At 42.5% G+C, this 72,089-nt stretch overlaps 2 protein-coding genes across 2 annotated transcripts; both read left to right on the forward strand.

The window, feature by feature from the left end:
* The first annotated feature begins 14,402 nt into the window (after positions 1–14,402).
* On the forward strand, positions 14,403–27,979 carry arl8b (ADP ribosylation factor like GTPase 8B). Its single transcript, NM_001203253.1, is given in 7 exon segments — positions 14,403–14,637; positions 21,206–21,286; positions 21,627–21,700; positions 22,995–23,088; positions 24,108–24,175; positions 24,481–24,551; positions 24,633–27,979. Coding segments are annotated over 7 exon segments (561 nt in total). The 5' UTR covers positions 14,403–14,514; the 3' UTR covers positions 24,683–27,979.
* A 6,672-nt stretch (positions 27,980–34,651) lies between these two features.
* Positions 34,652–48,891, forward strand: edem1 (ER degradation enhancing alpha-mannosidase like protein 1). Its single transcript, NM_204066.2, is given in 12 exon segments — positions 34,652–35,120; positions 39,904–39,976; positions 42,702–42,805; positions 42,961–43,132; positions 43,257–43,440; positions 44,812–44,986; positions 46,421–46,541; positions 46,708–46,878; positions 46,996–47,069; positions 47,165–47,261; positions 47,505–47,699; positions 47,792–48,891. Coding segments are annotated over 12 exon segments (1,860 nt in total). The 5' UTR covers positions 34,652–34,716; the 3' UTR covers positions 47,882–48,891.
* The last annotated feature ends 23,198 nt before the right edge of the window (positions 48,892–72,089 follow it).

Here is a 72,089-nt window from a genome sequence, read left to right on the forward strand (position 1 = left end):
AGTTCTTCTCATCTCATCAGTAATTGGAATTCAGTGCTTTTATATATCTATAAGCTTGTTATGGGTTCAGAGGGAGTTAAGTGGTATAATAAGAGGACAAGGTAAATGGTGGCATCAGCATGTGTGTGCATTGTAGGTTATTGCATGGAAAAGAACAGGTGTGGGGTGAATGGGTGCATTGCATGTTCATGGGAAGTCATCTGCAGTGGGTAGGGGTGGTTCTGATCAACCCTATAAGAGTTCATTGCTATTATCATTGAGGCAGGGAAATTCAATCATTTTAGAGGAATATTTGTGTTTGTAAAAAAAACATGTTTATTTCTTGCCTGCGTCACTACTACATTTCTGTCAAACCTGCCCATCCTGTGTAACCCTGTATAAAGGGAAAATATGCCGTACTGTGGGTAGTGCTCATTTCCTTGTATAATCTGCAAGAGACGCCTTTTTTCAGTCCGGGTATTAGCATGGCAACTCCCACTGCCTTAGGAGATTACAATTCTTCTGCTGAGGTAAAGATGGAAAAAAAAACAATAAATAGGCCCCACAAAAAAGCACCTCCAGTGGACATCATTTTAAATAAAGGTATGGATGCTCCCCTGGTCTGAACTGGCAATTCATATAGTCTGGCAAATGCCAAAGGGGTTTCTGCAAACTGACAGAAAATCACTTCTTATGGGGTCTGTAGGGGCTGTTTGGACCTTCGATGTACTTTAAAAGCCAGGTCCATGTTTGTATCTTAGGCCAAACAGGAAGCTTATTTGGGGTTTCCAATAGCAGCAACACGTTTCTGGGCCATGGCGGCACACTAGTTTCAGGGGAACAGGCCATCCCTGAGTCTTTTTTTTGCCCTATGCCTTATAAGCACCTTTGCAAACAGTGTGGATCCGGACTCATGACCTCGAGCAGTGATCCCCAACCAGTGGCTCAGGAGCAACATGTTGCTCACCAACTCCTCAGATGTTGCTCCCAGTGGCCTCAAAGCAGCTACTTATTTTTTCATTTCTGGCTTGGAGGTATATGAACAAGCAACAAATATTTCAGTGAAATAAAACAACATTGGATAGGTGCATCCCAGTGCCTCATGGTACCCACTCTCCTAACTTGTTTCGCACCATTGGGTGCTTCATCCTCTGATTCCTCTGTTCATATGCTGATTTGGGACCTATCAGTGGGATATAATTTATAGATTCTCTTTTTTAATCTAATCCACTATTATTAAGCTGGCTTGGAGGTATACTGCCAAGCAGAGCATCCTGTAAGCTTCCACAAAGAAGCTACCAAACATACCTTTTACTTAGTACCCCCAGGTACTCACTGTTACAAAAGGTTGGGGAGCCCTGACCTAGAGGCACACCTCTGTGCAAGAAAGGAGGTATCATTCCTTTTTGGCCGCTAACTTGACCCTACATCTGCTCATTTTATGCATAACTGATCAGTTTAATGCTCACTTGCCATGGCATTTCCCAGCCCTGGTAGAATACTGCGTCCTTTTATTCCGAGTACATAAGGCACCAAGGCAGAATGCTGTGTACCAACAGGTTGAGGACACCTTGTATAGTATTCTGGGTATGTGATATAGTGGCCCGGCACATATTCTAAAGAGTTACCATGCAATGAATGCTGCCTACGTGACTGGTAAACTAATCTGGCTACCTTAGGTGCCCCTGTATCTCCATTTAACCCTTTGGGCTCCTCACAGCCCCCTGACAGGAAGGCTTTCGGCCCTCTCACACAGTGTATATGTGAGTTAATGGGCAGCAGGCAGGTGTTGGCAGAAAGTGACAGGAAAGTGAGAGTTCTGGTAACAAGCTGTTCTACTTTCCCCCTGGCCCTTCCCCATCATTCATGAAACGTGAGCGTGTGCAGCTCTCCCAGGCTCCTTCCAACCCTTTATGGGCACAGACTTGCTGTAGCTGGGACACAGCCTTGGCCAAACTCCCGTCATCAGGGTGAGAGGGTTCCTGTGACCTCGCCCATGAATTCCCCCCCCACCCCACCTCCTCCTCCTCCTCCAGTTCTGACTGAGAGACATCCTGCTTGGGAATGCAGCAGCGTGTGTGGGTTTGTCTGCGCTATGAATCAGCACAGGAGAGGCCTCACTGTGGGAATCCACACTCACCAAACCTCACAACCCACCCAGAATCTCACACACCAAACCCAGAGCGAGTTGAATGAATGAATCTCTACATACAGAGTGACATTTGGAATTCATACGCAATAGGGCTTATTTACTGTTACATAGTTACATAGTTACATAGGGTTGAAAAAAGACCATTGTCCATCAAGTTCAACCCATCCGAGTAAACCCAGCACACAACCTATACTAACCAATCTATACACTCACATACATAAACTATATATATACAACCAGTAATACTAACTGTAGATATTAGTATCACAATAGCCTTGGATATTCTGCTTGTTCAAAAACTCATCCAGGCCCCTCTTAAAGGCATTAACAGAATCTGCCATTACCACATCACTAGGAAGGGCATTCCACAGCCTCACTGCCCTCACCGTGAAAAACCACCTACGCTGCTTCAAATGGAAGCTCTGTTCCTCTAATCTATAGGGGTGACCTCTGGTGCGCTGATTGTTTTTATGGGAAAAAAGAACATCCCCCAACTGCCTATAATCCCCTCTAATGTACTTGTACAGAGTAATCATGTCCCCTCGCAAGCGCCTCTTTTCCAGAGAAAACAACCCCAACCTCGACAGTCTAACCTCATAGCTTAAATCTTCCATCCCCTTTACCAGTTTAGTTGCACGTCTCTGCACTCTCTCCAGCTCATTAATATCCTTCTTAAGGACTGGAGCCCAAAACTGCACTGCATACTCAAGGTGAGGCCTTACCAGGGACCTATAAAGCGGCAAAAATATGTTCTCATCCCTTGAGTCAATGCCTTTTTTTATACAAGACAGCACTTTATTTGCTGTAGTAGCCACAGAATGACACTGCCTGGAATTAGACAACTTGTGATCTACAAAAACCCCTAGATCCTTCTCCATTAAGGATGCCCCCAACACACTACCATTCAGTAGATAGTTTGCGTTTATATTATTCCTACCAAAGTGCATAACTTTGCACTTGTCAACATTGAACCTCATTTTCCAGTTTGCTGCCCAGTTTTCCAATTTTGTCAAATCGCTCTGCAAAGCGGCAGCATCCTGCATGGAACTTATAGTTTTGCACAATTTAGTGTCATCAGCAAAAATAGAAACAGTACTCTCTATGCCCACCTCCAGGTCATTAATAAACAAGTTAAAAAGCAAAGGACCAAGGACTGACCCCTGCGGTACTCCACTAACCACACTGGCCCAATTAGAAAATGTTCCATTTACCACCACTCTTTGTACTCTATCCTTCAGTCAGTTTTCTATCCAATTACAAATATTATGTTCTAGGCCAATATTCCTCAATTTGATCATTAACCTTCTGTGAGGTACTGTATCAAACGCTTTAGCAAAATCTAAGTAGATGACATCAACTGCCATTCCAGCATCAAGGTTCCTGCTCACCTCCTCATAAAAGGCAACTAAATTAGTCTGGCAAGATCTGTTACGCATAAAACCATGCTGGCACAAACTAATAGTATTGTGAACTGCAATGTATTCAACTATCCTATCCCTTATTACCCCTTCCAGAAGCTTTCCTACTACTGATGTCAGACTAACAGGCCTATAGTTTTCAGGCTGAGAACGAGATCCCTTTTTAAATAACGGCACCACATTAGCAATCCGCCAGTCTCTCGGCACCATGCCAAACCTCAACGAATCCTGAAAAATTATGTGAAGAGGCTTGGCAATCACAGCGCTCAGCTCATTTAATACCCTGGGATGAATCCCATCCGGTCCTGGACCTTTGTTTACCTTTACATGTTCAAGTCTCTTTTGAATTTCCTCCTGAGTGACCCATGCGCCAGTAGCTAAATTACTAGCACTGGGTATATTAAAAGGGAAGCCTTCATTATCTGGCTCCTCAGATGTATAGACAGATGAAAAATAAGAGTTCAAAATTTCAGCTTTTTCCCCGTTCTCATCAACCAACGTACCCCCCCGTGATAATAAAGTTCCCACCCCTTCTTGCTTCATTTTTTTACTATTCACATAATTAAAAAATAATTTTGGATTCTTTTTACTCCTAGCTGCAATATCCCTTTCCATCTCTATTTTAGCTTGCCTGATAGCTTTTTTGCATGCTTTATTTGCTTCCTTGTACCTGATGAAAGTTTCCGCTGTCCCAGCTAACTTGAATGCTTTAAAAGCACGTTTTTTATTACCAACCTCGACCTTAACTCTTTTATTCAGCCATAAGGGTTTTGCTTTGCGATGCCTCTCCTTGCTTACAAGGGGAATATACTGTTGTGTATACCTGCAAAGCAATGTTTTAAAGATGTTCCATTTTCCTTCTGTGTCTAACCCCATGAAAAGCCTTTCCCAGTTGACACATTGCAGAGATGCCCTTAAACTGGCAAAGTCTGCACGTCTAAAATTGAGCGTTTTAGTTACTCCCTTATAGAGCTGTCTCTGTAGCATTATCTCAAAGGAGACCATGTTGTGATCACTGTTCCCCAAATGCTCACCCACACAAATGTTAGAGATAAGTTCATTATTATTAGATATTACCAGGTCCAAAATAGACTCATTCCGAGTAGGTTCTTGAACCACCTGAAATAAAAAGTTGTCATTTAGCATATTTACAAACCTACTAGCTTTTTCTGACTTAGACTGTGTGCAGCTGCAGTCGCGCAGTTTGCCAATTGGCACCATTCATTAAAAGTACTTGCGTCCAAAGCTGCTCCTTGCACGTGTGCATTTTGGGGGGGAGGCATGAATGCGCCAAGCCAGTGTGGTCAGATGAATTGCCTGCAGTGCACAGGGAAACCCTAGCTACTGTTACTGCAGCAACCTGTGTCAGTGACATAAGGGCACATGTACGTCCACAAGTGCAGTGGGCAAAGTGGATTTTTGCCATGTGTTATTCTCACAATGCTGTGTTTCTTTACATTATTATCATTGTAGTCACAAGGCCTACTGCAAGTCCAATTCGCCAAATTACCAAAACTGCATGCAAATTTCATTGAAAATCATATGTATGTATGTATAACTTTATTTATAAAGCGCCACAAGGGTACGCAGCGCTGTACAATCTTACAATATACACAATTACACACAGGGAGGACAAGTGATATAATAAATATATATAAATGCACAGGGAATAAGTGCCATGTGGTATGAGACACAGTAGGAAGGAGGTCCCTGCCCCGTAGAGCTTACAATCTGAGTGGTTGGGTAACATACAGGCACAAACTGGAAGGTAAGAGTGCATCAGGTATGGGCATTTGCCCTTAAGCACAGGACTGGGCAAAATAATGTTTTAGTGCTCCAGAAAGTAACAGCTGAGCTTTATCTGCAGTGGAAGTCTGTCTTGTGTGCCTGTGTGAGTGATGTCTGTGCCCAATGAGTGCTACTAAACTGCGCCTATTGATACTGAATGGAAAGGGAACCCTGGAGCTGCCACCAACTCCTGATCAGATGGTAGCTCGTTCCTCCGTGTCTATAGGTAAAGCAGTGCTTGATTTGGAACGTAGGGCAAGAAGAGCTAAGCGGCATTGAGCACAAATATACAGAACTGCAAGGAGAGCATTTTGACGCAAGGCCCTTATATCATACCTACCAACATTGTAAAAATGGAAAGAGGGTCAAAAAGAAATGCACGGCATAGCACGTCTGAATTGTTTTGACCATGCCCATTTTTGCGACCACACCCCCTAAATACCACTCCCATTTTACTAAATTTGGCAGGTTATTTAAAGTTTGAACACATTTCTAGGGGTTTTGGGGTCGTTTTTTTGTGTTTTTTACAGTTTTGCTAAAAAGGTTAAACTGCCCTTTAAGCTGCAAGTCTTAGTTCCCCCAAGAGGCCAGTTTAGCTTATAAGTTACAATTGTATCTCAGTGCAGGTGTAGCTTGTTGAGGTCCTGGTCTCTCTGCCAAAGGCTACTTATTTAATTAAGCTTAAGAAGCTTTGTATCTGTCTTAGTGTTCAGTGTAAGAGATCAAAGGAAAATGAGGGACTTTTCAGTAAGAATCCAGGACTGTGGGCTGAGCTGTTAAAAGAGGGACTGTCCCGTGAAAATTGGGACAGTTGGGTGGTATGTTATATGAAAGTGGTTACACACAACTGTGAGGAAAGTCAGGGACCACAACCAGGGGCGGGCCAAGCCGACCGGGCGCCCTAGGCAACTCGGTCAGCCAGCGACGCGGGGTTTGCGATGCGATAGATCATTGCCCCCACCGCATGACAAGCGGCGGGGCAATGACTAAGAGAGCAGACTAGGGGTAGGCAGGAGGGGTTCCTGCCTGGCGCCCCCCAATGGTTGCGCCCTAGGCAGCTGCCTCTTCTGCCTACCCCTAGTTCCAGCCCTGACCACAACTGCAATAGTGGACATACATGACGTCACACGGGGAGATTTGTTGCCCCTGAGTGTCAGTGTGAATGCTCTTTGTGAACTGTGAATGCCCCAATGTGAATTGCCCCTTGTGGTGAATCACCGGCAGTATAACAATGCATAGGCACTACACAAACAATTTATCACACAGATAGCAGAGCGTGGCGCATTTGTTGCCCTTACTGTGTGTTTATCTTATGCACCGGGGTGAACCCTGGCAGTATCACTGATTGGGGTTATCTGTTCCTGAGGGTGCGGCTTGTACTGTCTGATACTCGCTCTGTGTATGGCGGGGGCACTCGGTCGCTAGGCCTGGCTGCAAAAACAAATACACCCAGGCACGTTTTATAGGTCCACAGCTGCATACTTACTATGTGTTAGGTGCTTATAGGCTGAACTGTGTGACCAGAGATATGAGCTAATATACATTTACTACATTACAAACGATACTACATATAAGGCTCATTGGCAAGCTGCAGTGCAAAACTGTATGGAAAACTGCATTCATCCAAATTCTATTCACAAAGGTGCTTGGGTCCATACTGTGCATAGTACAGGGGTCATGGAGGCAAGGGAGCCCTGGGAATGACAGCTGCTATTCAAAGTGAAATTGGGCTAAATGGCACAGGTTGCAAAGCAGATAACGGATAAGCTCTGTAGAACGCCATTGTATTATACATTACTTATCTGTTATCTGCTCTGTAAGCTGTGCCTTTTCTCATTTTTACCAGTGTAGATATCTGCATTGGTATAATGTGTGTAAAATGGGAGCCTGCAATTTTAGCAAAGTTGTACAATTTTAGTAGCGTGCTCAAGAGCAGTGTGAGGCTGTGTTATATGCAGCACCTCCTCCTCCGGCTGATGGGAATTCTACACACAACACTTTTTGGTTTTGCCTTGAACACGGTATATCCTGTCCCCCTTCTCTTCAATTCTCATAATATTTTACTATTTTGAGTCAACAGACGATAAGCCTATGTATGGGGCATAGACGATGCCCTCCGTTAAATATCAGATTGGGTTCTCTGTGTAATATTGATTAGCTTAGCAGAAAATCTGTTTCCCAGGGACAGCTTGGAATGGGTCTACGGAGGTTCCCTTGTGACTAGATCCTTGGCCTCGGGGCCAAAAGATTACATCAGCCACGTTTTGCTATGCTTTTGGGTGGCCCGATTGGTCAAAGATCTGCTTATTTGCTGTGTATAATGGGGAAAATCTGTTTGGCTGCCACTGGACAATTCTATCACCATTTCTTAGTGCTTATAAGATAAGGAAGTTCAACTCCTGACCCTCCAGCTCTTGTGATTTGTCTCTGACCAGAGTTTCAAGATATCTGTGCTGCAATGCCTTCCCTGTAACACTGATTATACATGATAACCTTGCTTATAAATGCCTCTCCTCCTTTCACACTGCACTTGGGTGCGTGACTGATCCATGTGGAACACTTGGGCAGCTCCGTATATGTATGTTGTTGGTGACAAGATTCCTTCATGGTCAGATTTAAGTGACGTGGGCAGATCTTGCCCAAGTCTGGCCCAGTGCCGGTGCCTCCTGGCACTCAGGGACACTGTCTGCGGGCTGTTTGTCCTGGGAAGGGGGGAGCAGGAATGTGTAGAAGTGACTCACACTCTGTGGGTGGATAACAAGATACAGTGATATGCGTCAGGGACCAGAAAGTGGTCTGAGCTGGAGAGAGAGAATGCTGCCAACTGCTCCCTCTGCTGCTTAAACAAGCACGGCCTGGGCACGTGTGAGCCATGTGACCCATTCATTTGGCTGCTCAACCTAAAAAATAATAAGAAGGAGGGTGCCAAGTCAGCAGGGAGGACACGGTTACAGGTTTACACAATGGGATTCTAATGAAAAGATTGCTACTAATGTTCTCAGGAGATACAACCTGCCTGGCTGTTACATAATGCAATAAAGCCTCAAAGCAAATAAGGCAATCTCTACAGAAAATCCTGCATGCATCCTGCTGGGGGCCAACACAGTGCTAAACGAGGAAGCTGGCTGCACAGAAAAAAGGATTTGTTAGGAAGAAAAATCTCTTTTTTAAAGGAGCACCACATGCACATTTAAGCATGAATCACCAGTTACAATGATTGTAAGCTCTCTGGGGCAGGGGCCTTCCTCTTGTCTCTCTTAGCATGTTCCACTTGATCTCTGTTACTATTAAATAGTATTATTTATTTATGGCAATTATTGTCCCCCTGTTTTTACTGTTACTGTATGGTGCACAGTGCTGAGTACAGAGTAGAGCTATATAAAGATATACTTATATAAAATATATATATATAGGCTAATACATTCAGTCCCAGATTTCTTTTTCAGGCACCCATATTCGCTTCTTTTCTCTGCCCCCCTCCAAATCACTCGCATGCGTATCCTTGTAGCTTTCATTTGGAGCACTGGGGACTGCGCATCCCACCAACTCAGTAGCTTATCTGCCCATGTATGGAGCCCCCCAACAGGCCCCCCGACCAATATCTGGCAAGAAATTGGCCAGACGTCGATCGAACTGGCTTGATTTTTGTCAGATCAGGGACCACATCAGATTATTGATGTGGTCCTTGCTCCAACATTTGCTATCAAAGTTCAAGCACTGGTGACAGGTAGACCTTAGGCTCCTATTAAAGGCTTGGTCAGGACTTGGGGCGATCCAGTGCAGAAGTAGTCATTTTGGCCCAATTACATGGGATCACCCCATGTTTTACATGTGGCAGAATAGACGAATGGCCAGATATTGGACAGGTTACAAAGCGTTCCTATGTTTGGAGGCCATCAGGATTTGATGAGCATGGAAACAACTAAAAAATCAATTTGTTTCCAAATATTCAGTCCTCAAGTTATTCTAATTGCTAGTCATATTCCCATTCCTAACAACAAACCATTTTTTATATCAATTTTTACATTGCTAATATAATGAAACTACAGACAGAGGAGAAAATTTCAGAAGAGAAGGAAGAAGGAAGGAATGGTCATCTGACATTTCTCTAATTTTTGCTAAGCAGATACATGTAAAATGCATTTTGGCCCTGGAGGGGGACTGTTCACGCTGTGCTCCCTCATAAGATTTCTTTGCAGGGGGGCCCGGCATGACCAAGTTATGCCACTGGTTGTCAGGGTTGGACTGGGCCGGTGGGACACCAGGAAAAAACCCAGTGGGCCATGGCCCTCATGGGTCCTGATCCGCATCTGCTCTGCTGTTGCCATTGCTTCTCTGCAGCCCTCCCTCCCCCAAAAGCACAGAACAAGGTATGTGCTGGGGGGAAAAAGGCTGGCGTTGGGTAAGTGAGGGGGCAGGTGGGGGCCCCTGGTGGGGTGTGAGGACCCCTGGGGTAGCACACCCCAGTCTCACCCTGGGAGTTTACATTTAGTATGATGTATATAAAAATAAATAATAAGTAACAAAAACAATAAAATTGTAAGCTCACAGATCACTAGTTTTTTAGGTGCCGGTGAACCAATTTGAAAGCTAGAAAGGAAGGCAAATAATTCAAAACCTATAAAAAAAATAAAGAAGACCAACTGCAAAGTTGATAGGAATAGGATATTCTATAACATATTAAAACTTTACTTGAACCACCCCTTTAAACAATAGCTAACTACCTGGACCTTGCACAGCACTAATATTAAGCATTAATGACACAATTTTGCCCTCCTGTACCCGCTGTCCTTCACACTTTTTACAGGAGCTGAATTTCTACTAAACTAAATGTGTTACGACAAAAAAAGTGTGTGCAGCTTGTAGCGAACCTATAAAAATATCTTTGGAGGGTTGCACTTGGCCCAAGGGCCGACAAATTGACAGTCATGATATTGGTAATCAACAACTGCCACCTACTGGTCAAGCCGATTAGAGAAATAGAAAGACTTACCTACAGTATTTACTTCTTTGTCACTGTGGAGCAGGACCATCTGCAAAACAAATAGATACAGTGATGGGAAGGTACATACACTGTTAGGGTGAAGACACACAGTGCTACTTAGTAGCAGCAACTTGTCACAACTACTAAACGCCAAAAAATCCCCTGCCATAGACAATACTGAGAATTGCTTCTGCAAAAACACACACACACACAATTATCAGTAAATGATCAGCATGGTCTATTTCTGTAGCCACAACAAGTAGCTGCTACTAGTAGCTCTGTGTGTCTTCACCCTTAGGGCAGTGGCCCCTGCGATAAATCTTTGTTACTGTGGGCGACTAATGCCCTTAACATGCCATCCCACTCGCAAGAATGTGGGATGGCATACGTGTTGCTTCAATTTCCGAAAGTCACCTGAAGTTGCCTCTCAAGGAGACTTCGGGAAACTGAAGCAACGCGTGGGGCAACTAATCTCCCCGTGTGCCACTGCCTTTAGGGTGAAGACACACGGAGCTACTAGTAGCAGCTACTTGTCACAGCTTTAAGAATAGACAATGCTGATCATTTACTGATAATTGTCTCTATGTGTGTTTTAGCAGAGGCGATTCTCAGTATTGTCTATGGCAGGGTATTTTCTGGCATTTAGGAACCATGAAAAGTAGCTGCTACTAAGTAGCGAACAGGGAGATTTGTAGCGAACAGGGAGATTTGTCGCGGGCAACTAATCTCCCTGTGTGCCAGAGCCCTTAAAGTTGTGCATTTATCACAAAAGAAAAGAATTAATTGGCACTGATATTACAGTCAGTCCTAATCAGAAAAAGCACTGATTTTTACTGTATGTTTGCAATTCAGCTCTAGGGTATAACACCATATCCTGCCCTGGCAAACTCATAGCTAGGGCTGGAACTAGGGTAGGCACACCAGCCGATGCAACTGCCTAGGGTGCAATTATGTTTGGAAAAGGGAGGGAGCAATTCCAGTAAATATGGAGACTGGTTACGTAATGGAGCTTTCTAATTGGCAAGCACATTCTATGTATTTATACAGAGACATCACTTCTGCTGTGTCTGGATGAATTCTAGGATTTGGAACCTTGAATGCTCAGTGTTTGGCAATAAAGCAAAAAGATACTGTTTGTTTGCTAGAATTATCCTTAACATTTCTGTTGAGCTTAAAGGAACAGTCATACCAAAAAATTAAAGTGTTTTAAAGTAATTAAAATATAATTTACTGCTGTCTGCACTGGTAAAAGTTGTGTGTTTGCTTCAGAAATACAACTATAGTTTATATCAGTGTTCCCCAACCAGTGGCTTGTGAGCAACATGCTGCTCCCCAACCCCTTGGATGTTTCTCCCAGTGGCCTCAAAGTAGGTGCTTGTTTTTGAATTTCTGGTTAGGAGGCAAGTTTTGGTTGCATAAAAACCAAGTATAATGCCAAACAGAGCCTTCTGTAGGCTGCCAGTCCACATAGGAGCTATTAAGTAGCCAATTATAGCTCTTATTGCTACTCCCCAAAACTTTTTCCATTTAAATGTGGCTCACGGGTATAAAAGGTTGGGGATCCCTGATTTATATAAATGAGCTGCTATGTAGCCATGGGGGCAGCCATTCAAGCTGCAAACAAAGAAGAAAAAAGCTTTACATGTAAAGGTGGCCATACACGGGCCGATTGTAGCTGCCGATATCAGTCCCTTGGACCGATTCGCCAACTTATCGACCCATGTAGGGGCAGGAACGAGGGGCCTGCCCGACCGATATCTGGCCTGAAATTGGCCAGCTATCGATCGGGCAGGTTAAAAGATTTAGTCGAATCGGGGACCGCATCGCCTCGTTGATTCGGTCCCCGAACCGACTGTGCCCATTGCTCCCGTTATAATTCGATACAAACGATCGAATTAGCCTACATTTTCCTGATAAACCCACCCCCACCCGTAGGATCTGTAGAATAAAATGTTGTTTTATAGAGCTTATCTGATATCTGCTGGTAACCTGTGCCATTTAGCCCTATTTTAGTTTGGATGGCTGCCCCCATGGCTATGCAGGAGCTTTGTTTATATAAACTATAGTAGAGCTCCTGTAGCAAAAACTGTTATTTTTTTTGGAGCACCCCTAGTTCGAGCCCTGACTTTCACTTTGATTTTTGCACTTCCTTGATGTCACTGCAATTCAGACATGGCCCCTTGCTACTCACTACAGTGAGACTATAACTGCCAAGGCATAGGAATGGGCATGAGGTCCTCTTTTCTGGTGCTTATATTAGATTTTGGAATGATGCAAAGCTTTCTTTGGTAAAATTTTCCACAAAATAGCACCCGCCTGTATTCTATAATTGCACATTCCAAAAGAACAAAAAAAAAATATAGTAAAAATATAAGTAAAGTTTAATTTGCTCAACTAGCATGATGAAATAGGATTTGGAATTATTTCTTAGGATGACAGGTGCCTTTTAATAACAATTTATAAGAAATGTTTGTTAAAAAGGTTATAACCTGATTAATCAAGCTAAGGCTAGTAAAATAACCCACATAATGGGATTGTTGATTTGTATTTTTTATCTATTTTAAGCTATATTGCATAGCTCCCAACTGTCCCAATTTTCCCGGGACAGTCCCTCTTGACAGCTCAGCCCGCAGTCCCGGATTCTTGCTGAAAAGTCCCTCATTTCTCTTTGATCTCCTGCACTGAAGCTAAAAAAGATACAAATTTAATCAAACATAACTTTTGGCAGAGAGCCCAGAAATCTTAATGAGCGTCACCTGCACATTTAGGCTGATGCCATGGCGGCGTATTCTTGGCAAGCTGATAAATGCTTGCCGAGAATACGCCCCACTACTGTAGATTTACCCTACCGTGTGCTTGCACCCCAATGAATGAAATACGCTCGGGTGCAGGCACATGTCGCAAATATCCACCAAAAACCATGAGACTTAATATCTTCGGTGTATATTGGCTACATGTGCCCGCACCCGAGTCTATTCCATTCATTGGGGTGCAAGCACACGGTAGGGTAAATCTACAGCAGCGGGGCGTATTCTCGGCAAGTGTTTATCGGCTTGCCAAAAATATGCCGGTGTGGCATCAGCCTTAATTAAATAAGTTGGCTTTTGGCGGAGAGCCCAGAAAGTTAACAAGCCCCCCCTGCACTGAGATACAATTGTAACTAATAAGGCTGATGCCACACGGGTGTATTCTCGGCAAGCCAAAAAACGCTTGCCGAGAATACGACCCATTACTGTAGATTTACCCTACCTTGTGCCTGCACCCGAATGAATGGAATACACTCGGGCACAGGCAAATGTAGCCGATATCTGCCCAAAAACGTGAGACTTCATATCTTGGGTGTATAGGCTATATGTGCGCACCCGAGTGTATTCCATTCATTTGGGTTCAGAGACTCACAGTTTAAGGGGCAATTTCACCTTTTTCAGCAAAACTGTAATAACACATAAAACCCCAAAAACCCCCAAAATGTGTTCAAACTTTAAATAACCTGAATGCGGCATTGAATTTTGTCACTCTTACCATTTTCATAATGTTGGGAGGTACAATATGCACAAATTCTGTATGTTTCTACATGTACAGTGTGCTGCTCTCCTGTGGCACAAGCTCTGCGCCTTGGGTATCCGGACATTGCTTTCCCTCAGCTCCTACATGTTCCCGGCACTGTGCCAATCTTTACTTATATTTACAGGGGAATGGCACCCAATATGGGCACGTCCAACCTCCAGGATTTCCTAAATTATCATCAGTAATAACTTCGCCAGGTTTTTTTTATTAGAGAAAAGTCAAAACCAAAGACAGTCCCTGTCAAGCTGACAAAGCAAAGGGGTGACGTGGACACAGAAAGTGTAAACATTACTGATAGAAACTACAGTTTTCTTGTCTTTTCCAGGTGGCCGCTTAACTTTACAGCATGGAGTACTCCCCTGCATCACTGCACAAATCATCCCTTCCACCACTAAGTACGTGCATGGCAATACCATTCTCACAGACATAGGAGGGGAGTCCACTTATATGCCCTGTGCTGCTCCTTCCGCTTCCAGTTTCTGGAATCAGCGCCCTACACTTCCGGTGTATCCCGATACCGCTTCCCCCAGCTGGTACCATTGCACCGGTCAATTCCTGTCACTCTCCAAGTGCTGGACCTTTCCTTTCTCTGGTTCCCCGGTTGCTGCTAGCCTCCCTAGCCCGACATGCTGTCCCTTCTGTCCCGGCTGTTGGACTGGTTCCGCTCGCTGTTTTGGAAAGAAGAGATGGAGCTCACGCTGGTCGGGCTCCAGCACTCGGGAAAAACCACATTCGTCAATGTTATAGCGGTGAGAAGAGCGGAGCAGCCCTAAGGGGGAACCTAGAGGCTGTTATACTAAAACACTATAGCCTGGCAGGGGATGCTGGGAGTTGTAGTCCAGCAAAAACTTTGCTTGAGTTTTACAACTAGAATTAGTTATAGGGGCTTAGCTAGAATTAGTCCAGAGTATTCTTATGAGTATTACAGTGTTTGGGGGGGTGGGACATTAGAAGTTGCCTGAAGGTAGATCCAGGGGGAAAGTCCAGGTTGCCAGTATTACATTGCAAGAAACTGGGTCTCTGCTGTGGCTATAATTTCTTATTGAGAGTGAAGGAAACAAGAGTGTGGCGTTAGTAATGTAATGTTTCCTTACATTAGCAGTAACTAAAGGCAAACTGAGGCATTGTTATTATCCACCCAGTGAGAGGTGCCAGTTGGGGCATGCCACTAGTTGATTTGGGCAGCCTGTAAAGGTCCCCATACACGGGCCGACTATAGCTGCTGATTCGGCAGCTAATCAGCCCGTGTATGGGCAGAACAGAACTGCCTGGCCGACCGATATCTGGCCTGAAATTGGCCAGATATCGATCGGCCAGGTTAGAAAATCCAGTCGGATCGGGGACCTCATCGGCTCGTTGATGCGGCCCCTGAACCGACTGCCCCATAACCACAAATGGGGCCAAACGATCGGATTATTTTTTTTTTTAACTTACTTGCTACCTGATATCGCCCACCCGTAGGTGGGGATATCGGGTGAAGATCCGCTCGCTTGGCGACATCGCCAAGCGAACGGATCTTATAGTGTATGGGCACCTTTACTCTCTGTAGCTATACGTCCCACCCTCGGCTAGGGCCCTCATTCACTCATCTGTGCTCATAGAGCAAAATATTGGTGTATCCGTCATTCAGCCATAGTTCCAAGAATATCTTAGCAAATATATAGTCACCCAATGTCCCACCAGAGCTGAACTTCAGACTTTCACGTGTATGTAGGAGAGGAAATGGCCCAATCCTCCCAACTCTCACTACTTGGCCTTACTGCTCCAAGCCAGTTCCACAGTTTGAGAAGCACTGATATCTGTTTGGGACTCCCAGGCAGGCAGGCAGGCCTAATAAGTATTATTTTGCTAATTATGTTACATTCCTTGGTAGAAGAAATGTTAAGCAAACAAACAAAAGCTACCAGTGTCTAAACAGAGGGCACAAATCATGGGCAAATTAATAATTAACCTTTTAACTAACCTTACATTTGCCAATTTTTTCTCCTGCTTTTCCAGTCAGCTGCTCCAGGGTTGGACTGGAGCATAGGGGTCCACTGAGGCTTTGATCTCCGGGCCCTCCTCCAAACATTTGCCCCCCTCCATGCCACATCCGTTTTTACCTTTTGGGGAGAAGACGAGGGAGGGGAGTAAACTGGGGTTGGGGCCCACTGGGTATTTTTCCGGTGTCCCACTGACCCTGAGCTGCTGTAACCACTGCCTAGTTGTGTATGGGGGAACCACCCGCATAGTCATTTAATTCCACTATATCTAATACTGAACTGATTTTCAAGTAGATCTGCTTTGTCGGAAAAAGGAGGTATGGCAGAAATGTAAAGTATTTCATAACCATGAATTCCAAAGGAGTTAGATGCAAACTCCGAGCAACGTGTTGTAAATGTTTTCTTCTACTTAATGCCAAGTGGCTGTTTTTGGGGAAGGGTCACATTCATAGCTTTCTGGCAGCAGCAATTGTTTTTCTAGCAGGGGCAGCTGTAGTTGTGTGACTGGTGGCAGAATAGCCACCTTGGCAATGTGGTCTTATTGTTGTGGTCAGTTGTATGATCTCTGATCGCCTATAGCCCCTAGAACAAAAGCAAAGAGGCACCCATAGACACCCTCTGCCTGCTATAAGCATGAATACACTGGCCTAAGCACATGCACCTTTTTGCCATTATTCTATAGGGCTTATGGGTTTTATGAATCTTGGTTTATTGCATTTGTGTTACTAAGTAAAGCTGGCCATACACAGTAAGATTTGCTTTTTTTGGCATGGACGCCTTTTCTTTCCCCTGATATGCCCACCTAAAGTGGGAGATATTAGAGTAATCCAATCAGTAAAACAATCAGATTACAACAATGGGAATAGGAGCAATCCGAGCAAGGACCGCATCAATGATCCAATGTGGTACCCACTTCCATGGGAAAATCAAACCTGCCTGTTTGACACCTGGCTAATTTTTGGGCAGATATCGGTCAGGTGATCTTCTCGGGAGTAAACAACTGCAAAAAATCCACTGCACTCACCCATTATCAATGTGTAAAAATAGGACGTTAGGACATTTCTGTGCATTCAGCTACTAATAAATGCCTTCCCCCCCCAGACCCAAAAGAGGGATTGTATGTCCGTACATTACAATTACATCCCTTCTGGCCAGTCCTACACTAACCTATATAAGTAATTTAAGATTAGTACTGAGCAAAGGGATCTCCTCGGGAGTCCCCACTCAGGGGCAGATAAGCTGCTGAATCGGTCTGAAGTACCTGAATCCGCATCTTAAATCTGCCTGTGTATGGCCACCTTAAGTGTTATCATCTTCATCCTCTTTATTCTTTATGCTCTAGGGACCATTTATGGTCTGAGTTGCCAGTTTATCGGCCTGAGTATGGGGCTGTTGGACTGAGTATGGGGCTGTTGGACTGAGTATGGGGCTGTTGGACTGAGTATGGGGCTGTTGGACTGAGTATGGGGCTGTGCGACTAAATATCTGTTCCAAAATCGTGTATATCCTCTGACTTTGAGGTGGTACAGGTATGGGATCCGTTATCCAGAAAGCACCAAATTATGGAAAGACGATCTCCCATAAACTCCATTTTAATCAAATAATCACATTTTTCCTTGTTCTCTGTAATAATAAAACAGTACAGTGGACTTAATCCCAACTAAGATATAATGAATACTTATTGTTGGCAAAATTATACTATTGGGCATATTTAATGTTTTATTGATTTTTATCAGACTTGAAGTATCCAAATTATAGAAAGACCCATTATCTGAAAAATCCCAGGTCCCAAGCATTCTGGATAACCGGTCCTATATCTGTATATGGCTTTGCTGCCATATAGATTCCCTTATATTGTGCATTTTCTGTTTTTTTCATTATTCCTTGGTATCATGTTATTGTGCTAAACGAAAGCAGGTTTTGGCAAGTGCTGTGCCACTTATTGCCCTCTCCATGGTAATTATATTGTGTGTGGGTGTTGGCAGGGCCACCTCAGTGCCCTTTTTCATTGTACAGTGATGTTCATTTGTTAATGCCAATAAAAACTGCACACTCACAGCCAAACCCAGGCACATGACTGCACGGGGTGCATAAGCGGCACATTGTGCCCTGGAAGTGCCCTGTGACAAATTTCCATAAGCAAAATTTACTCTTAAATATAATTACTTGTTTTAACATTTTCCCTTCACCGATATGGTATGTAGGAAAACTATTGCTCAAGATCACGTTGCTTATTTGTGAGAATATTTCTGTAACATTCACTTTGTTCTGTCTATGGATTACTTAAATGGGTGGTTAACTTTTAATATGTTATAGAATGTTCTCTTCCTAGAAACTTTGCATTTGGTTTTATATATATTTTTTTATTTTATAGTTTTTGAGTTATTTGCCTTCCTCTTCTGTATTTTTCCAGATTTTAAATGTGGGTTACTTTCCTGCAGCTAAAAAAAAACTATTGCTCTGGGAGCTTGAAATTGTATTGTTATTGTTACTTTCTATTCCTTATCTTTCTATTCAGAATCCCTCCTATTTATATTCCAGTCTCTGGTTGCTAAGGTAAACAGGCACCTGGCAACCAAATAGCAGCTGAAATGCCAAATTGGAGATCTACGGAACAAAAACTGCCCTAAAAATAAGTGACAGATTTGATTTCTTATTATTAAAGAGGAACTTCACTGAAACACGACTTGAGCTTTTTGAAAAGTAAACATAATCACAAGCAACTTTGCAATATACATCAGTTAAAAAATATGCAGCCTTTTCATGATGATTTTTAATGTAATAATATTGTTTGGAACAGTTACCTAAGCCTGATCCCCTGCTGATCTGACTGACTACTTTGAGACAAAATGTAACAATAGGTGACTGTCCTCCGCCCACGTCCCCCATATCCCCCAATTCCCTGCACACACAATGTCAATAAGGAAAGGAACATCACAGTGCAATGCATTGTGGGTAATGTAGTTCCTGCCAGCTGTGAAGAAGTTGTTACAATTTGTAACATCAGTGTTTTAGTCCCTCCTCCCCTGCCAGGATTTTAAATTATGCAGAAAGAGAAGAATTGTGTTCAAGCTGGATTTCAGCATATAAATTGTATTTATACTTTTTGAAGGAACAGATTACAGTGATAGGTATATTAGGGGTTTCTGTATTGTGTGGGGCTCTTAACACATTTTAGTTCGGAGGCCTGAATTACCCTTAAAGTCAGATTTATCGTAACCTTGTTTGGCCTAGGAGCAGTCAGAATTGAGGTACAATAGGAGACATCTATACTGGAGAATATCAGTGTGTTCTTGGGATACCCACCACATATGCTTTGCAGAATTGGTACAGGTGCCACAGGCAAGAGCTTGAGCATGACCACACTATGGTTGCAAGGGGGTATAGTATAGGAGTCAACAATGGATCAGGGAAAGACTTGAAGGAGGAGAATTTGGAATTGTAGATAGAGCAGGTAGGTTATGGAAGGGGGGGGGGGATGAAGGAGGAGCTTGTGAGACAGAAAAGGTGACCAGGTAATGTTTCTAGAGGGAAGGGATATATATCCACATGGTGGAGTAGAACAAGGAAGAGGCCAATATTCTGGTTAGAGAAAGAAAATAAAAATGAGGAGGCCAGCCGATTGCCGAGTCGTCAAGGCAGAAAGAAAGAGAAAGAAATTGAGCCTAAACTGAGAGAAAGGCAGCAGTGGGTGTGGCAGAGGGTGCTCTGTAAGTAACAGCCACAGGTACAGGGTACATTGTCATGCACCTCAAAGGAACGGAATGAGAAATAGGGATGTGTTAAAAATGGATCATGGATTAAAGGGAACTTCTTCAAAGCAGATATTCAGAAGGGCGGAAAAAAAGGGGTTGGATGGAACCTGCATGGGGTTGGATGGGGTGGAGGGCTGGGCTGTTGAAGGGAAGGATTTACCTCACCTTTAAGATAAGTGATGTAACTGTACTGTATTTAGGTAGCTAAGTAACTGCAGTCTTCATTTAAATTGGCAATTCTGTGTTCTCTATTGGAAAATCTGATCAGCTTCCTATTCAGCAGAACACAATGTTACGTGCACAAGGAACATTTGCTCAGAACATTCTGTCTTCTAAACGCCACGGAGAACAAACAGTTTAGGATCTGTTAGCTCTTACATAGGTTTTATTTTTTTTTTACTGTGACAGTGCTGTCTTGTCAAGGTGCTACCATGTAAATAAGCTAATCTTAACTCTGTGGGTGCAAGTTCTAACGTGCCGTATGAAGTTACCGTATTTGCTATGGGTATGTTCCTGTATTTGTTCATTTAGTGGTTACGTCGTTTTATTCTGAAAAAAAAACCCCAATGGAATAATATCATTCAGCAGTCTTTAGTGGTTATCATCAGATGTGTTCCCGGCCATGGTGTAAGCGCCAAAACCCGCTGGCATTTGTTTAGCACATAAAGTCGTGCAAGCCCAATCTTCATATTAATTTGTGTAACCTCTGATGGTGTCTTCAACTTTATTATACATATGTATGTTTGGGGGCCCAGTCACTGTACAGGTATGGGATCCATTATTCAGAAAGCTCCAAATTATGGGACTGTCATCTCCCATTGACTCCATTTTAATAAAATATTTCAACTTCTTAAGGATCATTTCCTTTTCCTCTGTAATAACAAATCAGTATTATGTAATCAATCCCAATTAAGTTTAATGTTTAAATTCTTTTTTAGCATCTTAACTTATGGAGATCTTAATTATAGAAACATTTCTTATATGGAAAACCCCAGGTCCTGAGCATTCTATTTAGCATTGGCTTTTTAGGTATTCTGTCTGTCTGGACCCCAGCGATCCAGTTACTCTGCCAAATGCGAAATGACCAGATCTGTGCATGAGAACATATGCCGTCAGGTTGGCCACAGCTGAGGTTAAGTCAAGCAAGAACAGCCAGAATCATGCCAGCCCATAACCCTTTAGCTTTTGTTGTTCTGCAGCTCGCACTATTACTTGATGCTTAAGGCGGCAGTTAATATCAAATGGATCAGGCCATATACTGATTTACATGGAAGGGGGTGCCTTCTTTTGGCAAAGGTAAGAGCACATGTAAGCCTCAGGTGACTTATAGGTTAGCAGTACTTACTGCGATGCACCATCATGTTCCATAGGCTCAGTGGGTCTAGCAACATGTGTGAATATGCAGAAATGCCAGCACACAGTCCTTTTATATTCAATTGCATCTTGGCTGCAGGGCATTGTCTGACCATAGATGGCTATATAATAAAGCTTATTAGTTTGCATACGTAACCCAGGAGCCATGAGAGGATAAGTCTGAATATATTGTGTGTCTCATGGTTTGTATCTCTCTTTCTCCCTAGTCAGGTCAGTTTAGCGAGGACATGATACCGACTGTTGGATTCAACATGCGCAAAGTGACAAAAGGCAACGTGACAATAAAGGTCAGCTTATTTCCTATTCTTGCTCCTTTATCTACACATTTATACAGACCTGATCTGTTTCCTACATAAAATACAGGCCTAATAGACATAAGCCACAAAATTTTAATTTGTTTTTCACATTTAGTAGCATGGCAGCAGAGATGGTGCTGGGTTCAATTCTGCCCAAGGCAGAATTGCATGGAGTTTGTATGTTCTCCCTGTGTTGTATGCCAACATATGTTTCTTACATTTCAGGAAAGCTGTTAGTACTTGTGCTTTACCAGCATCCACCTTTACTAATAACCTACTATTCATATTAATTAACATTGCCACTACCTGTGTTATATCTCCTTCTCTGCAGATCTGGGACATTGGAGGCCAGCCTCGATTCCGTAGCATGTGGGAGCGCTATTGCCGTGGTGTTAACGCAATAGTGTATGTTTTTACTGGGTTTTGGTTCTTTTTTAAATGCAGTTTTTATCTGTTTGATAAACTGCCAGGACGGCAGAGATAACCCATGAGTGAAGGTGCCATGGTTAGCCAGGAAAAGAAGATTACAGTGCGTATGAATTCAATCTCCCTTTTTGATGGTATATGGGATTTTGTAAGTTTAATTAGTAGCATTGGGTAATCACTGTGCATCTCACGGCAGTCAGTGGGAAGGGACCCGCCTAGGTTCTCATATATAAATCAGTGACAAGCAGTTTTTATAGAATGAGTGGGAAACGGATTGATTGTTAGTAACATGATTCACAGCTCACTCATACATTATAATGTAGATCTTTACGTAGAGTAACTGCAGGAATGTACACATATAATAGACGTCATACTGCTGCTTTATGTGTATGGGATTTCCAGCGTACAAAGGGTTCCTCCCTGAAAGAGAAAAAGAATTTATTTACTGCATGCCAACGGTTTTAGAGGTCATGAGGTTCAGTGTGTTTGGATGTTAGTACCAAGTTAAACTGAGCAGAATACATGTAATGCATGGATATTAAACCTGCATCCTACTAAATGTAGTAAACTACATTTCCCAGCATTCTTAGCAAGTATCTTTAAGTTAGAGAGTAGAAAGTGTTATTGTAGAAAGACAGGTTTCACTGTTGTAATATTAAAGGAAACATCAATCATCTAACCAACTTCTTTATCTGCTACTAATGTATTAAGTCACCCCACTGATAGCAATTTGATTTACTGGGAGAAGCCTAACATTTTGGCACCCTTTGAATCCACCTTTAGCCTGGGCCAAATATGGATCATCCAATCATCTGGCCCTTGGACCAAGTGGGCCTGCAGAGACCTTTTAGTAATGAACCACATCAACACAATGAGGGCTTTTAGCAGGACCCTACATGGGCCAATAAGTAGCATATAACATGCAGCTGGCTATGCAAAAGGAAAGACCAGCTGCAAAGAAACTTCAATGACTACGGTATATGACAAACTAAGGGGGCAGAAGTGTGAAATTAAATCTCACCACAGAAAAATTCACCCACTCTCTATTCCTGTGGGTTTTTTTTAATGAAGCGTATTTATCAGTGGGTGAAAGGTAGATTTCACCATTTGATAAGTACGCCTCTAAAGATCCCATAGAAATGAATATAGAGTGGGGGAAGCTCTAATCTCACATTCTGATAAGTAACTATTTTTGCAGGCCTTCTTTACCCTTTAACATTGTGAGTCTGGTTAATAAATGAAAGGCAGCTCACTGTCCTTTGCTCCTTCACAGATACATGGTGGACGCTGCAGACAGAGAAAAGATTGAAGCTTCCCGTAACGAGCTGCATAATCTTCTGGACAAACCTCAGTTACAGGGAATTCCGGTGTGTACTTTTAATATTTCTTCCCAAGATATAAACAACATTGCTAGTCCTGCACCAGAGTGCTCTTGCGCTGTTCCATCTTGTACAATGCAACCGGTAATACCACTGGGATAAGAACACCTAAATCTGGAAATACCTAGTAAAATGTCATAAAGGTATTGGATCAGTTATCTGTAATCCCATGATCCAAATGACAGAAAGGCCATCTTTCATAGACTCCATTTTAATCAAATAATTCAAATTTTTAAAAATGATTTCCTTTTTCTCTGTAATAATAAAACAGTACCTGTACTTTATCCCAACTAAGATAGAATTATCCTTATTGGAGCCAAAACATACCTATTGGGTTTATTTTAATGTTTAAAATATTTATTAGTTGACTTGAGTTATGGAGATCCATATTACAGAAAGATCCCCTATCCAGAAAGCCCCAGGTTTCAAGCATTATGGATAACAGACCCCCTACCTGTACATAAAACTACAAACAAGGTGCCGGGTTGCCAGGAGTCATAGTATATACCTGCTTATATATTGAAGTTTCTGGAGTTGCAGCCCTGGCCCAATGTCCTAGCTACAAAGGGGTAGGTTCTCTATATAGATACATGAATCATGGGCCAGAAAACCAGTCATTATTATTCAAAAATTTATAAAAGAGGCACAGTCCTAGCACACCCTTTCAAATTTGCCCAGAATGACTAAATTACATTCTATTCTGTACTTGTAATACACACGTTTCCTATAAAAATCTTATTAACTGCTTTAGGCAGGAGCAACAGAAGGCAGGTATCTTGCAACACACCAAGCTATGTCGTGGGGCTATAGTGAGCTCTTGCTGCAGGCATAAACTTGCCTCATCTATTTAACTGCTCGCCTGCTCAGGCTGTCATGAGAAACCAGTCAGAGTCCAGCAAAGGACTGTGCTAATGTGCCGCAATTTATGGTTCCACAGAGACAGAGCAACAGGAAATCAAGGCCTCTGACTTCTCTGAATTAATCATTTGTTTGTTTGTTTCTTTCAGGTTTTAGTGCTTGGTAACAAGCGTGATCTCCATACTGCACTGGATGAGAAGCAGCTCATTGAAAAAATGTACTTAAGTACCCATAGGGCTTTTGGAATGGGGTGGCTGGGGGGCAAGGGCTATATCCTTAGAATGCTTTCATATGCATTCAGATGTAATTTGCTCATACTATTTGGCTTTGAACTGGCTGTAAGCTGAAAACCAGGCAAGGGTTTCTGGTCTTATTCTTTTTCAAGTTCCGAGAATGTGTTTGCATTATCAAAAGTCTTAAAGGGGGTAAAAATGATGGGGTGAGTTTTATGGACTGTAAAATGCAGAGAGCAGCTTGCAGTGCTTAGGAGATCTAGAGATGATGTTTTTTTTCTCTGCGCAGGAACCTGTCTTTGATCCAGGACAGAGAGATCTGCTGCTATTCCATTTCCTGCAAAGAGAAGGATAACATAGGTATGAGCTGGCATGGAGTGTACAGCACTAGCAAACATATACATAGCCCTGTGGATGCTCACTCTTGCTTTCTCTCCCCAGATATAACGTTACAGTGGCTGATCCAGCATTCCAAGTCACGGCGCAGCTAAAGGGCTCTGTAGCATTAATCTGCTTCTCTGCACCCTGGGATCGTGCCCTTGCCTCACTGCTCTGCACACTTGGATGTGCCTTCCTGGTCCAGCTCTGCCTCCTGGGATGAGCGCTTCCAGTGACTGATTTTAACTCATGAATGTCCCTTTCCTGCTTGTGGAGGACTTCTCCCAGCCTGCTAGGTTACCCCCATCCATCAGCAGCTTGCTCTTTACCTTTCATTTAGTAATTGCTTCCAACGACAAGTCTCTTCTGTGCTGGTTCTTAGCCCTGCACCATCCACTTCTCTCTCTATGAGTCTCCTTTTGTTCATTAAGTAACTAATAGTAATTTTAAGTGGTATCCTTCCTTGGGCCAATCCTTTCCCAACCTTCTCTCCACCTTGGAATAATTATGCTGACACTTACTTACTGTTTCCTCTCTGTTCTTCATTCTGAAGTAAGTACTTTTTACCATGTTTGGGATTTAAATTTCCATCCTTTCTTGTCATCTTGGTTATACACCAACATCCCAGCTTTCCCTCTATTATGATATTCTTTCCTTCCCTCTCAATTTTAATGGATAATTCTGGAATTTTATACACGTTCCTGTGTTCATCCCTAATTGGGCATTTTTCTCCCTACTTCCCACACTGGCACACACCCTTTGCTCCACTCTAGGATATTCCATTCACTTTCTGCATGGAGATTATGCAGTGCTAGCGTCAATTTGGGTAATGGCCCTTGCTGAGAACAGTGGAAGGCCAGCCTCTTCCTGCACTTCAGAGGCCAATACTTCACTCATGCGTGTAGGAAGTAGCCCTCCTTGGTGTTAATGCAGAACAATATTCAATGTGCACATTTATTACTAAACTTTGGCAAAACAATAAAACTACACAGAAAGAACTTTGAGAAGAACAGAGAGGTAAACGTAAAGCAGCAGAAGAGCTGTAAGTAAATGTGCCCAGGGACATGAGACTGTTACTAACCCTCTGTGGGAGTAGCCAATGCTGCATTTACCAAATGGTATATGGGAGTTCTGCATGGGTTCATCCTTATGTGCAATGTAGGCAAATCAAAGCCTATGTCACTTTTTGAGCTCTTAGTCATTTGTTGGACATGTAAAAAGTATGACCAACAGTATATGGGTCAATTTCCCACCTCACTTGGACTTGCATTGCAGACATCTCTTATGGAGCAGTGCTAAGCAATGTCATGTGTGGTGTGCAGGGCAGTGTCTTCCATGCAGAGCAATGTATATCCCTCAGTATGCAGAGGTATTAGCGGTAGCAAGAAAGCATTCACACTGCAAAAATTCCCCCCTTTCTTCAGTCTGGTGCACAGCTACAAATGCATCACTTGCACTGGTGGAGCTCCGTCCCGCTCCGTCTTCCATTGCTGAGCCCACTGTGACCTGCACAGGTGCCCGGCCCCTTCATCCCAAAAGGTAGATATGTTTGTGACACTGTAGTTTCTGCTGCAATGAAAAGGTTGCTTTAACTCATGGTACACTGCTGCTATTTATAATTTGTTTGGTGTTTTTTTGCTTGTGCCTAAAATATGAGGAAATCAACATAAATAGATTGTTTGCTCACTCTGCTTGCTTGGAACCCATCAACTACAAAGTGTTGTTTTTTTTTTTTATTATTTGTTACAAAATACCTTAGTGTTTCTCACGTGGTGCCTTATGTTTCAGCATCACTTAGTAAAGGGGTGTGGAACCTGCAGCCCTCCAGTTGTTGGTGAAATATAGCCCCTGAAGGGTTACAAGTTATATATCCTCCTGACTCTAACTGCCATGGTGATTACTAATGCTTTTTTTTTGTGCATGAGGGATGTTCATCAAAGCTGTGGTGAAACCCAAGGCTTCTATCCGCTGTTGGGCTGAATTCATCTCCCAAAATCTGGCAGCCATATTGTTAAACCTAGGATTGCCTTGGAGGCTCCATACCTGCTACCGTGGATGTAACTGCATGCTTAATACTGACGGCCACTTGAAAAATGATGATTGTAAAATTGCAAAAGTGCTCAAAATAGTGTTCTCATCAATTTTACATGCACTTAATTTAAAGGTTTACTTTTCCTATAAATATATTAGAAAGAGGCTAATAGTAAAGGTATCCATATTTTCAGGTCTTGTCTGTAAAGCAGAAAAGTGTTGCAAAAGAAGTTATTATGGCTCATATAGGGGCAATAAGGCTTGACAGTATCTTTTGTCACGGCCATGCTTAGGTGCACACATCTATCTATCTATCCATCCATCCACCTATCTATCATCCATCTATCCACCTATATATCTATTATCTATCTATCTGTCATTAACCACATTGCAGTTTGTAAAATATGAGCATATTTAGTAACAGTACCAGCACCTAGCACTATCTATAGGTTCATGCAAAGAGTATTACATTCTGTTATGCAGCATTTATTTGTTGTGCTGCTGAATCAATTCTTCCTCCTATTCAGTTTATTTCAAATTTAATATTCAGTTTATTTCAAATTTAACTCAGACCTGGGTGAGGCTGTGAGTCTGCATCCATTGTATTGTCTGGAAAGCAGAAAAGTGTTGCGAAATAAATTATTAGGGCTCATATGGGGGCAATGAGGCTTGACAGTATCTTTTGTTGCAGCCATGGTTAGGTGCACACATCTACCGACCCATCCATCCATCATCTATCTATCCACCTATAAATATTAGAGAGAGTAATATACATGCATGTTTTCTATATCAAATTGATCAAAACAGTAAATATTTTAAATGGCGTTGGGGGAAAAAAAATAAAATTATATATATATATATATATATATATATATATATATATATATATATATATATATATACATACACCATAAGAACAAGACAATACCTGGGTGCTCATGCAGAAGACGTAAATACTTAGGGTAGGATTGACAGCACACACAGGACGTGTGTTCTGTGTGTGCTGTCAATCCTACCCTGAGTGTGTATATATACATACACACACACATATATCCTCCACCCATATTGTCCAGTAACAATAAGCAAACAGTGGCTTTCCAGCTGCCTATGATGTTTAACCTGCCAGATGGTGGGAGTTGGAATTCAGCAGCTGAACAGTCCCAGAATACCTAGCTGTGTACCAGAGCGTGCAATGTTTGTGAGTTTTATATGCTATTTTAACTGTACAGACTTTTTTTTTTTTTTTTGGTTCCTAAATTGGAAAGCTTATTGTATTTTATTTATGGAAATAATGTTGATGAGAAATCCATTTTTAGCCTGGAGTCTGCACACTAATGAGTTGTAGATGATATGTTTAAAATAAACTGTGATTCATGAAAGCGTGTGTGTATTTACTCCCCAGCGCCAGCACTTCCCTCTCTCAATTCCATTTTGCCAGCAGATTTATGTTCTTAAATGTGTTTTACCAAATAATCTTAGTAAGGGGCTTTCCTTTATTCAAATGAAGTTACACAGAAATAGCTGTGGGATGTCCCACACAAAAAACCCCCAGCAATCTTAATACTGTTGCTAAGCTCAAGTGTAACAGCAGCTAAACAATACAGGTATAGGACCCATTATCCAGAATGCTCGGGACCAAGGGTATTCCGGATAAGGGGTCTTTCCGTAATTTGGATCTCCATACCTTAAGTCTACTAAAAAATCAACAAGACATTAATTAAACCCAATAGGATTGTTTTGCATCCAATAATGATTATTAAGGCTGATGCCACACGTGGCGTTTTTACGCTGCGTATTTTCTAATTCTCTCAGTGGCTGAAAAACGCCCGATATCATCATCCATAGAAATAACTTGAAGAGACTCGAGGCAAACCACACAATGCGTAAATACGCTAGAAAACGCCTTAGCACGGATTTTTCAAGCGTTGGCTGAAATACGCCTGTATTTGCACAGCAAGCTATTCCTATGTATACACAAAGGCAGCTGCCAGACCTAGCTGAAATACGCTGCGTTTTTTACTATTTTGCACTATTAGCACCATGGGAAACGGGATTTGCTACGTCACCAGTACTAGGCTGAAAAACGCCATAGTCAGAGGCTGTGTGGCTTGTGCGGGGTTTTTAGGCTGAGAAAAAACGCAGCGTAAAAATGCCACGTGTGGCATCAGCCTTATATCTTAGTTGGGATCAGTTACAAGGTACTGTTTTATTATTACAGAGAAAAGGGAATCATTTAACCATTAAATAAACCCAATAGGGCTGTTCTGCCCCCAATAAGGGGTAATTATATCTTAGTTGGGATCAAGTACAGGTACTGTTTTATTATTACAGAGAAAAGGGAATCATTTAACCATTAAATAAACCCAATAGGGCTGTTCTGCCCCCAATAAGGGGTAATTATATCTTAGTTGGGATCAAGTACAGGTACTGTTTTATTATTACAGAGAAAAGGGAATCATTTAACCATTAAATAAACCCAATAGGGCTGTTCTGCCCCCAATAAGGGGTAATTATATCTTAGTTGGGATCAGTTACAAGGTACTGTTTTATTACTACAGAGAAAAAAGGAAATCAGTTTTATAATTCTGAATTATTTGATTAAAATGGAGTCTAAGGGAGATGGGCTTTCCGTAATTCCGAGCTTTCTGGATAACGGGTTTCCGGATAAGGGATCCCATACCTGTACTGCAATGGAAGACAAACTACAGCAGAGAGATTCCCCAGGATAAAGGCTGTCTTACTATTGTACTAGTCTTTAGTAGAACCTTCTTTAGGGCAGTGACAGCTGAGGTGATTAGTTGCCTGTGATAAATCTCCTCTAACACAGGTGATGAATCTCCTGCGAATGCAATAATGTAAATCGCTGCTGGGAAAACATTTGCGTCCTTGTGTGGTAAACTGGAGCAACTTCAGAAAGAAGCATCTTGAATGTTTTCACACTGGCGATTTACATTATCATCGATGGGAAAGCATTTGCAGGAGATTAGCCACTGGCAGCAGAGGAGATTTATTGCAAGTGGCTAATCTCCTTGTGTGTCATTGCTGTTTCTGTAAGAACAGGCACCAAGAAGCTGACATGGAACACTGTTGCCTTAACGTAGCCACAGCCAGAACAAAAAAGTATTGCTGCAGCCCACAAACCTATACACACCGCTCTGTAACTGTCATACTTGGCATGGGTAATAAACCCTTGTCATACTTAGTTATAATGGAAGAGGCAGAAATCTAGTTAAAGCAAGTTTAACCTGCTGTATATTAAAATAAACTAATGAATATACTGAATAACATCCACATAGCACCATTGCAAAGATATGCAGTATAATATACAAGGTAGCATCATAGCAGCAATGGCTAATGGAGCCATAACCAGGATTTAGCAGTATGTATGTATATCTTTATTTATAAAGCGCTACTTATGTACGCAGCACTGTACAGTAGAATATATTTATACAAACGGGGTTATTAAGATAATAGATAAATACAAAGTACAACAATAAATACAAGGTACAGTTACAATAAGAGTCAAGAACACAAGATGATGGAGGTCCCTGCCCCATAAAGCTTACAATCTATATACAGTACAATAGCATATAAATAACTCAGCTTGCCACTGCATTGTAGGATGTGGATTAACTATGTGGCCGGAATTAAGGGGGTGAGGTAGCAACTCTAGTTGTAGTAACAGGTTTGATTAGAGCCTTGTCATATGGCAAAATAAGGATGGCATTCACAAAGCCAGTGCTCTGCGTGTACCACAGGTGTTTGGTTATACGAGTCTTGCACGCCGCAGGTCAATCCAATAAAGTTGCTACAGACTGGAAGGTAATTAAGCTACACAAGCCTATGCTTGAATTAGATCTTTTCTTAAAGAGGTGGTTCATAGAATGGCAAATTCTATGCAACTTTTCAGTTGGTCTCCATTATTTATTATTTTTAAATTGTTTGCTGTCTTCTTTTAACTCAGTGCAGCTTTCAAATGGGGGTCACTGACCCCGGCAGCCAAAAAACTATTGCTCTGTGAGGCTCCAGTTTTATTGTTATTGTTACTTTTTATTAATTATCTTTCTATTCAGGAACCTATTCATATTCCAGTCTCTCATTCAAACCACTTGGTTCTAAGGAAATTTGTACCCTAGCAACCAGAAAGCTGCAGAAACTCCAAACGGAAGAGCTGCTAAACAAAAATTAAATAATTTAAAAATTACAAATAATAAAAAATGAAGACCAATTGTAAACTCTCTCATAATATTAATCTACTCTCTACATTATACTAAAAGTTTACTCAGATGTGAACAACCCCTCTAAAGGGATAGAATACATACACAACTTACTTGATCAGAATGACATCACTAACATTAACTGCGCATGTGCAGTAAGCGACCGGGGGAATTAAAATTGCATTGGGAGAGAAATCAGGACACTCCTGAAATTTTCCAGAGGGTTGACACCTCTGTTATAGTATTGATGAAACTGCAAGCATTAATAGCATTGATAATGAGCAGTGGGTAGTAGGGTTACCATCTCATCCTTTCAAAACAGGACATTTATTGAATACACATGCCGCAAGCTGGATGCATGACTGTACACTAATCCTTGATCCATGCATCCAAATTGCAGCATTCAATAAATGTCATCTTTTAAAGGGGAGAAATAGGACAACATGGAGAAGCTGAATTTTCTATGTAAAAGAGTACCATAAAGGTAAAAAAACAAACAGATGCTCTGATATCTTCCTGTCACTTACCCCACTGGTAGAACTCCTTCCAGTACTTACTGTGAGGGGTAACAAAAGAACACAATTAAAAGCACATTGGGGCATCCAAAGTAACCCTTAGGTGTCAGGTAGGTTACAGCCATAAGTAGCAGCTCCAAACTCCTTTAAGCCAAAGGCTATCAAGCAGAGTGCACAGTGAGACAAGCCCTCATCACATTTACTGCTTGCAGTGCAAACCATTGACTTACTGCATGCACGCCCGGAGGCCTTGTGACTTATTGCAATGCAAAGGCAACAGAAGGCCATGGTCTGAACTGGACTCTCACAGGATACACTTAGGCAATTACAGTGCATCCTAGAGGCCAGAGACCCTGCTAAATACTGGGGTGAAGTCACATGATGAGACAAGGAAAAAAAAAATATATTGGTGGGACAGGGAGCCAAATTTATTGACTGTTTTGTTATTTCCCATCTGTCATGTGATGAACGGAGCCCACTACAAAGTGATGGCACAGGAAAATGGGGATTTAACTGGGTGCTTCAGTGATAAAGGCCTTGGGTAGAAAACAAAATCTGTAGCTTTTCTAGCCAACTTCTTTCTAAGGGATAAAGTGACTTTAGTACTAAGCAGTCATGTGTTTTGCAGGGATTGTACACAACATTGCACTGTTAAACAGGTTAAAAGCTGAGGCTTATGCAATTTATTCTTAGAGGCTTGGGTTATTTGAGTTGTCTGTTTACTGGCATCATCACAAGCCATAAATTCAGGCTTTCAGAATTAGATGACAATGAACTCTTAATACTAATGGTTAGTTGATCACAAGATCCAGGGTGATGTACCCAAGGGCTGAAGCACATGAACTAAACATGCTGATGATCTTGCTGCAAACAGGTTTCATTATTAGTTTTGCAGAAACCACTCTGCCTGCCGCCTGGGGCTTTTATATGGGCACGTAACTCCTCGGTGACTTCTAATATCTGTATAAATTAAATAAGGTAGTACGTTATCTACTATATATTCTCACCTTTTTAATTATACACATTTTTAATTATAACTTAATGCCCATACCTAGTGCACTCTTACCTTCCAGTTTGTGCCTGTTTCCCAACCACTTAGTCTGTAAGCTCTACGGGGCAGGGACCTCCTTCCTACTGTGTCTCATACCACATGGCACTTACTCCCTGTGTATTTATACTTATTTATTGTATTTATTATAACACTTGTCCTCCCTGTGTGTAATTGTGTATATTGTAAGATTGTACAGTGCTGCGTACCCTTGTGGAGCTTTATAAATAAAGTTATACATAAATACATAGATACATACATGTCACTGGGCACCCTTCTGTCCCATTAATACAAGAGTATTCAGTCTTTTTTGTTCTACAGCTCTGGCATCTTTAGCAGGCTATTAGCTATAATCTGATTTATAGTAAGGTCAATAAACTGGGAGAATAGTAATTTCTTTGGGAAATATATAAAATATATACATTCATATACTGTATGTTACAGTGCAATGCAGTATATGACTTCTGCTCTTTAACTCTGGGAAATGCTTACGTGATGGCTCAGAAGTGGTTGTTAAAAAACATGCCCTTCACTCATTTCCCAAGTTCTAACGTCTAGACCACAAAATAATAAGGGGCATTTTATTTGGCCATTGTTACCCCCCAGAACTGGTTGTATTTGGCTTGAAAATGTGTCTAAGGTCAAGAACTGTCAGTACTGGTGCTCCCAGGTAGTTTAAAAAGCAATGAGACATGGTAGGGCAATTTAGGGTGCTTTGCTGACTGAGAATTAAGTAAGTAAGAAACAATTAACAGATAAAGGGTTATGGAAGGAGATGGAAATCTGCAAGACTACAAGCAAATCAAGAGTAGGAGGAAGGATGAAAGTAAGTGAACAAAAAGTGGGAAGGAGGAAGGAATGAGAGAAGCACATGATAAGAATGGAAATAAAAATATATTATGACAATAAATAAGCACACCTAAAAAATAAAGAATAGAAGGTTATATAAAAAACACCATGATCAGTAATAAAAAGAGAATGTGAGATGTTCATGATATGGATATATGTTCTAAACCAGTGATCCCCAACCATTGGCTCCTGGGCAACATGTTGCTTATTTTTTAATTCCTGGCTTGAAGGCAAGTTTTGGTTGCATGAAAATCAGATGTACTGCCAAACAGAGCCTCCTGTTGGCTGCCAGTCCACATAGGGGCTACAAATAGCCAATCACAAGCCTTATTTGGCCCCCCAGGAACATGTTTCATGCTTGTGTTGCTCCCCAAGTCTTTTTACATTTGAATGTGGCTCATGGGTAAAAAAGGTTGGTGATTCCTGTTCTAAACTGTATGGTTGTGGGGCCTTGCCCTGGGCTTCATGTTGGGTTGGCAATTTTATTAAATGGCAAAATACATACAAATATAAGAAGACTGGTCTGCAACCCTATCCTCATGGGGCAGACAAAACAGTGCAGTGAGTTTATTGACACAGGGTACATATTTGGCATTCTACATTCAGTCAGGCCTTCCCTTAGTTTATTATTTGCATGTAGCTATACCTCACTCTACTGAACCTGAGTCCAAGCTTCTACGTGTACGTGTATCCGAAAAAGCAAGTAACCAACCTTTTCAAATCTCAGCCAAATCGTCGCTGGGTTGAAGCCTTCCAGAGACTCCCCTACAGTTTGGGACTCACTGATGTAGGGTAAGGATATAATTTCTCCCCTACAGTTTGGGACCCACTGATGTAGGGTAAGGATATAATTTCTCCCCTACAGTTTGGGACTCACTGATGTAGTGTAGGGTATAATTTCTCCCCTACAGTTTGGGACCCACTGATGTAGGGTAAGGATATAATTTCTCCCCTACAGTTTGGGACCCACTGATGTAGGGTAAGGATATAATTTATCCCCTACAGTTTGGGACCCACTGATGTAGAGTAAGGATATAATTTCTCCCCTACAGTTTGGGACCCACTGATGTAGTCTAAGGATATAATTTCTCCCCTACAGTTTGGGACCCACTGATGTAGGGTAAGGATATAATTTCTCCCCTACAGTTTGGTAACCACTGATGTAGTATAAGGATATAATTTCTATGGCTATAGGTGAGTCAGTCATAAGCAAAACATACATCTGATTTAATGACATAGATATAAGTTCTGTTATTAGTAACAACTACTTAATAACTAAACTAACTACGCTTTCTGTCCCGCCAAAACGTAAGTGCCAATAGTCTGTTTATGGGCGGAGCCATATACCAAAGTTCTCACTGACAGCTACTAGTAGCCGGAAGTGTCTCTATGGACACGTAGAGGTACATAGTGTGACGCGCTGATTTCTTATTGGCCCAAATGATTCCAAATGTCTCCGAGCGGGCCTATCACAAAGCGGCTTTTCTATGGATTTGACAGGCTTGCGGCGATGGCCTATCAGAATGCGTGGGGGAGTCCGACCCGGAAGTGGCGGCCCTGGGATGCGGTGGTGCTCTGTGCTGCTGGGGCTGCTGCTTCTGCGGCTTGGGCTACACGCTCTGCGGGGTCTTATCCTGCCCGGAACGTCTCCTGTAGTGGTGCCGGGAGTCCATGCTGTGTGCCGAGCCTCGTATGGCCGCTTTGTCCTGGGAGCCGGGGATGAGTACGGCCGCCGCTACAGCTCTTTCCCTGAGGGGCTGCGGAAAGAAATGCGGGAGATGGCCCGTGGGATGTTCTCATTCGGCTATGACAGCTACATGAAGTACGCCTTTCCCGAGGATGAGCTCAACCCCATCCTGTGCCGGGGACGCGGGCCAGACCACGGAGACCCGTTAGTATGCTTACAGCTTGCTTTGTTTTATTGGGGTTCTGACCGGGAATTCTGGGATATGTAGTTCAGTATCACTTAAACTAGGGCTGGGATATGTAGTTTATTATTACAGAGGCATCATGCAGGGCTGCAGACTGAGTAAGAATAGCTCAATACAGAAAGCCAACAGCTGTGCAACCTGCCAAACACATGCAGATAATGTCTCCACCAGACAGGCCACACATCTCCCATAAGGAGGCCATACACATTACAATTACAATCTTTCCTGCAACCACTGGTACCCTCCATTGACATTCAGTGCTCAATCATCAGATATGGCGATACAAACAATAGGAATTCTACCCCCATCTGACGATTCAGCCCTCGGGCAGCTTAAAGGTGGCCACACACGTGGCGATTTGTGATCTGGTCGCACGAAAGATCGTACAATCCGCCACTAACCATTCAGGGCTGAAACAGGCAGATAAGGAGGTAGAAACAATAGGATTTCTACCTCCTTCTGCCGATTCAGCCCTGAAGGGAGATTTTGATCAGGCGCCTTCTATGGCATCTTTTAACCTGGCCAATCGGCGAGTCGACCGATATCAGCAGCTTCCTGCGATATCGGTCAACTCGCCATACACGCACCAAATATCTTACGAAACGAGGTTTTGTACGATATTATCGGTGCGTGTATGGCCAGCTTTACAGGGTAAGTTCCGATATGTTAGTACAGGGGTCCTCAAACTTCTTAAGCAAGGGGCCAGTTCATGGCCCCTCAGACTGTTGGGGGGGCCGGACCACCCCCCGTCAAACTATGGCCCACTCCTGCATTCTCTTCCAGCACCCATCCCCCCTGGCTCTGTCCGTCCGTCCACCCTCCTGCTGCCCGTTGAGTCCTACTCTCTTCCAGCTCCCTTCAGTCTTCCGTCTGTCTTCCCAGAGAGAGTCTTCTCTCTGCCAGCACCGTCCGTCCTACCTCTCAGCTCCCCCGTCCTGCTCCCCGCTGAGTCCTCTTTCTCCACTGCCAGGGGTGAGGACACAGTGGGGGCAAGGTAAATTACCCTGGGGGGGCCGGATCCGGCCGCGGCCGTAGTTTGAGGACCCCTGTGTTAGTAGATCCATTGGGTTGTGATCTTATTGGTGAGGATAAATCCGGTCACCAATAGGCAACTCATTGGACAATTTTGCAACAGTTGTGGTTGGCTACATATGTCTTCCCCAGATTGATATTTTGGCATTTAAGTGAATGTGCAAATCTTTTGGCGGGTACATGCAGCCGGTTCATGGAAAAATGAATATTTACTTATGGACAGGTGCTAGGCATTTTTGTTCCATAATATTTAAAGTCACTGGCATTATCTGCTTGTGTTGGGCAGATTGTGGGGCTGTTCATAGAACTGATTAAGTGGCTTCTCCAAACTGATCTGCTCGTTTGGCAGGATTTCCTTTTTCTGGTTAATTCAATGTTTTTTTTCATTGTAAAGAAAAGAAGTCGCACACAGGCCATTGTAAAAAACATTTCTTGTGCTAATATGGAGTCAAGATTGGGAGTCATGTCTCAATTGCAGCCCACCAGCTGTGGAACCATGCCAGGCTTTATTTATATTGCTAGATGGATAACACTTTGAGGAATTATTGCACCAACCGTTTTCTGTGGGGTTGCACACTCTTGCACTTGCACAAGGACATCAGTTTGTTGATAAAGAGCCGCAGGTGACCTGTCATTGCATCATACTTGCATGTGTTTATGCTTTTAGAAAACTGGTTTAAAATAAATGCTTGATAATTTATTTTTATTTCACTGAAATCATCACAGTTCGATTGGATCACATTTTATAGGATAAATGACTTCTATGTTAAGTATGTTATCTGGCTTGCTTGCTGGACTGGCAGCCTGTAGATACTGCCAGATAGAAAAGAGGCTGCTGTAAGATGCCATAGACAGTTACTGTTTCGTGGGCTGGTGGGGGGCTGTTTGGGTATTTAGACCAGTGATTCCCCAACCAGTGGCTCGGGGGCAACATGGATGTTGCTCTCAGTGCCCCCAAACCAGGTAGTTATTTTTGAATTCCTGACTTGGGGGCAAGTTTTGGTTGAATAAAAACAAGATTTCCTACCAAATAAAGCCCCCTGTAAGCTGATAGTGTGCATAGAGGCTGCCTAATAGCCAATCACAGCCCTTATTTGGCACCTCCATGAACTTGTGTTGCTCTCCAAGTCTTTTTACATTTGACTGTGGCTCACGAGTAAGAAAGGTTGGGGATGCCTGATTTAGACTGAGAAGACCCTCACCTTGTTTACATGCAATGTAGGAGGACATCCTGGAAGGTTTACTTGGTTTCACTCCTACAATTTTCATTGAATACCCTAAAGACTAAAGCCTACAATAATGGGTCCGATCATTTTTTATTTAGGCTGGCGGGGGTACAGTTTGGGCCTCTGTGTACTTAAAATGCCAGGACATATTTTCAGTCTCAATCCAGACCTGCTGACCGAGAATTGTTATCCAGTAAAATAGGGGTGAATATTGGATTATATATGATTTGTTTAACAGAATTGTGTGTATTGATAATTACCCCCATAGGTTAAACCACGTGTCAAACACAAGGCCCGCGGGCCGAATACGGCCCTTCTGGTTGTTTTATGTGGCCCCTGGTGATTGTGGCTTACTTGACCTATGTTTTAGATTTTGGCCCCCTTATGTGATTGAGTTTGACACCCCTGGGTTAAACAGTAATAATGATACAGGACAGTGATCGTATCCAGCTAGTTGGAACAACTAAACTTCTTAAAGACCAGTAAGGTGAATTGGAATGATTACTAATCCGTTTATGTTGCTGAGAGAATGTCCTTAGATCAGGGATCCCCAACCTTTCTAACTCATGAGCCACAGTCATAAGTAAAAAGACTTGGAGAGCAACACAAGCACCATAAAAGTTCATGGAGGAGCCAAATAAGGGCTGTGATTGGCTATTAGGCAGCCTCTATGCACACTATCAGCTTACAGGGGCTTTATTTGGTAGTAAATCTTGTTTTTATGCAACCAAACCTTGCCCCCAAGTCAGGAATTCAAAAATAACTCCCTGGTTTGGGGGCACTGAGAGCAACATCCAAGGGGTTGGGGAGCAACATGTTGCCCCTGAGCCACTGGTTGGGGATCACTGCCTTAGATTGTACAAAGCCTGTGAGTAAGGCTGTAGCTGGCAGCATAGGGAATTTGTATGTCGAGTGCATTCTGTTTTATTGTAGCAAAAACATTACATAGATGACAAAGATCACAGCTGAGAATGGCATTTCTGTTAAGCTGATACATATTGTTCTGGCAAGCGTATGTGCTTCCTTTCTACAGGGCAGTGCTGTCCAGCTAAAGGCCTGCGGGCCTTCATACAAATTCTAAGATCTGACCTGCCCATGGGCTACATTGATGTTTATAGACCTCATGGGTTAATTTAGTCTGATGCTTGAACATGTATCATATTATATATTACGCCTACCGCACTGATAGTTGGACAGCACTCTAGGGAGAGCATCCCAAATACTGATGGAAGGGCAAACACCCAGCAAATCCTTAAGTACAGTACAGTTCATAGTCCCTTATTTGTAGCCATAGACCTGCATATTCTTTTTTTTTTATCTTGCACTCCAAAACTTTGGCCATAATGCTAACCATAAATTAACATTAAATATTTGTATATGAATTTTCTTGTAGAGGAAAATATTGCCCTGAAGCTAATTTTATGTTATTTCCTTGTAAAGTATCTTACCCTTTTTCCAAATAAAGGAGACACAATTTGTTTCCTATATTACTGTTTTGTCCAATTTATTAGCTGTTGGCCAGTGCATGGGTGCAATTTAGCAACCTGTCCTGACCAGAGAGATGTATATTTTGGGCAGGCTTGAAAATCCCATAGGCCAAGGACCTTATCAGCCTGTTGGTGTGGTCCTTTCCTAATAGGTCTCCATAGGATTTATTTATAATCAGATAATAGAGGGACCAAGTGATAATATCAGACCAATTTGGCCAGCATGTTGGTAAGCCAATTAAGGTAAAGATTTGGTAATTTGGTGATATTACAAAATGAGAATATATTCTGATGTGTGTGCTGTGGGGCAGTAACCAATAGCTGCCTGGTGTCAATAGCACGACTGCAATTAGCCAATCAGGGCTAATTGCAGATTAGAGGTTGTGGGTTCTGCAGTGGGCCCCTAAGGATTCATTTTCACCTCTGTTCCTATATAGTTAAAAGAAAAAAACACTTCTCTGTTGCAGTGTGTAGTGGATTTTTATGATTTAGCATCCATACGCATTTGCGTTGCTAAGGAGTGGGCTTGGAAACGTCACTTAACACAAATATTTGTAGGTCACTGGCAGCCTGAATGAGAGGATTTGCTTGAACTTAGTGCACTTAGTGAACTTAGTGGTTTGTTAAAATGATAAATTATGTTTACGAATAGGGGCGCACCAAGTCTTTTCAATTTTTTTTAGAGATTTTATTTAACTGTTTCTTACTATCTGGTTTGGAATTGAATCTGCTCTCTGGTTGCTAGGATCACTGTCCCCAACAACCAATCATACATCTTTGTGTCAAGATAGATTGTAGAAGGGCTGAATTAAAAGATAATAACTGTATATGAGGTCACTGACTCTAGGTTTCACGTTGGAGAGGCATGATAAAAAGAAATAATTTTAAAAATATCATGATCACTTCATGATCGCTGCAGTAAAGTAATAAACTGGGTCTCTGCTAGAATGATTTCTCCATTTGGGGATATGTTAACACTTTTAACTGTGTTGTTTCAGTTCAAATCTAAACATCAATGATGTCCTTGGGAATTACTCCCTAACCCTGATTGATGCACTGGACACTTTAGCGGTGAGTTATGTACTTAGCACTATCCTGTTATTTCAAGCCTCTGTTTGCACACCAGGCAGGGAATCATAAGACACGTGGGCTGCTAGTAGGTACAGTGCCAGGTGCTCTGCCATAACACTGTGTTATGATGACTGTGATGACTTCTCTACTGTGTGAGATGGTGCCTATAGTAGCAGTGGGGGGATAATAGCCTCTGGGAAGGGACTGGGGCTGTGGGATAGCAGGTATAGTAGGGAGAGATGGTGCCTATAGTAGCACTGGGGGATAGTAGCCTCTGGGAAGGGACTGGGGCTGTGGGATAGCAGGTATAGTAGGGAGAGATGGTGCCTATAGTAGCAGTGGGATAATAGCCTCTGGGAAGGGACTGGGGCTGTGGGATAGCAGGTATAGTAGGGAGAGATGGTGCCTATAGTAGCAGTGGGGGGATAATAGCCTCTGGGAAGGGACTGGGGCTGTGGGATAGCAGGTATAGTAGGGACAGATGGTGCCTATAGTAGCAGTGGGGGGGATAATAGCCTCTGGGAAGGGACTGGGGCTGTGGGATAGCAGGTATAGTAGGGAGAGATGGTGCCTATAGTAGCAGTGACACTATATTTGTTTTCATTATTAAAGCAGTTGTATCAGTTCATTCATGTGCATTTAATCACATCTTTGTGCATCTCTACTTTGAAAGCAGTCAATTCCAATTCTTTCAAATGGAAGGCAAATCACCCTATGTCACACTGTAGAACCATGAAGCTTCGGCATCAAATAGTAGTCAGTACTCTCTTTCAGAAATAGAACAGCTTGCATACCACCCCATACACCCTAAAAGCATGTTTGTTAAGGTTAAGAACATAAACATTGCAGTACAACATGCAGTAAAAAGAAGTAGCCAGTAATGCCCCTTGTGGAATTGGCATTATAACTATGGGCTATTGTTACTTTAATGGTTTAATACAGTGCTGTCCAACTGGCGGCCCGCGGGCCGCATGCGGCCCGCGACCCCCCTCTGTGTGGCCCCCCACCTGTCTGGCTGCTTTGATGGCTTACTCTTGTGTAAGCTTTAAATGGTATCAATACTGTGATTAACTGCCCCCCCCTGCATGGTTCTCACCTTAGATTCAGGCTGTAATCCCCCTGTATTGTTTAAAAATGTAATCCCCTATGTTGTTCACACCTTTTAATCTCTGCATTGTTCACCCCCTGCAGTGTTCACACCTCAGGCTCAGGCTGTAATCACCCCCATTGTTCCCCTGTTCACACCTCAGGAGCAGTAGAAACCCACAAATAATCCCTGCACACTACAAAAAGAACATATACTGATATACTGCATGATACTTGGGTAATCCTTTCAAAGTAACTCCACAGCATTCACACCTCTGTGAGTTTCAGATGTCACCTTTCTGAAGAGTTACAAAGTGCCATTGTGATTGGATTAGTGGAAGAGTATATATGCTGAGGACTTCCCATACCAGTCAGTTGAACTGAAGAAGCTGCTCGGATGAGTAGTGAAACGTCTTCAATGATTACTAAACAAGTCCAGTTGCTTCAAATTTATTTATACTAGATAACATATACTGAGGTGGTACTGCAATTAAAAAGTTTTTTAATATATAGTTATTGTGCAGACTGTAGGAGCAGTGCCAGCATTGTGTCACTGTAGGCTGCCTGTGTGTGCCATACACACAGGCATCATAGGGCAAGCAGAGTATGGCACACACAGGCAGGGTAGGGAAGGCAGAGTATGGCACACACAGGCAGAGTATGGCACACACAGGCCAAGTATGGCACAAACCAGCCAAGAATGGCAAACACAGTGAAAGTATGGCACACGCAGGCAGGGTAGGGAAGGCAGAGTATGGCACACACAGGCAGGGTAGGGCAGGCAGAGTATGGCACACACAGGCCAAGTATGGCACAAACCAGCCAAGAATGGCACACACAGTGAAAGTATGGCACACAGGCAGGGTAGGGAAGGCAGAGTATGGCACACACAGGCAGGGTAGGGAAGGCAGAGTATGGCACACAGGCAGGGTAGGGAAGGCAGAGTATGGCACACACAGGCAGGGTAGGGAAGGCAGAGTATGGCACACACAGGCAGGGTAGGGCAGGCAGAGTATGGCAGGTTTTTGCTGTACTACAACCATTAATATGGGTATGGTCATGTGATAACATGGGTGTGGTTTCAAGTGGGTGTGGTTTCAAAAAGGGGAGTGGTCAAAACTGGCTTCCATTATCGGCCCTCCACCACGTAGGTCGGAAAAATTCCGGCCCTCGGTACAACAGAAGTTGGACAGCACTGGTTTAATACATAGAATTCCTGTATTCTGAAAGTATTCCTGGGAGACAGGTGACTTGCAGTGTCGGGCATTAATTGTGTTGCATGCGGGTAAGTTGGGTAGTTAGGAGAGTAGTAGTCAGCACCAAGCCTTGTGATTAGTTAGAAGTAGTGCAGGTTCCCCAGTGGCCACTTTCCATCGGCATATCTTGGTACAGAAGAACAGGAACAGCACCTCTTGTCTTTGTAGATTAAAATGCCTTTATTGCAAAGTTTTTTGGGGCAAACAACAACAACAGCAGCAACGTTTCAGGTCACATAAGACCTTTTATCAAGCTTGATAAGTTGGGTAGTTATACATAAGAAAAAAATACCTTTAGTGTAATCAGTGCAAGGAGTAATGTGGGACTTAAGGACATATACTCACCCTTCCTGAGCGTTGCTAATACTTCTGTCTCTTTGCAGGTGATGGGCAATGCCACTGAGTTTCACAGAGCTGTTCGCTTGGTGATTGACACAGTTTCCTTTGATAAGAATTCAACGGTGCAAGTGTTTGAGGCTACTATTCGGTAAGGACCCTGAGATTATTCATAGACTGGAGGGATCCTAAGTGCTTGAATGCATTGCTTGGCTGAGGAGTTATTGTGAGGGTCAGAAGGGCTGCTTGGCCTTGGGCTTGAATGATTGCACTGTAGAATAAATCCTCCTTCTTCTGTCTTATCAGGATTCTAGGCAGCTTACTGTCAGCCCACATAATCCTAACGGACAGCAAGCAGCCTTTTGGCAACATGACACTAAGTGGTTATGATAATGAACTTCTTCATATGGCTCGTGACCTCGCAGTTAGACTTCTGCCTGCGTTTGAGAACACCAAGACAGGCATGCCTTATCCCAGGGTAAGTGAGCAGCTCTGCCATCTGACCACTTACACATTCCCTTACTATGTCATTATTTGGGTGTTGCATATGCCAGGTCAGTGTCACTATAGACAATCACTGCAGCTTTGTTTATTTTTTCCAGGTTAATCTGAAGAAGGGGGTCCCTCCAGATAGCAGAAATGAGACCTGCACTGCCGGGGCCGGTTCACTGCTTGTGGAGTTTGGAATCCTAAGTCGGCTTTTGGGGGACTCCACGTTTGAGTGGGTTGCTCGCCGGGCTGTCAGAGCCCTCTGGAGTTTACGAAGCAATGATACCGGCCTCCTTGGTGAGCCCAGGATACAGATTATTTACAGAATTTTACACTAATTTCCTTTGAGGGCTTATACTTCCTTTAAAGAATTAAGGGCCATTGGCATGTTTGAATTATTTTATGGCACAGGGCCACTTCTCACAGCTAGCACCCCTATGCTATTGGAAAAAAATGGCTACATTTGCATTCAGGAATATAGGGCACACACTTTGGGGTGGAGCAACCAAATAATGCAAAAGTAACATATAACGTGAATAAAGTATCCCCTATTGTAAAATATAAGGATATTATTAGTCACCGTGGCATTACATGGCCATATAAAGTAGTCAATCAGTGCTGCCCTGCAACATGTATTTATTGGAAGTGTCCCTGAATTTTCAAGTGATCTGGTCACTCTAATATAAAGGCACAAGGATGACCGCCAGGTCATGGAACTCCGCGGTGATTCATATATTTTTCAATAGAGGGTACATTATTCTTTATAATACAGGTATGAGAACCTGTTATCTAGAATTCCTATGACCCAGGGTTTTCCAGAGAAGGGGTCTTTTTGTAATTTGGATCTTAATACTTTGTCTACTATAAAATAATTTAGGATTGTTTTGCCTCCAATATGGATTAATTATATCTTAGCTGGGATAAAGTACAAAGTACTGTTTTATTATTACAGAGAAAAGGGAATCATTTAACCATTAAATAAACCCAATAGGGCTGTTCTGCCCCCAATAAGGGGTAATTATATCTTAGTTGGGATCAAGTACAGGTACTGTTTTATTATTACAGAGAAAAGGGAATCATTTAACCATGAAATAAACCCAATAGGGCTGTTCTGCCCCCAATAAGGGGTAATTATATCTTAGTTGGGATCAAGTACAGGTACTGTTTTATTATTACAGAGAAAAGGGAATCATTTAACCATTAAATAAACCCAATAGGGCTGTTCTGCCCCCAATAAGGGGTAATTATATCTTAGTTGGGATCAAGTACAGATACTGTTTTATTATTACAGAGAATAAAGAAATTATTTTTAAAAAATTTAAATATTTGATTAAAATATAGTCTATGGTAGATGGTTTTCCTATAATTCAGAGTTTCTGGATAATGGGTTTCCAGAAAATGGATCCCATACCTGTACACAGGTTACAGTGAGTCATGTGAGAAAAATGACATCACTAAGCACTGTTTATAAGAATGTAATTTACATGATATTAATTGCTCCATTGTATTACTTGCAAACAATATATCATTATATATGCAAATACAGAGCTTTAAACCCACTTTAAATAAAAAAATATATATATATATGTATATAAAGAGCAGGAGACCACTGTCTGTGTATTTTAAAAGTGGAATGCCACTTAAATTTCTCATTTTGCCTTCCCCTAGGAAACGTGGTGAACATACAGACTGGGCAGTGGGTTGGAAAACAAAGCGGCCTGGGAGCTGGGTTGGACTCATTCTTTGAATATTTGCTCAAGTCTCACATCCTGTTTGGAGAGGAAGAGGATTTGGAAATGTTTAATGAGGCTTACAAGAGTATCCAGAACCACCTACGCAGGGGGTAAGTAGGAAAAGACGAGGCTTGGGGAGTGGCGGGTAAAAAAAGAATATAGTGGTTTCCACTGCCATTTCCTGCTGTGGAATTGAAACTGGATTGTAAAAAAATAACATTATAGAGAAGTGATTAACAGCGAGTAAGAGACTGTAAAGCACAGATAAGTAACTAAAACTAAATATTATGCCCACATTTTCCTTTGTAGAACTTTCTAGCCCAGTTGAGGGTATGCATTACCTAAATCTGCTCTGAAAGCAATACATGTAAAAAATGAATGGGTGGCGTTTTGCTTGCAATAGATTAGCTTTCTTCATGCCGGGCAATGTGTAATCTATGCTGCTGGCACAATGTACCAGAATGCTAGTGCCGCAGATTTCGTTTTCTGATTTTATGTCATAGCAACATGTGATTTAGAAATATCACAGAGGCCCAGTACAAAAATAGAGCTATTGCCAGAGCAAATTAGCACTCACACAGGCCTGGACTGGCAATCTGTGGGTTGTGGCAAATGCCAGAGGGGCTGCTGTAAGATGCCACAGACAGTCACTATTTATTGGGCTGGTAGGGGGTTGTTTGGGCCTCTGTGTACTTGGTATACCGGGGCCTATTTTGACTCCCAGTCCAGATCTGCACATGCTGCAATAAAATCTGACTTAACAAGATATACACTCAGGTTTTGGTGTTACTAGTTCTTTAATTCTTGCAATGTAAGAGGGCATCCTGAAAGGGAAACTTGGTTTCACAAAAATTTCCATTTTCATTAAATACCCAAAAGACTAAAGCCTGCAATAATGGGCCCTATAAGGGGAAAAACCAGTCTTGATCTAATCAGCAACCCCCCTGGATGTGCTATAAACTAACCCAAATGGGTGAGGTTCCCTGGGCCACTCTGTTCACTGCTTTGAGCAGCACTGGGGGCCACAGTAATAGTTATGGAGCCTCTGGAAGGGCATTATTTAGAAAATCAAAGCATGAGGGAGGTGGGCTTTATTTACACTCCGCTGAACTACTCATTGCGTGTCAAAAAACAAGGAAACCATGCACAACTTTCCATAAGCACTGAGTTCAGCCAGGCTGTTTTATTTAAGTCTGTGGGTATCTTCAACTACCGAAAACAACAAATATGGAAAAATATACGGTTGTGTGCGTAAAAGGCTTTGACATATTCTAATTTAAAAGGCTTCATTAACCCTTTAATTGTATCGGGATGTAACAGGGATAGTTTTTTTTTTTTCTTTTTTTGCAAGAGAAAATGCATGGATAGTGATCAGTGATTTAAGTTGTTAAGTGATAATGACAGATTAAAGGTTGGGTATAAAGCAGTTACAATATATATTTCCTGAGAAGAGAAGCTGCCTTCTCTGTGTGTATTTTGCACATATAAAGCCTATGAAGCTTGCAGTTTATTTAACTGTGCTAATTTTATTTTCTGCTCTCCAGGCGTGAAGCATGTAATGAAGGAGAGGGGGACCCGCCATTGTATGTGAATGTTAATATGCTTAATGGTCAGCTCATGAACACTTGGATTGACTCGCTGCAGGCTTTCTTCCCCGGGCTGCAGGTAAGACTTGGCTCTTGCAGGAGAGTGTGCAGACATGAAATTGCATTGTGTGTTGGCACTCTTTCTCTCCTAGCCAATCTCTGTATGCCAGTTGATATACAGCTATTACTATTCTTGCATTAGGTATGCCAAACAATGCGTGCAGTAAAGAAAAACTCTGTTGCAGGTCTTAAAGGGAGATATTGAGGATGCCATTTGCCTGCATGCTTTTTATTATGCCATTTGGAAGCGATATGGAGCTTTACCTGAACGATACAACTGGCAACTACAGGCCCCTGATGTCTCCTTCTACCCTCTCAGGCCAGAGTTGGTAGAGTCCACATATCTTTTATACCAGGTATAGGCTGCTTCCTTATTTATATTTGCTAGAACAATTATAGCTTTCTTCCCCTCCATTCTTTCTTTCCTGTAACCCTCACTACCCAAGTAGACTTTCTTCTTATTTCCTGCTTAGGCCACCAAGAACCCCTTCTATCTGCATGTGGGAATGGATATTCTGTTGAGCCTGGAGAAGCATGCTAAGGCCAAGTGAGTACAGGAATCTCATTTTCTGTTTTCCTTCCCTTCTACTTTTTTCTGGGAGTAGTTTTCTTCAGTTCTTATCTCTACCCCCTCCCTTGCAGGTGTGGATATGCAACTTTACACCATGTTGTGGACAAATCTCAGGAGGATCGGATGGAGAGCTTCTTCCTGAGTGAAACTTGCAAATACCTCTACCTGGTAAGTAAGGATTGAGTAACACAAGCACTGTAATGTGAGATCTCTGCATTTGCTATTCCTCTAATTATTTGAGTCAACAGGGCCAGCCTTATTTAATCCTGTTGTGTCTGTGTCTTCAAATCCACAGTCTTGTACCTTGCACTTACACTAAGGATACAGTCCAGAGCTAAAATCCTCTCCTCTTTTGGATTCAATCATGCTTTTTTTTTTTTTTAATTCCGTATGTTCTCTCTTTCTCACAAGCTGTTTGATGAGGATAATCCGCTGCATCGGGTTGATAATAAGTACCTTTTCACCACTGAGGGCCACCTGATCCCACTTGACCCGCGTTTGAGGGACACTTCATGGCAGGACATCTTCCATAATAAAAACAAAGTGCAGCAAACCCAGGAGAAACTGTCACAGACAAAGCTCAGAACTGCTAACTCCAGCACAAATGTGAGTTGCAGTTGATCGTGTTGCCCTTTTGGGGTTGTGTGTGTGCCAGGTTGTTAACCCTATATTAATGTTTCTATGTTTTTACTATTTAGTGTTATAAGGTTCCGGAAGAGCGCAGGTTTTCACTACCGCTGAAGAGTGTCTACATGCGCCAGATTGACCAGATGGTTGGGCTGTTGTAACTCATGGTGCAACCTTATGTGGATCAAGGAATGCAGCTATTTAGGAACAAGGTTCTTCCCCATATGACTGGAATATCTGCTGGAGGCTGTGCGGAGTTCCTGTGTGCATACCCTCAGCATGCAAGGCAATAATGGTGATTGTGGCATGTCTGGGTGCACAGAAGAATCTGCTCCTTGTCTATTATGCAATATTGCACAAAATGTTTTGGGATGCTCCACATATAGCAAACCCTCAGGGATTTTGAAGGAATATACACCCTAGTATGTGTCTTCCAAAGCTGCTCTTGTTCCTCAACACCTTCCCCACGGCAGGACCAATACAAAAGCAGATTCCTCATTGGCTGCTGATGAGACAATTCTCAGTATCTCCTAGCAAACCAAGGTCTCTGCAGAGGAATGGCTCTGCCAGGTGCATATTGTTGCCCCTTTGCTGCTTTGTGACTATGGACAGTCCCTGTAGTCAAGTTACAGTTTGCCAAAATAGTGTCTTAAGCCAATCGTATTGTTCAGATTGTGGCCTTGAAACTACGACTTGGACAGTGCTTTCCTCTTGCTCATGCAGCTTCCTTTGATGGATCAGTGCCTTAAAACGACTCATTGTCTTTCATTTTCCAGCAAAGGTCGGTGACACCCGCTCCTCAGCCACTCAGCACCGTGCAGATGAATACGTTACTCTTTTATTAGTTTCCTAATCAGGGCTTCTTTTTAATAATTTTGTGGGGTTTTTTTTAAGGATGAGGAATTCCGTATTTTCGAAGTCTGAGGAACAAACTGAACCAACACAAGTTATAATGTGTACTAATGTTTGCTGGGCATTGAGCCCCTTGCTGTTAGTTTGCACGCGCTGCAGACTTGTGGTGGGAGGAGTATTGAGATGTTATGATCAGTGCTATGCCAGGTGTAATTGTAATTGTTAAAAACATTCAGGGATTATTTTATAAACTGTAAGACTGAAAATGTGAGTTTTTTTTTAATGTAAAGTCGGAGTCTTATTAAAAATCTGCAATTTCAACCGGTGCCTTCAAGTGTAAAAGCAAGGACCCAGCCCTACATTCTTACTACTGCAATTCCTTGGGTTACGCCTGTTTGTCATCCATTTTTCCTGCTATGTAACCAGGGGGATCCCACTGACCAAGGAATACTGACCAAGGAATAGTATAATACAGTGATCCCCAACCAGTGGCTCGGGGGCAACATGTTGCTCCCCAACCCCTTGGGTGTTGCTCTCAGTGCCCCCAAACCAGGGAGTTATTTTTGAATTCCTGACTTGGGGGCAAGTTTTGGTTGAATAAAAACAAGATTTCCTACCAAATAAAGCCCCTGTAAGCTGATAGTGTGCATAGAGGCAGCCTAATGGCCAATCTTAACCCTTATTTGGCTCCTCCATGAACTTTTATGGTGCTTGTGTTGCTCTCCAAGACTTTTTATATTAGACTGTGGCTCGCGAGTAAGAAAGGTTGGGGATCCCTGGTATAATACATGCAAAGATTTGCTGCTGAGGCTTAAGGTATTCATTCTGTCATTGAAAAATATCTTCATCCAGGGTACTTCTCTACATAGTCATGTGTAATGGCAAAAGTGAATATGGTTGGCTTGATCTACCGCCGCTTATAGGGAAACCGGGGAGGGAGCTTTTGTATGTTACTCAGGCAAGAGTATATTATAGTAATGAAACTTTCCTGATATTTGTGGAACGTGTCACTATCACTTCAACAGCTTTCCAGTTGTCTTTCTTTTTGGCTTCTTTTCAGAATGTCTTTCATTTTGGGGTTTAAGGCGGTGCTATATGTCTGTGTGTGTGGCATGGGGCATGTGAATACCTTCTGTATGACTAAATCCAGTCATGTACTGTATGTTTAGCTTTCAGCTTTATTGAGAACAATATAAATGACCTGTTGGTATAAGAATGATCCGGGCCAATGCTGTCCAACCTTCTCCATACAATGGGCCGATATTGGTCATGCTGTATGTTTGCAGGCTGGATGTTATTCAAATGATACTGCCATGCAGAGCTTTTTTTGCCCTTGAGCACCCTGGGGGCCACAAAAATTACCTGGAGGGCCACATCAAATCTGATGGACATCCAGTTGGACAGCCCTGGTCTAGGAAAGTAATTCAGACACGTGTCTAAAGGCTAAACTCCATGGGAGTTTTGATCAGATTTTGTGGGTCAGATATTATCTGATCTTATTATGCAACACATTAACCCTTTGCAGCTACATCTGACTTGTAGGATGCATTTTATATAACATCAGGTTTAAACTGTCTGCCGAGGCTTGAATTCTCATTAATCTATGTGGCCTCCTAATGAGTAAATATTGCCTTTAATTACTCTCACATCTTAATTGCCAGTTATTAAAACCCTCAGCACTTCTCCTGCGCTCTGTGGTCTCAGCTGAACTGTATTTAATGTAAACATTAGTCCTCTTGGCAGGGCTGATCTGCAGGGCTGCTGGGCTCTTTATAGTTGGGGGGTGATTATAAGGGCTCGTACTCATGAGCATTTGTGTCTGTGTTCCACAGGAAAAAAAGCATCCTATTCTCTCTAATGGGACTGTACTAACACAGGCACATGTAAGTGCGGAACATAGTGTCTAACTGAATTAAACCTAAAGGTGAGCAATCCCTTTTAAATCTCATGTTTCCTTTTTCAAGGCGAGAAGTTTTGAAGGAAATTTAAACCCTCAAAACAAGTGTAAAATTAAGGGGAATGCATTCTCTTTAAGTTTCCCAGTTCCAACACAATTCTACTTACACATATTAAACCACATCTCCTTTGTATTTATGTGCTTCTATAGAGTTAAGAATGTATGGTCCCATTGAAATATCTCTGATTGTTTGCTTCCCCTTTAAACAATGAGATCTAATGCACGGTTGGGCTCTATAGGCAAATGGCACAAGTAATGTTTCTCTGAATGTGTTTCAGCTGGCGGATAAAAGCCCAATATATCTATTGTCTGCCATTGTTTTAAAGGAGAAGGAAAGATAACAACTAAGTAAGCTTTATCAGAAAGGTCTATGTAAATACAGCCATAAGCACTCACAGAAATGCTTCAAAAGAAACACAGGATTTCTTGTCTTCTTTTGTGTAAACATGTTCTTCAGTATCTTCAGACTTCTTCACTCAGAAAAATCCTTCATTCCTGGGCCCGAGTCTGCGCAGTTCTCTTCTCCCCCCACTCCTGCTCCCCCCTCCCATAAGAATTCACTCCCCCTCCCTTAGGAATGTTTGATCTATGCTACCAACAGCTAGAGCTGCAGCAGGAAGCTACTGAGATGAGAGATGTGTCTAATCTATTGGAAGTAAAATTCCAAAATGACTTTCCTTCTCCTTTAGATTCCCTTGCAGGAAATGCCCTCATTACATATTATCTTGGTTTGTCTGTATTAGTGATGTGTGGCCCCCCCGAAAACCCGCAGGTTGGGCAGATTTGGGGTGAATAACTGGCCACCACTTTGGGTCCAGAATGGGCTTGGGTCACAACTGGCAGGCCGCAGTATGTCTAGCTGAGCTACAGATAGCCCTTTGTGTGGATGGTATAGTGCCGGGATCCCCAACCTTTCTTGTTCATGGAGGAGCCAAATAAGGGCTAAGATTGGCTATTAGGGGCCTCTATGCACACTATCAGCTTACAGGGGCTTTATTTGGTAGTAAGTCTTGTTTTTATTCAGCCAAAACTTGCCCCCAAGCCAGGAATTCAAAAATAACTCCCTGGTTTGGGGGCACTGAGAGCAACATCCAAGGGGTTGGGGAGCAGCATGTTACCCCTGAGCCACTGGTTGGGGATCCCTGGGCTAGCATGTATGTGTGTGTTCATGGTATGTAGGGCTGCAGCGTATGTACTAACTGATTGTTCCCCACACTGAGCGAGAATGGATTTTATTATCTAATGCTGATCGTTCCTCGCTAATAGTCCTGTCCATTATTCACTCGGCTTAACGACGCTTTAAATTTTTATGATGTAAACGGAATCAGATACTGCAGCATAACAGTGGAAATAGCCCTATAGATTAGCTCTGGGCAGGTGGGGGGAGGCTGGGGGTCTCATTAACCATGCGCTCTCTGCTAGTGGGAATACACACATCATCCTCTCCTCTGCAATGCTTGGCCCCCAGTATAACAGCCACGAGGGGCTCCTTTCCCATTGGCCTCTTCTCTCCACATACATTCTGCATCCCTCGCAGTGAGATATAGAAATTGCCCTTGAGTTTGTTTTGTCCCAGCTGTATTTCCCTTTCTTCTCTGTGCCAAAAGCTCAAACATCCCACTAGTGGCTTTGGGTTTTCCCACAGGCAGTAAATGGAAACACTTCCCGGACACCACCCTGGGGAACCACACAGGTAACTTCCTTCCTTCCCTTCTCCAAACATTCCAAGGTACTTTGTGAGTCTAGGATGAAGCCTTACATGGTGCAGTCTATGTAATGTTCCACATGTTGACCACAGAGCTTACAATCTGATACGTGGAGACTTTCCCCCAACGCTCAGCTCCTCAGTCCATTGGTTGGCCTGTGATTTGCCCTGCACTGTCCCTGGAAGACTAGGACTTTGGATGCAGCAAGACCTTTCCCACCGCTCATGGGATGGGTAATAGACACTGATACAGGTATAGGACCTGTTATCCAGAATGCTGAGGACCAAGGGTATTCCGGATAAGGGGTCTTTCTGTAATTTGGATCTCCATACCTTGTCTACTAAAAGATCAATAAAACATGAATTAAACCCAACAGGATTGTTTTGCATCCAATAAGGATTATTTACATCTTAGTTGGGATCAATTACAGGTACTGTTTTATTATTACAGAGAAAAGGGAATCATTTAACCATTAAATAAACCCAATAGGGCTGTTCTGCCCCAATAAGGGGTAATTATATCTTAGTTGGGATCAAGTACAGGTACTGTTTTATTATTACAGAGAAAAGGGAATCATTTAACCATGAAATAAACCCAATAGGGCTGTTCTGCCCCCAATAAGGGGTAATTATATCTTAGTTGGGATCAAGTACAGGTACTGTTTTATTATTACAGAGAAAAGGGAATCATTTAACCATGAAATAAACCCAATAGGGCTGTTCTGCCCCCAATAAGGGGTAATTATATCTTAGTTGGGATCAAGTACAGGTACTGTTTTATTATTACAGAGAAAAGGGAATCATTTAACCATTAAATAAACCCAATAGGGCTGTTCTGCCCCCAATAAGGGGTAATTATATCTTAGTTGGGATCAAGTACAGGTACTGTTTTATTATTACAGAGAAAAAGGGAATCCGTTTTAAAACTCTGAATTATTTCATTAAAATTGAGTCTATGGGTGACGGGCTTTCTGTAATTCGGAGCTTTCTGGATAACGGTCTCCGGATAAGGGATCCCATACCTGTACAGGCTGATATACAGAATATATCTCATTCTGGGTAATGTACTTAACAACTGAACTGATACATTCTGATACATTGTTGCCAGTAGATTTTCAGACCATAAGTTCCCTAGTTTTTTCTTCTTTACTCTTTGTCCCTGCAAGTGTTTTGCCTTTTTAAGATGGCCAAGTGCACCGCAGTCTTTCATCATCAATCATCGTTGTTGTTATCAATCATCATAATTGTCAGCATCCAATTAATATAGGGCCAGCAAGTTTTGCAGAGCTGTACAATAATTTAGGAGAAACAGAGGCCTTACAATACAGAGGATGGGAGGGCCCTTCTCACAAGAGCTAACAGTCTACAGGGAGATGATCATATGATCCGTTGTTGCACCTATTGGATGCTTAAATCCAATTGTAATTAGTGATATAATTGTAGGGACCCCAAAGAATTGGGCCCCTCCAGGATTAGTTCCCCTTTAGACAGGCACCTATGAGGTCCTCCTTGGACCAGGACTCCCCGCAACTCCCGGTACCTTGCCCCTCCCTTGGGGTAGCTGCTTACCAGGCAGTTGAGGATCCTCAGTATATGAACCACCAAGACACTGGTTAAAATGGTGAACCAGATGAACTTGTTTTATTGATGATGCAGGCAGAACACTTCAGAGGATGTCACACAGACGGCTCAAGTCACACACTCTCTCTTTGGGCTACCCCCGGTACTCCCGCCGGATGCTTCCACCTAGGAACTCACCCCGGTCCACGCGTAGGGCCCCTTCACTGGGAACACTCCCAGGTGCTGACTTGGCTCCTCTTACTACAACTACAGGCCCTTAACTCCAGCCATGAGTGCTGGGGGGTCTTAACCCCTCTCTCTCCTGTCGGGGCTATCACTGCCCGTTCTCTCTAGCCTGCCTGTCACTCCTAGAGTGACCTGTTACAGTACCTCCTGTACTAGAACACAAGCCTGTTATACGCTTCTTGGCAGTCCCAGGACGAAGACCTGCTGAAACTGGGAGTCATTCCCTTTTATACTTTTAGCACAGCGACATCTAGTGGTGGCTGTTAACTTGCAGGGAAACTCCCTTTTCACACATAAACACCCAGGACCACCTTTAGCTGTCCAAATCTCATAAGGCCACCCTCATGAGTTTTCCCAGGGAGGAGACATATAGTTCTACCTATACCTACCCTGGGTGGAGGCACACCATTCATTTATATTACACCTGTCCCCCATAATAAGTGGGGGCTCAGGGCTCCTGTAGCGCCACACGCAGGTGATTGCGTGTTAAAAGTACAACCGTAGCCAAAATAGGGTTACATAATGATGGCACTAAGCAAATCATACACTGACTATGTGGCACATTATTCCTCCTTCCCTCTCTATTCCCCTATGGTGCCTGGGCCTGAAGCTTCTATTTGTGCTATACAGATGCAGTGAGAGTTGGGCCGGTGTCACTGGGCTGAAATGCACAATGTTGATGCCCCTGCTGGCTGTGTATCTATTCCCGGCTATGCCTAAGTAAATCTATTGATCTGTGAGCTTTAACCTGAAGCACAGTACTGCGCCTCACACAAATCTGTTTATCCATCTCTGGGGTGAGGGGCCGCAGCTCACTTGGCTTCCCCCCATGCACTGCTGGGCACGACTGCTGCCTCTGACACAGGAGCCCTAGGAGAGTCCACGTACTATGTGGCTACAGATATCATGGAACCCTCCAGTTGTGATCAGAAGCACCAGCGTCCCTCCAGCAGCCTTTAGCTAGGTACAACTCCCAGAACTATTCCAACCTGTGTCTTTTTTACTTGCCTTCAGCTAATGTAAAATGCAACATCCAGTTCAAGCAGTCATTGTTCAGTAAAGGATGCTGGGAGATGTAGAGCAACTAGAGTAGGAATAGACCACCTTAACTGGGGCTACATCTGTCTGCTTAGACTTATAGAGTTACTGCCCACTGCAGATACACAACTGCAGATACACAACTGCTGGTCAAATGATTGCCTCTATGTGAATAAATGGGCAAGTGCTATGTTTGCCCCAGGCCCTGCAACCCATAGCAGCCAATCAGCTGGATCTGATGATTTATAGCAAATAGCTTATTGACTGATATAAGTGTTTATTACTTTAGTTCACTTTTGCAAAACATCTGACCAGTGGCATAATGACGTCACTAGCCATTGCCAAATCCCCCCCCAACAAAATATTTTGGCTATATTTTTGCGCACAGCCGGCCTGCCCTCCCCACCTGCCACTGGCGTCTGTCCAATGTGGTGTGTGTGCACATTTTCTGTATGAAAGTGGCTGGGGTGAGAGCATTTCTGTGCAGCCCCCCTGCAACCAAGGGATCTGCTTCCTCTATAGTTACATGCCTTTATCTGACCCATCTTCTCTAAAGCAAAATAAAAGCACCTAAAAATCACCTATTCAGTTCTCTGAGATACTTTGTTGATGCCAACAGCACATAATGGCATATAATGATATTGCAGAAATTGAGTATACACAATGGGACATGTTATCCAGAAAACTTGGGAACTGGGGTTTTCTGGATAAGATGGAGATCCAAATTACCTTAAGTCTACTAATAAATAATTGAACCATTAACTAAACCCAGTAGGCTTGTTTTGCCTCCAATAAGGGGTAATTATATCTTAGTTGGGATCAAGTACAGGTACTGTTTTATTATTACAGAGAAAAGGGAATCATTTAACCATTAAATAAACCCAATAGGGCTGTTCTGCCCCAATAAGGGGTAATTATATCTTAGTTGGGATCAAGTACAGGTACTGTTTTATTATTACAGAGAAAAGGGAATCATTTAACCATTAAATAAACCCAATAGGGCTGTTCTGCCCCAATAAAGGGTAATTATATCTTAGTTGGGATCAAGTACAGGTACTGTTTTATTATTACAGAGAAAAGGGAATCATTTAACCATTAAATAAACCCGATAGGGCTGTTCTGCCCCCAATAAGGGGTAATTATATCTTAGTTGGGATCAAGTACAGGTACTGATCTATTATTACAGAGAAAAAGGAAATCATTTTTAAAAATTAGAATTATTTGCTTGTAATGGAGTCTGTGGGAACTTTCTGGATAACAGATTCCATACCCATGTCTATTACTATAGTTGCCATTGGAGACAGTTTTGTCTGTGCCTGCGTTTTGCATTATGTGCACTAGAGGGCACCAAAGACCCACAGCTTAGATTCATCCATAAATCTTGACAGCTGTATATTTAAGTCTTGGAGGACCTCTTCACAGGCTAGGGTTTTTAGAAATTTTCTAATTACGAGGCAATTAACCATTGAACTTTGCTCACAGTAGCTTCAAGCGAAATGTTTGCTGTAAACGTCACCTGCCTGCATTCTGTAACCCTCAGGAATAAGGCACCCCTGTTGCACTGGTATCATTTACTTGCCTTCCACCTGCAAGCTTTGCCTGGCACCTGGGGTAATCTCCGGCAGCCATACACGAAGTCGCCCCCTTTGTACAAATCTAGAATTATTCACCCCCACCTGCTGGTTTTCGCAAACAGCTCATATCAGATTTATAACAAGGAAAAGGAAACTCCAAAAGGTATATTAAATTCACCTGATGCTCTGTGCGAACGATTTAAAAAAAAAAAAACAATGCATTTGTTCGTAAGAGAGAGAATTTGTAAAATTAACCCTTAGGGGGAGATTTATCAAAATGTGGATTTAAAGCTTAATACATAAAAATTCACCCATGTTCCATTTATTTCTATGGGATTTTTAGAAGCGTATTTATTAAAGGGTGAGCTCTAACTTTCATGCATTGATAAATATATTTCTAAAAATCCCATAGGATTGAATAGAATGTGCAATTTATTGTGTATTAAGCTCTCAACTCACATTTTGATAAATCTACCCCCTGGTCTCAAGCAGCAACATTGTATACACATCTATAATGAAGATTCCCTTCTCCTCTAGGGCAGGGCTTTGCATAAAGGGGGCTATTTTTTACATAGTCAATGTTATATGCCATTCTGTCAGTAGATGGCAGCAGGCACTAAGGTTGCCATAGTTAGGAATCTCCTGGAATGCTTCTTACAGTTGGGAGGCCCCAGGCCCTTTAAGCTGTATAAGAAGATGGAGAGGAAGGAAAAAATTATTTGGCCCGAGTAACATCCATTGGACTGTAAAGACTCTTGTATCCAGTGCTTTCTCAGCCTAGGCTCAGGGGGTTCAGGCTGTTCTTGGTTAGGCTAGTTAGGCTACCTATAGGCATATTGATTCTCTAACAGCTCACCTCAGAGGTGACAGGCAGCTAGCCTAACTAGCCTGGGCAGCTGTGGCTCCATCGAGGAGTTTAGTATGTGTGCTATTGCAACAGGCAGTTCCTGAAAAAACACAGCTCAGTCAAAAGATATACTCAAAAAACTTGTAACCCAAGTACTAGATTAAACTTTTGTGAAGCTCACCTTGTATATCTCATGACCAGTTGCAAAAATGCTCTGAGTCCTGCACAGACGAGGGAGCACACAGGCGTTCACAATCCACAAAAGCAGCTTTGTGTAAGCTGTAACTCACCCGATTCTTATGGTGGTCTGGGTGCAGATGCCCCAGAATATCTGTACGGTGTGTGAGCCTTCTACAAGAAAAACTATTGCCACAGGCAATTGTACTCCACGGACAACAGTGGGCTAGAGTAGGTTATTGTTTGTGGAACCTATTCGGCTGCACTGAGAGCAAAAAGATATGTGGGCTCATTTGCCACCCCAGGGGGCGTGTCCCTTAGTGCTCATTTACCAGCACTTGTAGCCCCCCTGGGCTTGATGCTTATTGCATGGGGTGCTGGATCAAAAATCTGGTGATCTGCGCAAAAGAGCAACATCAGTAGGGGCACCCTGGTCCTGTCCTACCTGCCTGCACCCCCTGCCACTCTGCACCTCGCTAATGCATTCCTGCCCCCCCGCCCATCTTATTTGAATTGAGCACTGCCTAAAGCAGGCTGCACTCGATTCAAAGTGCAGTCCACAGGTCTCTGTACAAATGGAGCACAGAGGGCTGCGGCTAGTAACACAATGCTGATTGCAGCCATTTTTAGCACTTTGCACACTGTGTGCGGCATCACAAATGAGCCCTATTATATGCATTATGGCACTGGACACATGAGAGACAGCAAGGGGATATAACACCTCCCTGAGTCCATTAATTGCAATGTTCTTTCTCTAGCAGGCAGAGAGGGGTGGGGGAGAAGATAAAGTGACCTGCAGCTGTGGGGGTACAAGGACCCAGGCTAGGGTTAGGCAGAAAGAAGAGGTACCCCTGCCCCCCCTTACCATGGCACCCTAGGCATGTGTCTCAGAATTCTGCCTACCCCTAGAGTATAATAGTGACAGCAACTGTCAGACCTAGAAATAGATTCCCATAAAGGGAGGGGAGGGAGTAGTTGCCTAAACTAACATGGTACATGTGGATATAATGGTTACCTCCAACTTCTGGAAACTGAAAGATAAGATCTGAAAACGTGTGCAAGCTTTTGTTTGAAAAAATACAAATTGAAGAAATTTTGGGCGCTAGGAGTTCTTAACAAAATAAATGGTTCACTTTATATTCATGGCAGACAATGGGATCACCTGTAGTTTCACATGGGTATTACACACAAACAGGTGTCCGCCTCTAGCATACCAGGATCTCTCAGCAGAGCTGGGCCAACACAGAGAGAAGCGTTATACCTCCTTTTCCCCATCTGAAACTGAGTGCAGGAGAGGTATGTGCCTATGTAGCGCCCCCTGCATTGCAGTTGCCTAGGTACATGCCTCTTCTGCCAACCTCTAGTTCAGCTCCTGTCTCTTAGCTTTGTATTAATGGAGTCCCTGTAGTCTGGTGGGGTTTGCCTGGGGAACTTCCCCTCAATGGTGTCTCCTTGGTGGAGCTCAGGACACCTCTTACTAGCCTATATCCCTAGACTGTTCAGTAACAGTCTCTGCCACTAATGTGATGTCCTCGTTCATTAGGTCCCTTTCCCCTATTTCCTCTAAGGTGTCCGGCCTACCGGTCATGTCTTCTCTATAACTGGGGTCTCCTGCTTAAGGCCCTCAAGCACATCCACTCTCTCCTTTGAGTGGAGTCCGGAGAAGAATTATGGAACCTCTCCCTTCATCTAGTAATACCCTTGGGCCAATAGGAACATCTTTCCCATAGGACACAGGCCACATAACTTACAATTTAATTTCTTCACATCACCTACAATAGGAAATAAACAACAAAATGTTTACTTTCAGATCTTGCTAAATAAAGAGATCAGCCTTAATGGGACAGGGAATTGTTCCTTTCTATCCACTTCTATAGCTCTGTGACTCTCTCTCTATATCTCAATGTATTTTTGTAACTCTAAAATACAATCTGTTTTATGTGCTGGAAGTATTTATACTGTTGGACATTGTGCTTACCTGGCTGTTTTGCTGTTTTATGATGTTTCCATTAGTTTGCAAGGCAGACCTACAGCCTCACACACATTTCACAAAGTCAGGATTTCTGTGTGGAGATCCCACTGGGGCGCTGCTTCTGGTTATACAAGTTGTGTCTTCATATTTTACTGTCTAAGGGAGACAAATGACAGATAAATTCGGCTTATAAACATCCCTATAAATATCATCCCTATAAAGATCCCCCTGGCAGATCTGGTCCCACACTTCCATCAAGCCAAGGTTAGTTTTCAGACTTTCTGTGGTTCAAGCCCCCTTTCAGCCCATCAGCTATAAACAAGATTACATATGTATATACGTTGTATTATTATTTTAATTATTATTAATATTAAAGCGCCACCAAATATCACAGTGCCGCACAATAAATGGGGTTATACACTGAACATACTGAGGCCCATTAGAAAACCTTAGAGTTCTGTCCCACCCTTGTCCTTTTTCTGTTTCCATTTATCTTTTTTTGTTTATCCTTTTATGTTCCTTCAGTTTTTCTTTTCTCTCTTTCTCACCTTCTATTTTTTTCTGCCTTTTCATCTCCCACATTCTGTCTACTCTGCTCCCCTCTCCGCCTGTGTTTTATCTCCAATCCTCCTCTACTACTCCCTGACCCCTTGCACTACTCTCTGATCCTCCTCTGCTACTCCCTGACCCTTTGCACTACTCTCTGATCCTCCTCTGCTACTCCCTGACCACTTACACTACTCTTTGATCCTCCTCTGCTACTCCCTGATCACTTACACTACTCTCTGATCCTCCTCTGCTACTCCCTGACCCCTTGCACTACTCTCTGATCCTCCTCTGCTACTCCCTGACCCCTTGCACTACTCTCTGATCCTCCTCTGCTACTCCCTGACCCCTTGCACTACTCTCTGATCCTCCTCTGCTACTCCCTGACCACTTACACTACTCTTTGATCCTCCTCTGCTACTCCCTGATCACTTACACTACTCTCTGATCCTCCTCTGCTACTCCCTGACCCCTTGCACTACTCTCTGATCCTCCTCTGCTACTCCCTGACCCCTTGCACTACTCTCTGATCCTCCTCTGCTACTCCCTGATCTCTTGCACTACTCTCTGATCCTCCTCTGCTACTCCCTGACCCCTTGCACTACTCTCTGATCCTCCTCTGCTACTCCCTGACCCCTTGCACTACTCTCTGATCCTCCTCTGCTACTCCCTGCTCCCTGCACTTCTTTCTGCTCCGCCTGTGATATTGTGAGTACATATCCTGAATGCATGTAGTACTGGTGAAACAGACGTCTGAGTATAGTGTGGAATTGCTCCGGCAATCAGCTTGCTGCTATCCCCCATGTTGCTTTATGATTCTAATAACACTGGGACACCATAGAGACCTGTCGTCCCTCTAAACAGGCAGCTGCTTTAATTGCTAGCCGGTCATTAGTGGGGATATTAGTGGGTGATCAGAGCCTTTTAGGGAATTGGACACTGAAAAGCCCAGAGATAAGTCACAGTCTGGGGACTTGGCTAAATAATTAAACACATACATTAGAGCCCTAAGAATATATAAGACTCGTTAAGGCTGCACATTACAGAGTCAGGAGTGCAGTATCAAGCCCACAAGCTATCTGGATTTCTGAGTCTCATTATTGGGAAAGAGATTTTTCTTTTCTCAGGCAGCCGGCACTTTCTATGAGGGGAAATGATATAAGGTACCTGCCTAACACTGGGGCAGCTTACAGTGTAATTCATACACATGGGCAGTGATAGATTTGTGGAGCCAAATGCTGCCGCTCTCTGGGGGGGACTGACCCATCTGGGGGGCTGTTCACTCTCCTTACAGCCCAATTCAGCTGCAGCAGATAAATCCCGGAGTGTCAGATGGTATAAGCTTTGCTATTGAACTGCAGTTAGTATTTCCCATTCTCAACTCGACTGTTGCCACAATGACATATGTTCCCCCTTTATGGGCCTAATAGATGCTTTTTTCAAAAAAACACTTCTAACAAGAGACCTTTTTATCTCTGGAAAAATCAAAGTATAAAATAGAATTTCTATATTGCTTCGCCTGACTTGCAGCAATGACAGATCACGCCGCTGTTTGAAAAGGAAAAAATACTTCTTTGCCTCTAGATCGGCTGATTGGTTGTAGGATTCTATTCAAAGGGACAACATACACTATTTACTTCTGGGCTTTATTGCCTGGTTATTTTGATTTAGCAGCTTATAGTACCTTATTGTATAATGGATAGTATGAAGGTGCCTAAGCCTGGTCATTTGGATAGAGGATCTATTTTTCATGAACACAAGAGGTTGTTCACTTTTCACTTGCATTTGGTCTTTATTTTTCATTTGGTCTTCATTTTTTATGTTTTATAGTTTCAAACCAGAAAACTATTGCTATGCAAGGCAACAATTTTATTGTTATTGCTACTTTTTATTACTTATATTTTTATTCAGGTCTCCTCCTATTTATATTAGTCTTTTATTCAAAATGCTGCCTGATTACTAGGGTAAACTGGAACCTAGCAACTGGATAGCTAAAACTGGAGAGGTGCTGATCACAAAGATAAACCATTCAAAAACATAAAAAAATAAAAATAAAGACATACACAGTAACATAGTAACATAGTATGTCTTTATTTTTATTTTTTAATGTTTTTGAATTGCCTTGCATAGCAATAGTTTTCTGGTTTGAAACTATAAAACATAAAAAATGAAGACCAACTGAAAAATATGAATGGACCATTCTATAACATACTAAAGATTACCTTAAAAGTAAACTACCCCTTTGGTATATTCCCTATTATTGGTTATATTCTCTGCCCTGAGATAGAGTCCTGCATGGGACTAGTTTAGTAGAGCTGCGCCCAACCCAGATCTGCCAAGCAAAAGTCTGACCTGGACCCCCTGACCAAGGCTGTTGCCCCTTGGAAATCAAAGAGCTTAATACATTACTGACTATGGAGCCTCTTGTTATTATACTCAAAAAACCTGGGTGAACAGAAAAGTCTTGAGTCTGCTTTTAAAAAAATAGAGAAGATGTCTCTCAGACTGTGTATGGCTAAGAGCTCCAGACTGTGGGTGCAGTGGGTGAGATCCAAAGGATTTTTGTGCTACTTTGGGTACCATGAGTGTTTATGTGTCTGAAAAATAGAGAAGACAGGGGGGGACAGAAGGAATCAGAAGCTCTTCCAGATAAACAGGGCCTTGATTATTTAGAGGTTTAAAAGCCAATTAACTGGGAGCCAGTGTAGGGAAGGTAGAATTGGTTTCATGTGGTACTGGTGGGGTAAATAAGGGGTTGCCTGGCTGCTACATTTTGTGCCAACTGGGTTAATTTTGGCAAATCCTTTGCTGGATGTTTTATTGGAAAGTTTTATTCTTGCAGGGTTTCTAAGATGGAAGAATATGGATCTGATGGAAGCTGACACCTGGTGTTTGAGGGTGAGATCACCTGGTTTCGACCAACCTTTAAACCGACTCGTGCATGATCGCGGAAGTGACATCAAATCTGGGCAGATTGCTGGACATGGATAAAAATATATTGTTTTGTGCCTCACATTGCACCATAACTAAACAGCCAACATCCCACCAGCATTGTACTTGACTCCCCTTTGCAGGGTACCCGCAGGCCACCCTCATTGTCAGAGGATTGGGGTTTTTTAACCAAATCCCAATAGCTTTGTGGGTATTTCGCAGGTACCTGCCCTGAAGAGAGAGGTCCTACAGCTTGATCTTCTGAAGCCAGGAGCTAGGCTTTGTGATTCCAGGTTGCTCAGGCTGACTGACTACTACTGGCCCAGCTACACTCCCCTGTTGCTGTGAGTCTAAGCTTCCTGAACACAATATGCACTGAAGGTTCAAGGCAGGTCAGGACCAGTTATCTTTGGATTCTGGCAAATGCCAGAGGGGTTGCTGTAAGATGCCATAGACACTCACTATTTATTGGGCTGATGGGGGGCTGTTTGGGCCTCTGTGTACTTGGAATGACAGGGACTATTTTGTATCCCAGTTCATGGCACCAACTGCCACTGTGATTTCCATCTGGCAAGTTCCTGCTCTTTTTCCAGGATTCTGACCTGATCATGTTTTTGACCGTTTTGTCATTATTCAGTGGCTTATGCTGGGTCTTTTCTACATCGGCCTTGTAGGTTGTGTTGTCCTATCCAGGGTTGGACTGGGGGTGCAGGGCCCACCAGCCAGCCGTGTCCCCTACCCCCCCAGGGGCCCCCTAACCCCTCCGCAGGACCCCCACCCGACATCCTCCCCAAGCACGTATAAATTGAACGCGTCAGGGGAGGAACAGTCAGTAGGGGGAGCCCCGGCAAAGGTCGGACTGGGCCGGGGCCCACCAGGATTTTTCCCGGTGGCCCAGTCCAACCCTGGTCCTATACCTTTTGTTGTTCCCTTGTGCTTACTTATGTTTCTGCCCCTAGTCAAGTTCCTTCCTCAAACAGAAGTGATTGATTTCTCTTGCTGAACATGTATGTAGTTCTGTCTGACCTTTCCAGCTTCAGCCAAACTCTGGCACCCTGAATTAATTACTTTGTGCATTAGGATCAAGTGAAGGGTCTATTCCAAAAGCCAAAGATGGTACCTGAACATGCCAGAGAGAGATAAGACTAGATCAGGGTTCTACAAGCCTGGACTTAGAGACATGGCACCATGAACTGTGCTGTCCTTGGCACTGTGCCATAGGCACTGGCCCTCAGCGCGCCACATAGGCACATATGTAGTACAGTAGGATATAATGCACATTATTATTACGTCACTTCTGTCTGCCATGGGACAGCCAGATACCCCCCACCTCAATGTACCATATAGGCATTGGCATAATTTACTCTGCCCTCTTAATATTATTATGAAATTGTCTGTCTCTCTGGTAAAAACACAACGGAGAGTCTAAAATGACTAAAGTGTATCTATATAATATGAATTGCACTGTGTCCCTCTGGGGAATTTACAGATAAACATACGAATGAGCCAAGGTGTCCCATGATACTGGGCCTTGCACCTGTGATACAGTCACCTTAATATGTGATCCGTTTCTTTATGAAATGTAATAAAGAAATGATATGTTGCTTTAATTGCAGTGGCCATTGTGCTACAGCGTGCCTGCCCCCCCGGGGGCTCTGTATCATAGCTGAATAGATATTTAGCAGTGGTTTAATGGCTGCTGAATAGTTGCCCTTGTGACATGCTCCCGAGCATTTAGGAGAATACACTGATGGGTTCCTAAGCAGCGAGTGACTAGGACGAGTCCTGCCATGCTGTATAAGGTGACGGATATTTAATTTACACTAAGTGCCAGGCTGAGAGAGAGTCAAATAGTTTTTAATTCAAACATGAGGCAAAAGCAATTCTGTATCTTCCTGCAAATATACAAATGGAATTCAGAGTGACAGGCGAGGCCCCGATTAAGGATTAGTGAAACTGAGTCTGAGCTACGTCTGCAAAGGAACCGGCAGCCCCACACACCGCTAGATGCTCTGTATGGCAGATACGGAGAGAGATTGGCGCAAATGTTAATTACTTGCTTCCTAATTCTCTCAACTGTCACATTTAAAGTCTTACAGAGGAGGAACATTTTGACATTGGATCAACAATCAACCAACATGCACTCACTCACGTATACACTCACTCACATACACTCACTCACATACACACTCACTCACATACACACTCACTCACATACACACTTACTCACATACACACACTCACTCACATACACACTCACTCACATACACACTTACTCACATACACACTTACTCACGTACACACACTCACTCACATACACACACTCACTCACATACACACTTACTCACATACACACACTCACTCACATACACACACTCACGTACACACTCACAAACACACTCACTCACATACACACAAACTCCTAACACACTCACTCACATACACACAAACTCCTAACACACTCACTCACATACACACACTCACTCACGTACACACTCACAAACACACTCACTCACATACACACAAACTCACATACACACTCACTCACATACACACAAACTCAGATACACACTTACTCACATACACACTCACACACTCACTCACATACACACTCACTCACATACACACAAACTCACATACACACGTACACACTCGCACACTCACTCACTCACTCAACAGGGCTGAGTGAGTAGCCCGAGTGTTCACAAGCGTGAGAGTCACCGTGAATGTGTGAGGGTCATTGAGGGTTGGTGGGAAGCCCCGGGAAAAGGTTCCAGAGTGTGAGAGTTACCCTGGGAGAGTCCCAAAGAGGGACTCTCTCTTTGGGACTCTCCCAGTATTTATTGTGTTGGGTTGAAACCCCCAACATACTGTTTTTCGACTATGGCTTATTCTTCCGCTTCTTCTTCTTCTTATTCTTAGCCCCCCTCATTTTCTAAACGCTACTCCTTCTACAGTTTTAGGGGTACAATACCCAGACCCCCCACACTTCTTCACCCTATAGCGGAGCAGGTTGCTTGTGCTTTTCTAAGCGATCCCGCCCCCCGTCTTTTTGTGGCGCTGCTCCGAACCCCCCAATTTTCCCATTGACTTTGACAGGGAAGATTTTCAAACTGCTGCCACACTTACAGCTTTGAAGCTACACCCCCCAAACTTGAATAACATAATCATGGGGTCACCCCCGAATGAAACAGCTACATGTGTTGGATGACCCCAAAGTGGGAGGGGTCAACAAAAGCCAATCAAATTTCACCCATTGACTTTTATGGGGATATTGAAACTGCTGCCAATCTTACAGCTTTGAGGCGACACTCCCCAAACTTGAATCACACAGTCATGGGGTCAGCCTGAATAAAAATATGATGATTGCTGGATGCCCAAAAGTGGGCGGAGCTGTGAACAGCCAATCAGATTTTACCTATTGATTTGGTGGAAACCAACATGCTGCCATTCTCACAGTAATAACACCCGGGTCCCCAAACTTTGCAGAATTAGGCACCAGGTAAGAAAAAGTGGGCGGAGCCACCAACAGCCAATAAGAGTTTACCTATTGACTTTCAATTGGGAAATTCAACCTGCTGCCATTCTCACAGAATTAACACCAGGGTCCCTAAACTTTTCACAGTTGGTCACTAGGGGACTGCACTTTTAGTTCTGAAAAAGTGGGCAGAGCCACCAACAGCCAATCAGATTTCACTATTGAATTTTATCGGTTTGATGCCAGGGTTCGCAAACTTTGCACAGTCAGTCACTGGGTGACTTCGTACTCAAGGTTAGAAAAAGTGGGCGGGGCCGCCAAAAGCCAATCAAATATCCTTCATTGTTTTCGGTGGGGAAATTTTAACTGCTGCCATTCTCACATGTTTAATGACAGGGTCCCCAAACTTTGCCCAGTTTGTCACTGGGTTCCTATGTTCCAAGTTTAGAAAAGTGGGCGGGGCAACAACAGCCAATCAAATTTCACCTATAGACTTCATATGTTTAAATTTAAACTGTTGCCATTCTTTAAATATTAATACTAAGGTCCCCAAACTTTGCAGAGCTAGTCACCAGGTAACTGCGGTTCAGAGTTAGAAAAAGTGGGTGGAGCCACCAGCAGCCAATCAGATTTTAACTATTGGTTTTCAATGGGGAAATTAAACCTGATGCCATTTTCACAGTATTAACACCAGGGGACTGCATTTTTAGGTTTTAAAAAGCAGGTGGAGCCACCAATAGCCAATCAGACTTCACCTATAGAATTTTTTTGGTTTAAATTTAAAACGCTGCCTTTCTCACACTATTTATGTCAAGGTTCCCGAACTTTGCACAGTCAGTCACTGGCTGACTACATTTTCATGGTTAGAACAAATGGGCGGAGCCACCAACAGCCAATCCATTTCCATCCATTAAATTCCATTGGTTTATATTTAAACTGATGCCATTATTTAAGTATTAATTCCGGAGTTGTTAAACCTTCCAGAGTTAGCCAATCACATTTCACCTATTTACTTTCAATAGTGACGTGTAAAATGCTGTCTGTCTCACAATTTTTATCTCTAGGTCCCCAAACTTTGCATAGTTGGTCACTGGGGGACTGCAGTTCAAAAATAGGAAAAGTAGGTTGGGCCACTAACAGCCAATCAGATTTCATCCATTGAATTTTATTGGTTTAAATTTAAAATGCTGCCATTCTCACACTATTTATGCCAGGGTGCCCACTGTTTGTCACCCACCAATCACAATTCACCTATTGACTTTTATTGGTTTAAATTTAAACTGCTGCCGTTCTTTAACTATTAATCCTAGGGTCCTTAAACTTTGCAGCCACCAACCGCCAATCAGATGTCGTTGACTTTCAGTTGGGAAATGTAAGTTGCTGCCATTCAGACACTATTAAAACCAGGGTCCCCAAGCTTTGCACAGTGGTTTTTACTAAATTCTGGAAATAAACCTGCATTATAGGGAAAATGACAATTGCGGTTGAAATTGCACTTTTTTACTTTATGAGTACATGCACATTTGTGCTACCAAAGGACCTATAGAAACATGTTAATAATTAAAATATAATATTTGCAAGAGAGGTGGAAAAAAGGTGGTAACAGAAGCATGAAAACATTGGGATTCTACTTCCGGGGCAGCTTTTGGAAAAACAGTATTGTAGCTCAGATTTGCAGGCTGTTGTTTTGTTTCAAACCATAGACATTTTACATTTTCCAAACTTTAAAATTCAATGTATCTTGAGTAATCAGACAGTGATGTATCATAATCAGCAATCTGTTTCTATTTACCTTTTGTTTCAAATTTACCTAGATTGTACCTACATTTTTCCTGCATCAATTAAATTTTATTATGTGACACTGTAACATTAATAGGACTCCTTATTATCTTTAGCTGTGTTACTACAAAGCTTGGTCATGTGACTTTAAACAGACTCTTTACGATGTTTATCTCCAGTACAACAATGTTTGGTCATGTGACATGATACAGACATTGTGACATCACAATACCCAAGAAGGGTTACACACATCACAGGCACAGTGGGATCAGTCTATACTCAGACTCGGTGACTGGCAGAGGTGAGTACAAGTTGTGGTCAAATATGTTTATGTCTAATTTATTAGAAAGTATGTTGTTGCTATATAAATGAGCAAGCCTATATAAACTAACCTAACTTGTGCTAACAAAGATTATTCTAACAAATGTGTATAAACAGTATAAAAATATATATTAACCTAAATCAATGAATAATACCAAAAGCACTTTCAATGTGAATTAAAGCGTTTATTATCACATATCAGAATTAGTCGCTGCAGCTAAAATTAATTGATGGTTCCTAAACGTGACTTTTTATTGCAGTGTCTTGTTTTAATATACTTTAATACAGCAATCCATATACATTTTTTATTTGTATCCATGGCGGTTGTCCGATACATTTCACTGGTTACACTAGAGGTATTTATATATGTGTGCCTAATATATTTGCATTTGTATGTATTGCAGTTAAAGATCATAAAGAGCCTCATAATTATTACGATTACAAAACTGAAATTCCAGTTTTAGATTTCAATACTGTAACATTTATATGACTCGTTATGATGTTTATCTTCAATACAACAATGCTTGGTCATGTGACATGATACAGGCATTGTGACATCACATTATGACATCACAATACCCAGGAAAGGTTACACACATCACAGGCACAGTGTGATCAGTCTGTATTCAGACTTGGTGACTGGCAGAGGTGAGTACAAGTTGGGGTCAAGATGTTTATTTTATATGAACAGTTTGCAAATCTGTATACACCAGCAGAGATTAATAAAAGTGTTAGAAAAGTCATTTTTAAGATCTTATTGTTGAACTGATTTCAATTTGAATTGAAAGCTGTATTAAAGCATATCAGAATTAGACACTGCTGCAATAAATACATAGTGGTCCCTAAATGCCACATTTTTGTTGTTTAGAAGTCTCGATTAACTATGGTAAAGCAAAGATTGTAGTGTAGCAGTCCTTTCACATTATATATTTGTATGAAATAGAGTTAATGATCATAAGAGCTGATTCACTAAAGTGCGGAATAACGTGCGCTATTTATAGCGTGCGGTAAAAATGTTATCGTGTCTAAATTTTCGCGACTTATCGCACGATTCACTATAAGCATACTTGCGCTATTTTACGTGCGATATTGCATGCATTGTTTAACTCGCGAAGACTATTTTCGTGCGGTATTTGACGGTACATGCGCTAATTGACGCCCGCGTCTAGTCACCGCAAATAGATAGTAGCCGCATATGAATTGTCGCCACGTATAAATGGTAGCATATAATTAGTAGCTGCTTATAAATAGTAACTGCTAGTGATGAGCGAATCTGTTCCGTTTATCTTTAGCGAAAAATTCGCAATGTCGTGCGGCCAAAAAAATTGTTGCCCGTGACTATTTCTATGCAGCTACAATTGATGAAATGTTTCGCCAGGCATGGATTCGCGGCGAATTTTTGGACGTGTGCCAAATTTTTCCGTGGCAAATTTTTTCACGCATTTTGCCATTGGCGGATTGTTTTGCGAAACGCATTAAAAAAATTCGCCGCACGTCCAAAAATTCGCCACGAATCCATGCCTGGCAAAACATTTCATCAATTGTAGCCACATATAAATAGTCGCGCGAATGAACACACGCCATGTTAGCCATACATGCTAATACTTTCGTAAAATTACTGTATTAAAAATGACCATTTCCCTGCAAACTGGCGGCTGCGTCACTCTAGGGCCAACACAGACTTGAATAAATAACACTGCAAAGTCCATATTTTATTGCCAAAAGCTCATTTACTGTACTTTTCTATAATTATCGCCTGCCTCAACTAGGTGTTATTTTTCGCATAGCCTAATGCGATATTTAGCGCGCCTAAGTGTTTGTGAATCATCCGTTAGTATTCTTTTCAGTGCGCTATTTAACGCATGCGGTTGCGCGAAAAATAACGCATGCAATACGCGACTTATCACACTTTAGTGAATCAGCCCTATAAAGTCTTATAATTATTACAATGATAACATCTGCTTGAAAAGCTGAACTTTATATTCAGATTGTATTACTCTTATGATTATTAACTCCAGTTCCTAAATACTTTGTCTTGTGACATCATTGTGCTTATTGTTTTTTACATAAACATATTTTAATAATCCATCCTTTTCCCCTTTAGACTTTGGTTATACCATGGCCTCTGCTAGGCGCTTTTTCTGTTTCAGAAAACTCTTTAAACCTTTTATACAACTATATAACATTCAAAATAGAAGCAAAACTTCATCTAATCATAACAATGAAGGATCAACAGTGAAAAACAGTGCACAAAATGCTGAAGCTAAGAAAAGAAAGGTTTCTGGATTTTTTTCAAAACTTTGTTTTTGTAAGAAAACAAAAACATTAGAAGAAGAACCACAAACCTGCAGTGATAATGTAGAACTAAACACTGCCGTAAGCACGTGTATAACAGAGGAAGTGAGAATCGAGCTCCCCGTCCCCTGCAAAGCAGAGCAAGAAAGAAGCTCAGACTTCAGTGCCTGCGCAGATGAGGAACAGATATGTGAGCTCCCCACCCTCTGCTTAATAGAGGAAAGCCCCAAAGAGGCGGCAATTGTGGAACTAGAAGAAACCACAGAATTCGAATGCAAAGATGAAAAGGAACAGAATCTCTCAACCAACAGCCTAGAGGAAGAGAGATCTGAGACCTGCAATGAAAAGCAAGATGATTCCACAACTTGCAAAAAGGAGGAACAGAAAACTGAACCTGATTCCCCTCTTTGCAAAACAGAGGAACATCATAACAAAAAGAAGAAAAAGACCAGAAAAGGAAAGAAGAATAACAAACAGACCATCAAGGTTGAATTAGAAGAAAAACCCTCCACTATCTGCCTAACGGAGGAAAATAGCAAAAAGATGGCCAGAAAAGAGAGAAAAGCTAAGAAACGCCTTATCAAGGCAGAAATACAGAAACGACCAGAATGGGACTCTGCGGGCTTATACAGACCCCTGTATGCCTGCACAAATGAGCCATCCACTCACAAAACTGAGGAATGGAAACCAGAACCGGATTTCACTCCTTGGATGAATAAGGAGCATGAAATCACACCCTTCTCACATGAGAGAAGGGACAAAAAGGAGGCAAGGAAAGGAAGAAAGTACAACAGACAGACTATCAAGGCCGAGGAAAAGAATAAGAGAGAAAAGATAACGGATGAATACAAATCACGCACAAGATTCTATGCGGATGAGGAGAATGAATTCTCTGATGATTCTTGCAAGTGCATTGGAGTTCCAGGCCAGCCCTTCCCTGACGGGACTGATGCCTGGATCCCTGAACTGAACCTGACACAAGAGCATAAAATGGCCCTGCGAGGCAGGGAATGTCTGGACGACAGAATCATTGATGCAGCTCAGTCCTTGCTAAAAATCCAGTTTGAGGCAGAGGGGCTTCAAAGCTGCCT

Source organism: Xenopus tropicalis, chromosome 4, assembly GCF_000004195.4.
Source record: "Xenopus tropicalis strain Nigerian chromosome 4, UCB_Xtro_10.0, whole genome shotgun sequence".
In the NCBI taxonomy this organism is placed as follows: domain Eukaryota; kingdom Metazoa; phylum Chordata; class Amphibia; order Anura; family Pipidae; genus Xenopus; species Xenopus tropicalis.